General features: G+C 53.6%; 1 protein-coding gene across 5 annotated transcripts; it reads left to right on the top strand.

Annotated features, from left to right (window-relative positions):
* The first annotated feature begins 3558 nt into the window (after positions 1 to 3558).
* RHCG (Rh family C glycoprotein) lies at positions 3559 to 26104 on the top strand. Of its 5 annotated transcripts, none has more exons than XR_003515521.2 (12): positions 3599 to 3823; positions 12457 to 12643; positions 14886 to 15036; positions 18486 to 18633; positions 19453 to 19619; positions 21071 to 21208; positions 21407 to 21543; positions 21849 to 21973; positions 22185 to 22258; positions 24599 to 24680; positions 25101 to 25178; positions 25528 to 26104. XR_003515521.2 is itself a non-coding variant. In XM_027568766.2 (11 exons), exons 1-10 carry the CDS (start codon positions 3637 to 3639, stop codon positions 24665 to 24667), a joined length of 1383 nt encoding a protein of 460 aa, XP_027424567.1. In that variant the 5' UTR covers positions 3559 to 3636; the 3' UTR covers positions 24668 to 24691; positions 25528 to 25976. The 5 variants fall into 5 exon arrangements, 3 of the variants coding, with proteins under 3 accessions (XP_027424567.1, XP_027424568.1, XP_027424570.1); XR_003515520.2 differs by having other exon boundaries at positions 24599 to 24691; XM_027568766.2 differs by lacking the exon at positions 25101 to 25178 and having other exon boundaries at positions 3559 to 3823; positions 24599 to 24691; positions 25528 to 25976.
* The last annotated feature ends 34844 nt before the right edge of the window (positions 26105 to 60948 follow it).

Genomic DNA, 60948 nt, shown 5'->3' with positions numbered 1-60948 from the left:
TCCTAGATCAGTTCTCCTACTCTACAAAGCCCACCCTGACCACCGCAGTGCTCACCAAGCTCTCCCCATCTATGTGGGAGAGTCCTTGATTCTGCCACCAGGGCAAGTCCCTTGTGCCTCCTTCTGTATAGCACAAGCTATGGGGGGCAGCTTTGTGAGGCTATTTGGGCCGAACACTGAGCAGTGCATGCAGTAGGTGCTCTGGACACACTTTGATTACTGACTGAATAAATTGAAAGAGTTCACTCATTCACTCAAAAAGCCATTAATGAGCAACTTGAGAGTTGCTCAAGAAGAGAGTCTTGAGTTAGGCTCTCTTCTAGGGGCCCTTGCCCTGGGGGCTAACATTTTGGTATAAGGAGACAGACCACAGACAGATAAACGAGCAGATCACGTGAGGCCAGTGCCCTGGGAAGAAAGATGAATGGATGAATGCATGAAGTGGAGACTGGGGGCAGGAGAAAGTGGACAAAGGGTCCAGGGGAGAGAGCTCCCATCTTCCTGCCCAGCTCCAGCCCCACATCATGATGGAAGGATAGACACTCTGCAGCGGGCCAGCCTCTTCAGAAGTGGGGCAGCCTGCTGGCCTGGCCCTACTTTGGTAGCTGCAGAGAAAATATTCTGGGAGGAGACATTTTTTCTAGGTTTCTGGGAGCAGTGGCCATTTCTTCCCCCAGAGGCACCAGAAATACAACTACTGGCCATTACGGGCTGGGGGGGACTGGAAGCTCAGTCCACCACAAAGACCAAGGGCAGCCAATGAAGGGAACAGCTGCTCTGGGACATTCATCAAAGTGCTGCTGAGGGGGCCATCCCCCCAGGTCAGGGGCGAGGTGGGACTAGAGCCAGCAGAAGAATCTTCTCTTTCTTTCTTTTTTTTTTTAAGATTTTATTTATTTTATTTGAGAGAGAGGGAGCATGGAGGGGGAGGGGCAGAGGCAGAGGGAGAAGCAGGCTCCTCACTGAGCAGGGAGCCCGATGTGGGACTCCGTCCCAGGACCCCAGGATCATGACCTGAGCTGAAGGCAGATGCTTAACTAACTGAGCCACCCAGGTGCCCCAAATCTTCTCTTTCTTTCTCTATCTTCCTGCCTCCCTTTCTCCCTCCCTCCCTCTCTCCACGCCCCCAGCTCCCCTCCCCCAATGTGGCCTTCCCACTCCCAGCCCCTTCTCGTCCACTTTCCATGTCCTTTTCCTGCATGGCACTTGTCACCCTTGCACATACCATATACTTCTCTATTGTGCTTGCTTTTGTCACCCCCCCCAACAATTTCCATGGGGACAGGGATTTACCTCCCAGCACCTAGAACAGCGCCTAGGACACGGTTAGGGGCTCAAAGAATATTATTCTCCACTTCCTTCATCCTTCTTGCTCTGCATGCACGCACGCTGTGCTGTGGGCAGGGGAGAGAGTTAGACATAAGACACATTCCTCTCTTAAAGGGGCTCACAGCCCCCTGAGGAATAGATGACTCCAGAGGCCTTTGTGCTCCCACCAACTTCATCTCCAACCTTTAATCCCAGCCCCTGCCTCCTGACCTCCACTCTCCCTTGGCTGTGCAGCACTCAGGTGTCTCTCTCTGCAACAGTGGGTACACGTACCTGCAACCAAACCTTCCTTCTGCCCTGCCCAGGGGGGGCAAGCAGCACGGTGTAGTGAGATAAGACAGCCCTGAATTTGAATCTCAACTGAGTTTCTTTTTTTTTTTTTTAAAGATTTTATTTATTTATTTGAGAGAGAGAGAGTGAGAGACAGCACGAGAGGGAAGAGGGTCAGAGGGAGAAGCAGACTCCCCGCTGAGCAGGGAGCCCGATGTGGGACTCGATCCCGGGACTCCAGGATCATGACCTGAGCCGAAGGCAGTCGCTTAACCAACTGAGCCATCCAGGCGCCCTGAATCTCAACTGAGTTTCATCTGTAGGATGGAGCTCCATCACCCACCTTGTAAGGGTTCCATTGAGAATTAGAACATGTCTAAAAGGTTTGGCCACAGCAAGCACGTAATAAATGGCCCTCTTGCTGGTATCGCTTCTGCATGTCTGGCTGTGTCTTGAAGCTGTCTGCTTCTCCTGCTAAGGGAATGGTGCCCATGCGGGTACAGTGCAGCCACATTTAAGTTCCCAGCACCCTGATCAGGAGCTCAGCCTCAGGTGTTCTGCATGGCATTCCTGCCTTTTACAAATCTGGGATTCAAACTGGCAATGGTTTTCTATAATCCAGCACTGGCAAGGGTGCATGGGTGCCACACGGCTCATAAGGCACACTCTTTGTTTGGGGGACTTTTTAGCAACCTGTATCAAAGCAATTCAGCCTCTGGGAACTCATCGAAACCCATACAAAGACCTATATACCTGGATGTACATGACAGTGTTATTTATTACACCAAACAAACCCAAAGCAACCCCACTGCCTAACACTAGGGGATTGGGTAGATAAGGCCATTAAAAATGGTGTGGAAGAACAAGAATACGGGAAGATGTTTACAAAATATTAAGTAGATAAAGCAGCTATAAATCAGTATTATGGTATGAATCTCTCTTTCCCTCTTTCTCTTTCTCATGTTAGTGTTGCCTCTAGGTGGAGGAATTACAGGTGGGTTTCTTGTTTCCTCTTAGGGCTTTCTGTATTTTCCAAAATCTCTACAATATGCTTTTTTAAAGAAAAATTAGAGAATCAAATTTATTTTGACAAAATATAGACTTAAGCATAGATTTAACTTAAATTCTACGGCCTCCTCATGTCAAGATCACACATATTGACCAACAGATAATTCCTGATTAAGCTCAATGAACTGTGAAAATCTCAACTGTTTTGATAATCGTGTGTGTGTGTGTGTGTGTGTGTGTGTGTATTTTTCTTAATACCCTATTTTCAGGAATAATTTTAGATTTACAGAAAAGTTGCAAAGATAGTACAGAGTTCCCCTTTACCCGGCACCCAGTGTCCCCTGCTAACATCTCACATAAGCCCTGTACATTTCTCACAACCAGGAAACCCCCATGGGCAGGACGCTATTAACCAAACTTCAGACTTTGTGTGGATTTCACCAGTTTTTGCCCTAACATCCTCTCTCTGTTCCAGGATAGGAATTGTATGAGCGGTCACGCCTCTCCAAGCTTCTCCAAGCAGATCTTAGCCTTTCCTGGTTTTTCACATAGCCTATATGAATTTTGTGATCAGAAAAAGAAAGGGATGGTGATGCTGTTGGTGCTGTTGATGATGAAGAGCGCCGTCTAGGAATTCCTCTGTTCCTCTCTCTCGGTAGGAGGTAGACAACCCGGCTTTTTCTGTCTCTGGTCCGGAACAAAAGGGGACAGACCTGCGGCCCGGGTACCGAGGGGATCCGCAGAGGTTGGGGCGCCTCGATCCCCGCCCACCTGCCCGCTCGGCCCCTGCTCCTGCTGCTGGGCCCCCGACGGGGGAGCTTCGGGGGGAAGGGGGGCTCCCGGGTGGAGGCGAGCCCCGAGCCCACAGGTCCCCTCGCCGGTTGGACGAGCGCACGGGCGGCACCCGGGTCAGCTGTTCCGCCACCCGACGCGGCCGCCCCGCCCCTGCCCGGGTCTTATAAGCCTCTCGCGCCTGCGAGCGTCAGTCGGAACTGCCCGCTGCCCTCCCCGCCAGGCGCCCCCCGCAGCATGGTCTGGAACACCAATCTTCGCTGGCGGCTGCCGGTCACCTGCTTGCTCCTGCAGGTGGCCCTGGTGGTCCTCTTTGGCGTGTTTGTGCGCTACGACTCCGATGCTGACCCTCACTGGATCGACAGTAAGATGCAACAGAACTCCACCAGCGACCTGGAGAACGAATTCTACTACCGCTACCCGAGTAAGTCCGGCCACCCCGCACGCCCGCCAGAGGCGTTCCCGGCAGGTGCCCGCCGCCCCGCAGAGCCCTGCCTCGCTGCACCTGCGCAGCCTGCTGCTCGGGAACGAGGCGGGGGGGGGGGGGGGGGGGGGGGGGGAGGCGGGGGCGGGGCTGGAGGAGAAGCGGCCCTCCCCACTCAGCCTCCCCATCCGGCCCCCCGCCAGGCCCTGGAGAGCACGCTTGAGAGAGGGCCACCTTCGCACCAACTCTTTTTCCCTGTGTTAAAGAAATAGGGAAAACTCACCCCGGGGGAGCTCACTCCGGGGGCCATCAGAGCCTTCCAACCTCCCTGCCAGAGAGCCCTAGTTGTCCTCCAAAGACCCGAGACCCATCTCAGTCACCAACCAGGGGGTGACCCTGGCACGCTTGTCCAGCTGGACCCGTACTCTCCACATAAGGGGGTAGGTCCCATGCCAAGGGCTGCAGGTGGCTGCGAGGTGTGTGGGACCCCGGCACCCACCCTCTTCTGGCTTGGAGAGGAAGAAGGAACATCCTGAATTCTCTGGTATCTGTGGTACTGTGGTTCAGAGCCTGGCTTTGGAATCACCAGAGCTTACTTCTGTCATGGTTCCGCCATTGACCAGGTGGGTGGCCTTAGGCTCATGTCAACCTCACTGAGACTCCTTTTCCACATCTGCCTTATGGGGCAGGGGTGAGGCTGGCGTGAGATAGTGCCCGTCGAGCTCTGGCACAGCCCTGGCCACGGAGCTCTCACTTCCTAAGGGAGCAATTACTGGAAGAACACTAAGCACACAAGCCTGAGGACTCAGGAGTTGGAAAAACTGGCCCAAGGTCACTCAGGTCGGCCCAACCTCCAGACTCTCAGCCCAGGGCTCTTTCTATACCCTTGTGCTTTCTGACTGCCCACACCATCCACCAGCAGCCAATGACAATCATTCCAACTTGTTGGTGCTCAAATGGTCATGGACTGTTAGTCTCGGCAAGGACCCTAAAGCTCACTGGCAACAGCCACCCACGCCAACTGGCATTCCCTCTGTGGCTTGAATACCCTCAGTAATGGGAGTCTTTAACTCCAGAAATAACATTTCATTTAGATCCAAATAAATAACTGCATACATTCAGGATGATGGCCTGAATGAACAAAGACAAAGGTGAGGAGGTTGCCAACTCAGTGGGAGCCAGCCATATTAAATGGCTGCCAAAAAGATAATGCACTCCCAGGCTACATTAATAGAAATATGGTGCCTAGAAGAAGGGAGGTGATGGAAGCAGGGGTGTACCCTGTGCTGGTTGAGACCACAGCCTCTACTGGGCTCCACTCAGGGTCATGTTTTAAGAGATCTTGACAGCTGAGGCCTTAGAATTTAGATTCCAAGTCCGCCTGTCACTGCCCACCTTTTCTCTCCTTGGACTGACCCAGCAAATGGAGAGGCAGACCAGCTTGAGATCCTCCTTTGCCTGTTCCACTCCTCTGCTCTGGCTCTTGCTCATCTCATGGCCAAAAAGCCAGCCTCCCAGCAAAGCAGAGGAGGTAAGGTCTCCCATGGGTGTTCATAGGTCCTTGAGGAGTCCAGGCAGTGGAAAGTCTCAAAACCCTAAAACAGGAGCTACAGAACCTTCCCAGTGAGGGGTGCGGTCCTCGCATCTCCCCAGCTCCTAACCCCACTCCATCCACATCCACCTTCCATACTCCACCTTCATTTATTCACACAACAATCACCTACCTATAGGGTGGCCATATAATTTATTGACCAACAACACTTTTGAGAGTGAGGAGGTGGGTAAGTTGTGCTAGTAGTAATTTGCCAGGACACACACGTAAGCCACCGACTCCTCCTCCAAGAGACCAAGACTTAATGACCACTCTTGATGAACAAGTTGCATATCCTGGGTCTCTAACCCCGAGGGGCTCCCAGACTCATTGAGAGCACCCCAACACCCTGTCCTCAATGGGGTCAGGTTCTCTGGGCAGAAGAGATCTGAGACAGCGTCCTGGAAGGTAGTAAGACAGTGAGGAGGGGGGAAGCAGGGCAGGCATGCGGGGAGCACGTGAGTGGTGCAGAGTGGTGCAAGCGTAGGGCCTGTGAAAGGGATAGGAGGGAGGTTGCTAAGGGGGACAAGACAGCCCCAGCCATGAAGGGGGGCTTGAGTTTCTCCTGCCATTTCCCCCGTGGGTGCTGGGAAGCTCTTGGTCATCATGCAGGAAGAGACAAAGAGGAGTATAGGGAGAGACTCTCGGCCTCGGGATTCCTTGGCAAGTAATGGCAACACGGCAAGCTAGCAGATGTGCGTTCTCTCCTTTGACACCCCACCACCCCAGAAGGAAGGCAGTGTCGGGACTCCTCCTATTATAGACAAGGGGACTAAGGCCAGAGAAGGGGAGTGACTAGGAAATCCAGAGAGCCAGCGTAGGAACCCTGGGCTCCTCTCCTTCACTCTCCTTCCTCCAGGCTCACCTTTCCCCTCTCCCCGCCTGCCTGACCCTTCTCTGGTCTACCTGGTCATGGTGGTTATGGTTAGGAGTCAGAGGGCACGGGGCCTCCCGGCACAGGTGGGGCTCCAGTGGGGCAATTCCCAGGGGCCTGGGTTGAGGGCATGCCCTTGTGGTACCTTCTGGGTTCTTGGCTCTAGGCTGTCAACACAACACCTGTGTGGGCCTCATTCCTGCCGGGGGGATGAGTGGAGCCTGCTGGGCATCTCTGGTTTCCAGAAGAGTCCAGCTCCAGCTGGCTCAGGCTGGGGCTCAGGAGGCCCTTCAGGACTGCTCCCCAGGCCCGGGCCCCTCGGCAGGCAGCAGGCACCGAGCCAGCTGGGGACCTGCCCTGACGGTGCCCTCAGAGGCCTGTTGTCCAGGCACTGGCTGCTGGACACAAACCTTCCTCACGGGCTGGTGCTCTGGGGCCTCAGTGGCTGTTGGCAGTGTCCGGGGGAAGTTGGCTTGAGGAGGAGCCCTCAGAGTCTGGGCTCCTGAAACTTCCTGCAAAGACTGAAGGAGGAGCGGGACACATTTCTAGGAGATGACCCAGGGCAGAGGATGCCATAGTTCCAACACCCGAAAGACTGTTTCATGAAGCCACAGCTGTCAGGCTGGCTCTGCTCTCCTGGGACCTACACCTCAGACTCAGCTCCATTCCCACAAGTCTCAGAGGGAATTAAACAGACCCGGGTCCATCGCTAAATGCACTGAGCCTCGGTATGCTCATCTGTGAAGTGGGAATATTATTTAATACACTGGATCTCCAGGAAAATTGAAGAGGGCAGATGACTGGTAGGGCACATCTGGGGGCAAGAAGTGAGGGGACAGTGAATGCTGGAACCAAGCATCCTCAGAGGGGAGTGAGTGCTCCGGCGCTGAAGGTATGTGAGTGGAGGCACAGCATCTCTTTAGAGATATGGCCAAGGAGTGTCTCCCTGAATCTTAGTTTCAATGATGTTAGCATTTAAATTCCTTTGCGCTCTCCCCACTTACAAATGCCTTTTGCATGCTCTGTCAGGCAGGGCATTTCCTTCCATCTTGTGGTGCCGGAGGTGGACCTTAGAGATGTGCCCAACACTCTCAGTGCCAGTGACATAGGCGGGGGCTGGCCGAGCCCTCCCACCCCACAGCCCACCTGCTTTCCCGGGCCTCTGCACCATTGCCAGGAGATTGTGCGGTGATGGGGTGGTTCTGTGGTCGGCTCTGAGGTGTGGAAGAGGTGGGCACAGAGCCCTGGGGAAGTGAGGGCCTGGCCAGGAGGCCTCAAAGGCAAATCTGGGCTGTGTTGGCCTGCAGAGAATGGGAAGGGAGCAGCACCAGCCTGCACCAGGCAGGGCTTCACGCTTTCTGTGCCGATGCAGCAGGGGGGTTGGAAGCTGCTGTGGTCCAGCAGCCCGGGGAAACGCTGTCCTCAGATTTCAGAGCCAAGGCGAGCTTCACTGGGGACCCATCCTGGAGGCGGGGGAGAGTGGGAGCTAGGAAGGGGGTGGAGAAGGGGAGAGCGAGAACCGCTGTGTACTGGTGCCCCCTTGTGGCAGCCCTCGTGGCTGCAGGCCAGCATGCCCGTGGCGCCCCATGGAGAGGGGGGTGCCTCTGGGTAGAGAGGACAGAGTCTGGGCGGCGCAGGACTGCTGTGTCGCCCCAGGCTGGGGAAAGAGAGGGGGGAAAGGAAGGTGTCTCACCAACTTCCACTGATCTACAGCAAATCGCCAACTCAGTGCGAAACACAACGACAGCCTTGAAAGAGAAAAAGAGAAATAGTAGCTAATATGATTGATCAATTTGCTAAAGAGCCAGGCCTCTACCCAGGGCTGGATGAAGTCATTAAATGTGCACCACAGAGCTCTGGGGTGAGCACCGAGCACACGGACTAACCCCACTCTACAGAAAAAGAAACTGCAGATCCGAGAGATGATGTCCTTCCCAAAGGTCACACAATTGGGACCTTCAAACCATTACTAGTAAAAGCATTCTAGGTAGCACCAAACTTTATAAAATATGAATTAATCAACTGGTAGATTGGGGTTCTAAATTAGGACCAGTTTGGGAGATAAACAGAAAGGGAGCAAGAGAATGAACAGGGAGGTGCCCAAGGAGAGGGAAGCTGGCATCTGTGTGCCTGAGATGGGGGCAGAAGAAAGAGACACCCCCCCCCCCCCAGAGAGAGGCAAAGAGAGAGGTCAGGACAACCGGGGAGTTAGGGGAGTCACGGAGGACAGAGAACTGGTGAGGGGGGCAGGCAAGGATGGTGCACTGAGAAGGGGAGGGCCTCAGGCAGCCCTGAAATTGCAGCTATCCCCCAGGAGGGCCCCCTCCACCGTACCCACCCCTGCCCACGTGGTTCCTCTCTGCCACCAAACAGCCGAAAGGCTCCCATCCTCTGTGACTGCCTCTTCCCAGGGATTCCTCCCACCCCCTGCCGGCGCCTTCCCTGTCCGGCCTGCTAGCTTCAAAGGCAAGCCAGCTCTCAGCTGCTCTCTCCCCCTCTCTGTGCCCACATTCTGACTCACAGCTCCATCTGCTGGCCTGCCCCCCCACCACCACCCCGGGCTCAGGTCCCCGCTTCACCCCGCGCAGCCAGGCTCCGTTCCTCCCATCTGCCCTGCCCACCCTCACGACTCCCCTACCCCGCTGTGGTCCTCTCAACTCCAAGGCCAGCACCAGACGGAGCCCCTCCCTCGCACTCCACACCCAGCTCCCCTCCCTGCCGCTGGAACTGTAGTCTGAAAGTGTCACGTCCCTCTTTCACACCTCTCCTCCAGTCTGCCACCCATCCGTTCTTCCCAAGAATAACCATAATGCCGCGTATGGTGACTCACACGCATTAGCTCAGATTCCCCCACAACAGTTGGAAACGTGATAAACCAGGAAACGCGATAATACACGAAATCAGCTGCACGCATTGGGAAAGCTACACCAAGCTGCTGTTTGTTCGTGCAAATTCGCACAGGTCTCCAGACAGCAGCTCCGAGCACCACACTGGGGTGAGACCCGCGGCTCTCTTGCTTCAGCTGGCATGCCCCCACCCCCACCCTGCACTGGGCCAGTGCCTCCTCTCTAAGCCGCCTCCAGGTGGCCGCTAGCCAAGGGGGCTGTGGCCACGGCCTGGGCCCCAGGGAGACCTGGGGGGGGGTACAGATGGGGCAGCCAGGGGCAGGCAAGGTTAGAACGCTATAGCATCAGCGCCGCCCCTACCTCGACCAGGCTCTCCACCCCAGGGGCGGGAGGCGTGGGACTGGAGAGAGGCTGTAGCCTCCCCTGACCGGGAACTCCCACCTGGGGCTCCTGGGTTGCTGTTCAGCGGGCACCCCTGGGTGCTGCGGGGTGACACCAGTCATCATTCATTCCGCCACACATACTGACTGAGAGTCTCCCCGGCCACTCCCACAACAGGTGCTGGGGAACAGCGGAGCGATGCAAACAGGCACAGCCTCGCCCTCTGGGGGTTTCCAGTCTAGTGGGACGGACAAACACACCTAACTGCAGACGGAAGAGGGGCCTGAGAGGGAGAGTACCGCCTCTAAACCGGAGGGTCAGGAAGGTCTCTGTGACGAGGAGACGTTTTGTTGAGATCTGCAGGAAAAGAGGTTGTTGGCCTAAGTTCTGCGGGAACAGCATCCCAGGCAGGGGGAGGCCACAGGCAGAGACCCCGGAGGAAGGCCGAGGAACACGCCAGGCTGGTGCAGCTGGTGCATGGAGGGGGAGCAGGGGGCAAGAATGAGGAAAGAACAATGGGGCAGGTGGATGGTCCCTGCAGGTCCCCCCCTTTTTTTTTACTTTTTACTTGGGAAGAATTTCAAATTTTCAAGAAGTTGCTAAAACAGAAGTAGCATGAAGAGCACTATATAGGGCGCCTGGGTGGCTCAGTTGGCTGAGCGACTGCCTTCGGCTCAGGTCATGATCCTGGAGTCCCGGGATCGAGTCCTGCATCGGGCTCCCTGCTCAGCGGGGGGTCTGCTTCTCCCTCTGACCCTCCTCCCTCTCGTGCTCTCTGTCTCTCATTCTCTCTTTCTCAAATAAATAAATAAAATCTTTAAAAAAAAAGAGCACTATATACTGTGTAACTCCAATTCAGCGACCTGCTCCTTCTCTTTCTCCGCACGTAGACACAGACACACACACACACGCACTTGTTTCCTCTGAACCATCTGAGGGTTGGTGACACATGCCATGGCCCTGTTGTCACCTTCATGACTCCAGGATATGTCCTGAGAATAGAGGGATTCTCTTCCATAACGAGGCTAATCAATTTCATCAATCTACATTGTGTGATACTTTAATATACGGTTCCTAATTTCCTCAACCTAATTTTCTAATTATTTTCTACTTTTGTCAATAACAAACTTTACAGCTCTCCTCACACACACACACACCCCCCCCCACCACCAAATCCAGGATCCAGTCCAGAGTTAGGGAGTGAATGTAGTTGGCATGTCTCTTTAGTCTCTTTTAACTTGGAACATTTCTGCCGCCTTTGTCTTTTAGGACATTGACCTTTTTCAAGACTAAATCCTCACCCACCCCCCTTCTAACTTCGCATTACTCATTTTTTATGTGTATGATGCTTCCTTGTGAGTAGACTGGGATAATGCCTGCTGGGTTAGAATACCATACAGGTGATAAGTCTCCTTCAGATGACCACATCTGAAGGCCCGTGATAATCCACCTGTCCCTCATGGGTGAGGTTAATTTTGATCACCCAGTTGAGATGTCGTCCTGTTTCTCCATAATTACTGGGTTTTTTTTTTTTCCAATCCCTTGCAACTCACAGTCTTTGGGAAGACTCTTGAAGACAATGCAAATGTTCTGCTCTTCATCAAAATTTCCTCCTGGATTTAGCATCCACTGATGGAGTCTTTACTGTGAAAATCATGATTTTCCAACTTCAGCGCTCATTCCACATTTAGCTGTCTGGCTCTCAGCATTCAGTTACAAGCAAGAGCCCTCTCCACGTTCTCATTTATTTCCTATTCTGAGTTCCTATTTCCTAATAGTTTTAATTTACTACAGTACATAATTATTTTGGTATTCAAACCATCCCAGATTGGGCCAATAGGAACCCTTCAATCTGGCTCCTGTGTCCTAGGACACCCCTAGATCCTCTTAGCGCCTTATATTTTTGTACCTATTTTTGCTTCCCAAAGCTCCTTGCCTTCTATTATTTTCTGGGACTCTAGAATCAGGCAACATTAGCACCGGGAGGACACTTATGATCACTCTAATCCATCCTTTGGTTTTATGGAGAAAACTGGCTCTCAGAGGGGAAGTAGCTTGTCAAGGCCACACCCCAAGAGTGGGTGGAAGAGTTGGTTCAAAAAGCAGAATTAGCCTATGCCTAAGTAACAATAAATAATAATAAAGCAACAATAATAATGACACTTGTCCGTTTTGAGCACCTATTATGGGATGGACACTGCGAGGTGGTTTACCTACACAACCGCATTTAATCTCTGCAGGCTTTGTAAGTAAGCATTACAGAAGGCGCTGAGACGCAAGGATGTTACCTGACTTTGCAGAGTCATCTACCCAGCAGATGGAGGAACCGGGGCCCAAATTCGGGTCTCAGTGATGCAACAAAGTGTACTTGCAGGGGGTGGAGGTGGGATGTGACATTCGTGGGGGGGGGGGGGCCGATGATCAACTCATGTGCTTGGCCCCTGGAGAGACTCAGACCCAGAGGAGACTAACTTCTCTGTACTAAAAAAAATGGATTGAGGGGGCAAGGCCGCAGAAAGTCTGGGTTCTAGACCCTAGATTCTAGGTGGGAGCCACACCCTGGCCCCAATTTCAAATGCCCAGCTGCCCACCCCAGCCCCGGGTGAGGGTGGAGAGACGAAGCTGTCATCTCCTGAGGGGGCGCTCAGGCACGTCTTGGCATTAGAACAAGCGGTCTAAAGTGGGAGGCTCACCTTGGTCCCCCCAAGCCCAGCCCCCTCCAGAGGTTCTTAGGACAAGATGCGGGTAGTGGCTGTTCTACCCGCAGCAACTGCGCCTAGCCCTGGAATCCAGATGCAGAGATGGGAGGTGGGGGCTCGGGAGACTACCTGGGGGCCCAGCGGCCGGGAAGACACCAGGCGCTGCGCCCGGCGGCGCTGGCCCAGACCCAGGGCTAGGGCGGGCGAGGCCACCGAGACCCCGGGCTGCGCTCTCCCTGCAGGCTTCCAGGACGTGCACGTGATGATCTTCGTGGGCTTCGGCTTCCTCATGACTTTCCTGCAGCGCTACGGTTACAGCTCTGTGGGCTTCAACTTCCTGCTGGCGGCCTTCGGCATCCAGTGGGCGCTGCTCATGCAGGGCTGGTTCCACTCCTACCACCAAGGCTACATTCACGTGGGCGTGGAAAAGTGAGCGCGGGGCGGGCCCATGATGTTGGGGCGGGGCGGGGGCGGGGCCCAGATGCAAGGGGCGGGGCGGGGGCCGGGGCGGGGGCGGGGCCCAGAGGGCGAGGGGGCTGGTGTGTAAACGAACACTCCTTAGTGGGCTTGGAACACCAAGTCCGCAGAAAGGGTTTAGAGGCAAACTGCCATAAAACCACGTCACATAGAGGGCATCAACCGGGGGTCAGAGGCCAGGTGTCTGAAATTTAAAACATGCCAAATATTTGCAAGGTACTAAATCACTCAAGCAGGTCAGTGAAGCCATGACTTAAGAGAAACTGGAAAAATAGTTGACTAGATAGAAAATGTGTTGGAATCAACAAGCCAGTGTTTTGTATATAAAATCGTTGACATGAATATCAACATGCAGTTCAAAATACACGAGAAAGTCTCACTCCTAAAGCCATAGACCCCAAGTAGGAAAACACCTGTAATATATTTAATTGGCCACCCCAGCGAAGGAGCTATGGCTAGATGAAAAAACAAAAGTATACAACTTTTTAAAAATCCTCAAAGGGAATTATCGTAAACTTTGTGAGTTGGCAGGTTTTTGGTGAACTAGTTATTTCGCAAGTTGGTCACTTAACAAATTGAGTTTTTGGCAAACTGGCTTTCAGGGAATTGATTTTCAGCAACCGAGATGGAGCCGATTCTGGTGCTCGGGGCTGGACGATCATGTTGTCCCCAGACCCTCCTCCTGGCTTCTGTCCTGTCCCTGCTGAAGAGTCCTCCAGGTCCTACCTGTCACTGTAGGGCAATGCCCTGTACGGGCTCTGCCCAAGCCTCTGTGGGCCCTCCTGAGATGTGACATGCAAACCTCCGTCTCCTGGGTGCTGATGGCCCAAGGTGTGGGCTTTTCTGCTCTCCCCCTCACTCCTTCCTGATGGTCACCTCTGTCAGATCAGTCTTCTGGCTACAGTTATGGGAACGTGAGCAAATAACCTGGCCTCTCTAAGCCTCCCTGTTCCATCTCTCTGATGTGGCTAGTAATAGGACCTGTCCCCTCAGGTTTAGGCGTGGTACAGGAGCGCATACCCAGTCCCTAACAGGTATTTCAGTGCCTGGCACTTAGTAAATGCCATGATTCCTTCAGCCAGGCCCTGTGTGAGGCCCTGGGGACACAGCAGTGAACAAAGGTCATAGTGAAGCAGAGGTTCCAATGAACATCCTCATCTTAGGAGGGACCCTGACAGAACAGCTCCCATTCCACACCCTGGCCCAACGATCCGCTGGCTTCTTACTTATCACCTCCTGATTCTCTCATACACACCTAAGCACGGGGCAAGGGCACTTCCTCTGGATGTGAAGGGCTTGAGGAAGTAGCCTCTACTGTCCCTGTATCCACCACCCCCCCATTAACAATTCTCATGACTCTGCCTTGAGCTTTGCTGCTGGCCGAGCACAGGAAGGCCTGGGTTAGGCAGGCACATGGATGGAACCAGGGTCTCCTTTGGCCACATGACATCTACCTGGCTGTCTGCCTCTCCATCAGCCCTCTGCTGGCTGCCTGGGCTTTCAGGTCCAGACTTTAGGAGGACTTAGGTGCTCCTCTGCCTCTATTCTCTCTGTTGGCCTTCCTGCCCCCTTCCACTGAGCCCCCAGGTCCCTCCCTACCTCCTGCAGGAAGGCCTCTCTTTACTCCCTGGACACAGATCCTCTCTCCCAGGTAAGGTGACAAGGAGGTCATGAGAGCTCAAACCCAAGCAGGGCCCTGGTAGCCAGCAGGAGATGTGTGTGTGTAAAGTGAAAGATAAGGGTCTGGAGGCGGACACCACATCTGCATGGAGGAATCCAGGAAGGCTTCCTGAAAGAGGAGGCAGTCAGAGGCGGTTCTAGAAGGGCAAGTAGAGGATGGAGGGCAGGGCAAGCCCCCAAATATGGGGCATGTTCCAGAACAGCAGCTGGACAACTTGGGTGCCTTGAATACAAGCTGCCTGCAAGGAGGGGGCCCTGGGATGGGGGCCACAGAGGAAGGGTCTGGCATCTGGTACATGCCATTGCTGTCCTGGCCCTGTCATGTGCTATTTCGTCTCATTCCTAGAGCAGCTTTAAGATGTTATGTGCTCATGACTACACCATGAAACTGAGGCTCGGAAAGGTTAAGCCACAAGGCCAAATACACGGATGACCAATGTGCAGATTCAAACCCAGGACTCGGAGTGCCATTTTTGCTGTTGTCTCACCCCTCCCCTGACCTGTCTCCCCGCAGCCTCATCAATGCGGACTTCTGCGTGGGCTCTGTCTGTGTGGCCTTTGGGGCAGTTCTGGGCAAAGTCAGCCCTGTCCAGCTGCTCATCATGACTCTCTTCCAAGTGACCCTCTTTTCAGTGAATGAGTACATCCTCCTCAGCCTGCTAGAGGTGAGCAGGGCTCAGGATGGGGATGGAGGGGGACACTTGGGGTGACAGCAGGGAAGGAGAGAAAGGGAGGGCTGAGGAGGCATGCCAGCTGGATTCAATTCACCCTTAGCCAGCCACTTAACCTTTTGAACCTCAGTCTCCTCATCTCTAAAAGGAGAGTAATGACATTTATTGGGCAGGAATGGCGGTCCACCTAGCAAATCAGTCCAGCACCTGGGCAGAGCAGGGGCTCCTCATATGGTGGTTTTCTCCCTCCTTTCTCTTTCCTGCATATCGGATGGAAAGAGTGGGTGTTCCTGCACACACTCTGGCGCACACACACCTCATTCCCAGAATGCTCTGCCAGGAAAAGGACCCAGTGTATTGAGGGGGCACATCTGTAAGGAAGGATCCTAGGGGAATAGCCATGGTGGACATGTGCAGCTGCATAGGTTGTGCCCTGCACAACTCCAGAGATGACATTCACATGGACTATGGCAGGAATGATGCCCCTTGAAGTTGGCCGAATAAATGGCCCAAATAAGAGGCACCTTAGACCTCTGACTCTAGCTCAGATGCCTCGTTGGTACCTTTGCAGGGGTGAAGGTCATTCACAGACTTCATCCATTTCTTAGCCCCCAACTCCTCCACATTTGGACTCTGCCTGGAACACTTCCACCCCCCACACGGGGTAGAGTTTTTTTGTTTTTTCTTTTAGGTCACACTACATTCAGTCATTCATTTTGTCATTTTCTTCAGCTTCCAGATTAGCCCAAGCCACCATCTCTCTTCCCCCTAACTCATCTCCCTGTCTTCATCCTTGCCCCACTCACTGCCTCAGGCCAATCTCCACCAGCAGCCATGGAGACCTGTTAATAATGCATGGAAGACCATTCCCCTGATTAAAACCCTCCAGGGGTTTTTAAAATTTCTTCGAGTAAAATCCAAATTTGTTGTAAAGCCCCACATGTTCTGCCCTCAGCCTTTCCCTCCAAGCTTATAATCTACTCTCTCCCCATCTTCCTGGGCTTTGGCCACACCCTGCTGTCTGCTCCTCAACACATCAAGCTTGGCCCCACCTCAGGGCCTTTGCACTTGCTATTCCCTTTGCCTGGAATGCTCGTCCCTCAGTCGTTTTCATTACTGAGGTCTCAGCTGGGATATTGCCTCTTCAGAGAGGCCCTCCCAGATTCTCCCCACCCCACAGTGTTGCCCTCTATCTTACTGCCCCCCACCTGACCCCTAGTCACTATCTCTCATATTGACTTGGTTTATTTTCTCCATAACACTTCTTCTCTGATACACCTGATGTGTCTGGACCGTCTGTATCCCCAGCACCTAGTTCAATGCCTAATAAGCGCTCAAGAAGTATTTATCGAGTAAATGCATTTTGGAGTCTGACTGCACGTTGGGCAATGCTCCAGGCACTGCCATACAGAGGTGAGCAGGCCTCTCGCTCAGCCCGCAAGGAGCTCACCATCTAGAGAGGGAGCCAGGAAGTCAATAGACAGTAACCACGCAGTGCGATGAGGAGTGGGGTCAGGGGCTTGATGGCCTAAAGGGAGGGTGCCTATACCAGCAGGACAGGTCAGGGAGACTTCCTGGAGGAAAAGATGTCAAAGCTAGAAGTCAAGTGAGAAATAACCAGGCGAAGGAGTAAGGCAGGGGGAACAGTGAGTGCATAGGCCTTGAGGGAGGCCCACAGTGAGAAGTCTCCGGTGGCTCCACCCGGCTGGAAGAGGGTGTGCGGTAGGGGGGGGCGGGGGGGTGGGGGGGTATGTTTGAAAGGGTAACGGAGGGAGGAGCATGGATCATCAAGGCTCCTGAAGATGGCATTAAATGGTTTCAACTTTTGTCATGAGGGCAGTGGGGAGCTATGGAAGGTTTTAGACAGGGGAGTGGCACGGTCAGACACATGGAACGGAAACGCCTCTTTGGCTGTGGTCAGAACAGCTGGGAGCAGGGAGCCCAGTTAGGAGGCTGTCCTTGTTGCCCTGATGAGAGATGATGGGATTGGGACCGAGGTAGTACAAGGAGAAGGTAATAGTCCAACAGGTATAAAAGAGGTGAGTATGCTGGCCTTGGGGCCTGGCTGGGGTGGGAGGTGTGGAGAATAAAGCATCTGGGGGGGCCAACGGGCGTGATTTGGAATAGGCTGAGAATGTAGTATCTTGGGCGCGAGTGAAGAGGCCCTCAAAAACCTTCCCAACCTGCTACAGAAATTCTTTGAATGCCTGACAGCCTTTGGGCCTGTCTCTGGGTCAAGTCAAAATACAACAATCACTGCTGACATGTAAGGAGCACTTGCCCTTGGCGGGGCCCGGCTCTGAATACTTCACATGGCTTATCTCATTAATCCTCATCTCCGAGATAGGTGCAATTATTACCCCCACTTTACAGAAGAGAAAGTTGAGGCTCAGAGGTTAAGGGTCTGGGCCCAGGTCCCACAGCTAGTAGAGGTACCCGCCAGGCTGGGAACCGGGAAACCCAGCTCTGTCAACAACTAACTAGCTCTGTGACCTTGGACAACACACTTAACCTCTCTGGCTGGATTTCCCCATCTACAGTGAAGGAGCAAGTCTATGATTCTGATTGGAATTTCCCCTGAGATTGGTTCTGAGTAGGGAAGAACAGGAGGAGGCTGAAGAGAGGGGAGGTGGGGGCATGGAGAGGAAGGCTAAGCCAACCAAGTGCCTGTGGGGTGCCAGGCACTCGCCAGGTGCTGTACACAAGTTGTCTAGTTTCACCCTCGAGACAGCCCTGCTAAGTAAGGCACCCTGGTCTCCCCAACTTTGTGAAGGAGGAACTTGTGGCACAGAGTGGGGGAGGGCAGAAAGGGGCAGAAGAGGAAGAAACCAATCTGCATGCTCTGACTGGGGGGGGGCAGGGGGATGGGGATGGAGCGGGCAGTGGGTGGTCAGCTGGGAGGCTGTCGGGCAAGGAGTGTGGCAGGATGCTGCGGAGATGAGGAGCTGCAGTCTAGACGGAGTGGGGTTGGGCCAGGAGTGGCTGTGGAGGAAGAAATGTGGGGAGGGGCGGCCTGGAGGGGAGGGAAGGGCTCCCAGGAATTAAGATACTAAAGAAGCTAGTGGGTGACAAACTAGATAGGGGGTGGCCCTGGGTTCTAGCTCTGCTTCACCTCTTCCCACTGTGTGACTGAGCAAGGTCCTCTCCAAGCCTGGGTTTCCCCATCTGGGCACAGTCCCATCTGCTGGGTGAGGATGCTCTGGCATTTTGCTGACAGGCTCACAGCGTGGACTCAGGGATGCCTGCTTTCTCAGCTTCCCAGTTGATTGGTCTGTGGGGGCCCTGGGCTCCATCCTGCAGCTTGTGGAGTCAGAGACAGATGGAGCTGTGTGTGTGTGTGTGTGTGTGTGTGTGTGTGTGTGTTTCACGGGGGTGGGGATGGAAAGTGCTAATAGACGGGAGGGAGAGAAGGTATCAGAGCCTGACAGATCCCTACACCCCAGGTAAAGGACGCAGGGGGCTCTATGACCATCCACACATTTGGCGCCTACTTTGGGCTCACAGTGACCTGGATCCTCTACCGACCCAGCCTACACCAGAGCAAGGAGAGACAGAGCGCTGTGTACCACTCGGACCTCTTTGCCATGATTGGTGAGAGCGACTGTAATGATTGAGGGCCACCATGATGGGTGAAGGTGGCCATGATGGACACAGGCTATCATGATGCCTGAGGGCTGCCATGATGGGTGAGGACCACCATGCTCGGTGAGGGTCTCCATGAGGAGTTCAGGCCACCAAAACTACACCTGATCCCCACATGGTCTGGTGGGTGGCAGGCAGTTCCCTTTGGGGAAAAGGCAGAGGGGGGTTGCCTGTAGACACCTCCAGGATCCCAGATGTTTGTCCCTTTTTCCCATGGGGCTAGAAGTTGGTCACTCATCCTGTTTTCCCTAGGGTGCCCCAGGGCAGACAAAGTGGTAACCAGGACCTGGTCAGTCCATCCCCTGGGCTAGGGCAAGGTGTGAATTCCTGCTTCCTGTGTCCATTCATTCCAGAGAATACATATCCACCACCCACTCTGGCCTCCTAAAACCCAGCCCTGCCTTCAAGGAGCTCCTCACAGTGTGGTGGAAGAGATGGCAATGTTACAAGACAATCTAACTACAGTAGAGAAAAAGATTCTCCCTCATGGTGCTATGGGAGCAAGGTGGGAGGCATTCAGCTCAGTTATGGGGTCGGGGTAGACTTCCCGGAGCAGAGTGGAGGGCTAAGTAAAAGGTAGTAAGTAACACAGGGAGGATGTTCTGGGAAGAGCCCCCAGCATGAGGAAAGCTGCCGGGGTGGGAAACTGCTGGGGTATGTGAGTCATATGGCATCTCTGGAACTCAAGGATAGGCTGTCTGCCTAAGCTCTGTTGGGCCCATCTAACACCTCTTCTCCCGGGCCCACGGTCCTGTCTGGTCTGGCCAGGCACCCTCTTCCTGTGGATGTACTGGCCCAGCTTCAACTCAGCTGTGTCCAACCACGGAGATGCCCAGCACCGAGCCGCCATCAACACCTACTGCTCCTTGGCAGCCTGTGTGCTCACCTCGGTGGCGATGTCCAGCGCCTTGCACAAGAAGGGCAAGCTGGACATGGTGAGCAGCAGGGCGGAGGGGGGGTGCTGGGGAGCCCTGGGGTGAGGTGTGACTGTGACTGCCTGTGCCCAGTGGGCACTGATCGCCATGCCCTGCCAACGACTCTGTGAGGCAGGCGGCAGGCAGCATCAGGATGATCACACCCATCCTGCAGATGAAAAAACTGAGTCTCGGGAAGAAATGATTTGTTCAGATTCCATAGCTGGTTTTCGGCCAAGCCCAGAACCAGATTCCCAGATTCTGTTACACTGGCTGTGCTGGATGAGCGGCTCCTCCTCCTCATTCTCCTCCTCCTCATTCTCCTCCTCCCAGACTGGGGGGCTGACGACTGTTCTGGGCTGAGGACCCCATCAGATCCTGCCTGGTACGGTTACCAGGGGCACTTCCGCTCTGCCAGGCTCCTGATCCTCCAAACACTGGCCCTCAGCCTTCCTAAAGCTGCTTCCACCTGCCCCGCCCCATACACTCAGAAAGGGGACCCCTTTGATGTCTGTTCACTCCCCTGGGGAGGTTTGTGGGGGGATGCGGTTTCACAGTGTCCTTCCTCAGACCACCGGGACAGACTGTTCTGTCGTTAGTGGGGAGGGGCCAAACCCCATAGGTGTTGGTCGATTTTTCTATAAAAAGAAGACCACCTCTCTATTTCCTAGTCTGACACTAGCTTCTTGACATGGGCATATGTGTGCTGGGACACTGCCAGGAGCCCCTGGATTCACTGGACACTCACCACACAGAGAGGTAGGGACACCCGCATCAGGGGGAAGAGAATCAAACACACTGATGTAGGCACACCTGTGTGCGCCCAAGACCCCCCTCCCCCACACGCCGACAAGGACACAGAATAGGGTCAAGGTCAGGGGCCCTGGCTCCACACAGACCCGGATCAAGATACCTTTCTGCCTCTTGCTAGCTGTGTGGTCTCCCTGCACTTCAATTTCCTCCTCTGCAAACATCCAAAGATAAGTGTCCTTACCTCCTGGGCTTGCTGTGGAGACGGACTGAAATCCTCCCCACAGCGGGCAGCACAGTACCGGGTGCAGGTCCGCCCTCAGAGAGGGTCAGCTGGTGCTCTTGCAGGCCCACAGACCCCGCCATGGGTGTTTGCGCACGTGTAGGGCCTCGCAGGTGCCTGACATCAGCAGACGCGAGCGTAGAGACCAGGAGACATGCAGAGCTAGAGGGAACGTGCACACGTGCCAAGGGGGCTCACCCACCCCGACACAAGTACGCCGATTTGTGTCCATGGACGATGGCCAGCCCGCCGGTGTGGGCGCCCAATGTGCAGAGAGCACAGGAGCGGGGCCCGGGCTGGGGCCCTCTGCGGTCTGCGCGCTCGCGAGATGCCCTGGGGGTCAACCCTGCCTCCCAGCGCCAGCAGCCCCCACACACGGGGAGCCTTGCGGGCTCTGGGAGAGGACTGAGCTCCGGCCCGCCCCGCCCGCCCTACCCAGGTGCACATCCAGAACGCCACGCTCGCAGGAGGGGTGGCCGTGGGGACGGCCGCTGAAATGATGCTCATGCCTTATGGCTCCCTCATCGTTGGCTTCATCTGCGGCATTGTCTCCACCCTGGGTTTTGTGTACCTGACGGTGAGGACCCCAGGCCAGGGGCTGAGGGCTGGGGAATCCTGGGGTCTCTGTGTTCCTGACAGGAGGGGGGGTCCCTAGGGAAGGGGCTGGGGGCTGGAGGATCCTGGGTTTCCATGTATTTGGGACCTCCAGAATTCTGGCGTGCCCACACCCCTGCCACTGCTCAGGGTCTGAGTAACAGCCGTCACCCCTGTCCAGCCATTCCTGGAGTCCCGGCTGCGGATCCAGGACACATGCGGCATTCACAACCTGCATGGCATTCCTGGCATCATCGGTGGCATCGTGGGGGCCGTGACGGCGTCCTGTGCCAGCAGTGATGTGTATGGAGTAAAGGGGTAAGTATGGAGGAGGGGCAGGGGAGCCTGAGCTCCCTCCTTCCTTTTCTGCATTTCTTCTTCCTGCTGTTCCTCTGGGGTCCAACATACTGTCTGTATTCCTAACCTACCCCAATCTGAACCACGGTCCATAGGCCTCTTTCCCCAACCTCTGTCCTTCCTCAAAAGCCTTAGGGACCATCTGATCTGTCCAGTGCACACAGGAAGGCTCAGAGCCTTGGTGCCTTCTCACATTTGTGGGGCGACAGCAAGTGGTTTCTTGGCCTCTCTGCGGTGCCCTGACCTGCCCCTGATCTCCACCCCAGGCTTGCCATTGCTTTCGGCTTTGATGGCTTCAAGACTAACTGGAACGCAAGCATGCAGGGCAAGTTTCAGGCTGCTGGTATCTTTGTGTCCCTGGCCATGGCCCTGGTGGGCGGCATCATCGTGGGTGAGTGGAAGTGGCTGGGCCAGAGAAGGTGGGGCCGCTGTGGGTGGGGGACCCAAGAGCACGTACCAGAGGTCAGCCCAGAGACCCCAGGAATCCTGTGCTCTTGTGGCTGTGGGACTGGGGCAGGGGGATGTTTCCCAGCTAAGGGGAAGGGCTGGGTAGACTGAGAAGAAGTGGTTCCTGACCTTGTGTGACCCCCAACTTTCTTTAGGGATTATTTTGAAGTTGCCATTCTGGGGGCAACCCGCTGACGAGAACTGCTTTGAGGATTCAGTCTACTGGGAGGTGAGTTCCAGGGCCTTGTTCCCCTGCACAAAGTGAGTTGCATCCCTTCTCCACAGACCCTGCCCACATCAGCTGAGCCGGGGCCCCCAAGGGACCGGAAGCTGAGGGTTGGGGACAGAGCCTGCATCACCCTGCTCCTCCATCCAGAGGCTGTGTGTCTCTTGGGGGCTGAAGGCTTTACTCTAGAGCAGTCCTTCCCAAAGTGTGGTCTCCTGTGCTCCCCAGCAGCAGCAGACCTGGGAACATGTTAGGAATACAAGTTCTTGAGTCCCACCCAGATCTCCTGAATCCAAAATTCAGGGGTGGGCCCCAGCACCGTGTTTCAACAAGCCCTCCACGTGATTCTGATGAAAACCATACCCGCCTCTGAGAACCACGGCCCTTCCACGTGCATTGAAATCACCTGGGGAGCCTTAAAGACACTCGGAGCCCAGGCCTCAGCTCCAAGAGGCTTGGAGTTCATCGGTCTGGGGTTAGGACCTGGACGTTATGAGTTTTTTGGTTTTGTGTGTGTGTGTGTGTGTGTGTGTGTTTTTTTTTAAAGCTTCCCCAGGTAGATCAAAATGTAGCCCAGATTAAGAACCATGCTGTGGTGTTCAGCTTCAGACTCCATAAGAACCACCTGGAGACCTTGTAAAAATGCAGCTTCCCAGGTGCCAGCCCAGAACTGTAATTGAGTAGGGCCTCCTCTTGGGAACAAGTTCCCAGCTGATTCTGGTCCAGAAAACTGAGTGACATTCCATTGCTTTCAGCATTCAGAGAAGTATCAGTACAGAAACCTGACTTGAGAAACATTGTTCTAGAAGCTGAAAGTAGTAGGATGTCACAAAACTGTTTCTTTAAAAACATGCCACAATTTGGGCTTTCTGTGACTTCAGGCAGGCCTCCCTCCCAACAAATCCTTGTTGCAGGTGTTTACCTGCATTAGATGGTGGGGGATGACAGCCACCTGCATTTCCCCTCATGACAGGGGGCAGGACCTAACCTGTGTCTGTGGTCCCTGTGACACGGGTCTGCCCATCACCACCTTTCATTTGGCTCTGTATTTTTAAAATCACACCAGAAAGTTTTCTGGGTAATTTTCACTGATATCCACTATAAGCCAATTTCAGATACATAACTAATAATGCTTTTGAATTCATTCTCTTTAAACTATCTTTTTATTATAAAACGAATAGAAGCTCATTAGGAGAAATCTGGAAATAGAGAAAAATAGAAAGAAATCCCATCACCCTAATTCAAGCACTGCTAATATTTTGGGTATATGTTCCTCCAAGTCTTTTTTTTTTTTTTTTAATCTGCCCAGATTTTTCTTAGCAAAGATTATATGCCCAATTTGGGCTCCTGCTCTTTCTCTCTCTCTGTCTCTATCGTAAAAAGTATTCTGTGTTATTACATTCTTAATAAACTCTTTTTTTAGCAGCATTATTTTCATTCCATATTTAAAGTCAGAACTTAAACTATTTTAGACACCACAATTAGAAATCACATGGATTTACCACTAATGAAATAAACTAAAAAAACTATCAATTCCCATACAAAGAAGTTCACTCTTGGTTCTGTTTTGATCTTTGTAATTTATTCTAAGTTCACACCTTCTATCTGCTGAATACCCTTCAGCAATGCTCAGTTTCGAAATCTAATTCTGTGTCAGTGGAAGTGAGCCACCATCAGGCCGTCCCCTCAGCCCCTGGCCTCTGGGTGGTTTACCTGGGAGATGAGGTGGCTTTCCAGAGGACAGGGTGAGACAGATGCTCTCCTGCACCTCAGCTGAGGCCATCTTTAAGATCAAATCTAAGCCTTGAAGCCAAGGCAAGGCTGATCTCCACCCCCAACACCCACACTCCAGCTACCCATCCATTTCCGGCCTCCCCTACATCTCACCCCACCTCACTTTGGGACCTTCCTGCTGATCCGGGAGCTTGCCATGCGGCCTCTCCCTGGCACACTACTACTCATCTTTCAAAAGTGGGTTCATTCAGCACAACCGGAATCCCACCCCTCCAGGCGGGTTATCAGCCTCTCGTGTGCATTTACAGCTCGTATTGTCACTGTGCCCGTCACCTGAACGCTCTCCCGTTGCTCTAAGTGGGGCAAGGACCCGGTCTCGTCCTTGCAGTGCCCCAGCACCCTGGACAGTGGCTAACCTGCTGTAGAGGGCTTGATACCGGTGTGGACTGCCCTGCTTCTCTGCATGCGCTCTGCACAGTGATCACAAGGTGGCGCCCGCCACACAGCAAACGCCGCTCCAGACTTGCCCAGGCTGTTGTAGTTCTACCAGGGACACCCATCCGCCCGGCCTGGGACAAGGCCCTTGGAGCTGCCTTCCTCTCTCTGCAGATGCCCGAGGAGCCAAAGAGCACGGTCTTGCACCCTGAGGACTCTACCCTCAAGCCCTCAGAACCTTAAACTCCCAGGGCAGGTGAGAAGCAGGTGAGCACAGGCAGGTTCTCCCAGTGGGGGCCCAGCTCTGGGAATTGGATGCCAGCAAAGGGGCAAAAAGCAAGCATCAAGAAATGAGGATGTGAGCTTCCACCCCTCCTGCCTGGATTGGAGTGGGCACACGGGGGTTGGCGGCCTCAGAGTCACACTCCTTGCAAGCCGGGACAGGCACAGGAGTATGGAAGGTGCTCTGAACTGGAAGGAATGTATAGAAGGTGACCTGGTTACACACTTGGCTTTGCTGCTTACTGGTTGTGATTTTGAGGATCTCCTCACCCACAGACGGAGCCTCAATTTCCTCATCTATAAAAGTGGAAATGACAGGTCTGGCTCCATTCAGTGGATCAGCTCAGGCTTGTTCTTCCTTCCTTCTCTCTGTCTCCTTTCTTCTTCCCATCAGCTCACCTTTCCTTGCTCCTCTGTGGAATGCACCAAGCCCCGCCTTTTGCATCTCACCCTCCAGAGCTCGACACGACAGGTGCAACTACTTCGCTCTTTCTAATAGATGAGAAAATTAAGGCTCAGAGAAGTTCAGACTCTTCATGGCCACACAGTGCAAGTAGAGGGCATGGGATCCTTGCAGGACATTACCTTTACACTCAGTAGGGCTGTTTGATCCCCTTGGAGGCCAGGGCTTGGAAGGAGCTGTGTCTGGGGCACAAGGCTGAGTGATGTGGCAGGAGAGGATGCTGGGGTTGCAGGATAGAGAAGAGCGAGGCTGGGACCCCTTGCCTCTGATGCCCACCCTGTTCGGAAAAGGTAAAGGTGCCCAAGGGGCTACAGCAGGACCCCACAGTGGCCCGCTGCTCTTGGCTCTCTCCCTGCAGGCTCCACAGACTGTCCCGGCACTCCCAAAGGAGCGGTGCTGACCAAGCTGGGAACACAAGAGCAAGGCGAACAGCACCCCACCTGCTGGCCTGGCCCAGGGTGCCTCTCTTCCCTTCCCCTTCATCCCAGGGGGCCTGCCTGAGAATGGAGGAGGAAGAGCTATAGACAAAGTGGGCATCCAAGCCAGGCTCTGGCTGCAAGAGGCCTGCCTCCAGGGCTCTTGGTGGCCACATCCTGGGAAAAGCAGGCAGGAGTGGGGCTGGGAGCTGGCAGTGGACCCGAGCCCTCCTAGGAGACAACCCAGCTGCCAGCCACCAACTGCTGGGCTCCTCCACTCCCTCCCTGCCCCTCGGCCAGCATCTCCCTTGCTCCCTGCGTCCCCCAGACCACTCTGTTCCGTGCAGATGGTAGCCTCCGTGAATAAACGTTCTTGGTGTTCTTTGTAGAATGGGTGTGAATGCTCCACCAGGGCCAATCTGAGCAAGAAAAGGACTTGAGAGACCTGGCCTTCTGCCCCAGTCCTGATCTCCCACACCACCGTGCCACCCATAAGGCAAGGGAAATCATCCCAGGCTGAAGAGGAAGAATTTGGGGTGCTGGAGGCTGGCCCAGCTTGGGGCCCCCTGCCAGGCTCAGCTTCTGGGCTGGGGCCTCTCTCCAATGCCCTTCCTGACTTCACATCAACCATCCCAGAAACACACCCATGGTGAAAACTGCCATGTTTACCATGCCCTTCATGTGACCCTGCTCTGGTTCAAGGGCACTCAGGCAGGGTGGAGAATAGGGGGGAAGGCTCCTTAGGGCCAGTCCCCCGACCCCAACCCTTCCCTTCCTCCACAGTGGGAGAAGTTTTCAGCAGTTTAGCTCTCCCCATTTTCTGCGGCCAGCCACCACCCTGGGCAGACTAACACTTCCTACACTTAGGGGGCTCACAGTCTAGCTGGGGTCCACCCTGAACTCTGACAGCCATCCAATGCCCAGGGGGCTTCCCAGAGCAGGTCACTGGAGCAGGGTTTTGGAGGCTGCATAGGAGTTTACCAGAAGGATGGCACAGGGACAGCACAGGCAGACACCCAGAGATAGGAATCAACATGGCAAGGTTTGGTACGGCTAACAGAGACGCGAGGCGAAAGTGTGCCAGCTGGCGAAGAAGCAGCAGAATCCAGATCCTTTGTGGAGCAAAGACTCCAGGGAAGAAGGGGTGAGGGGAGAGGGAGGAGAAGGTCTCTCCTGCCTCCAAATCCGCCCTCCCCGCCCCCCCCGCCCCCCTCACAATTCACACATACATACACACTCAGGCCTTCATTCTCCGTGCCAGAGGAGTGGGGGGGAGGAGAAGGAGGGGAGGAGGGAGCTGAAATGCAACCTATTCATGTTCCCCGCGATGTAACACCCCTCATTTTCCATGCTGGGTAAAGACAAAAACCCTTTACAACCTGTTTCTGGAACTTGTCAGCAGCTGCCAAGAGGAGCATGTTAATTAAACGTCGGCAAAGATGGAAGCTGGAGGCCCCGGCTCTAATTGGACAGTTTGCTTCACCGGATTGAAAAACATTGTGACAAAGGAGGAGGTGCGCGGCGGCGCGGCAGGGGTGCGGCGTGGCGAGGAGGGGAGCGGCGGCTTTGATTTCCGCCCGCCCCCGGCCCGGCGGCCCCGCCCAGCGGCACGCCCACGAGGGCCGGGGAGGGGCCTGTGCGCGGGGGCGGGGGCGGGGGCGGGGGCGCGGGCGCGCGGGGGGAGACCCTCCCAGAGCCCGCCAGAGGATCCCGCCCGCGGTCCGCTAGCGGGGCCAGACCCCGCGCAGCACCGGGCTCTGGAGGGGCGGGGTCGGGACCCTTCCCCCCCCCCCATTACCCGACCTGGGCCCTAGGGGCTGTTCGGGGAGGGCACCGAGGGCAGAGGTCGGTCGGGCGCCTCAGGGCACTGTCGAGGCTGCCCTGGGGGCCCGCGCCCGGGGCCCTATGCAGAGAGAGACCTAGGTCTAGACCCCTGTTGCCCAGACTCGCTCTGCGGCTCGTCTGGTGATCAGGGATGAGATCTAAAAATTGTTGGCGCCTGCTAGGCTTGTCCTGAACAGCCCCCCCGCCCCCGCCGCCCCGGCACTGCAGAGCCTCACGTTTCCAGCAGGGCTGCAGGGGTGCACAGAGACTGTTCCCCCATCTATGTTTGCACCCCGGGTTTCCTCCTGGCCTTGACTCACCCATGATGCATTGATGCCAGTTGTGTGTCGGGTGCCCTGCTGAGTGCCTGAAGCCCCTCTGCTCTTGAAACCTCAGCCACCCTGACAGAAAGCTTGTATCAGACCCATCTCACAGGTGGGGAGACTGAGGCCCGGAGGCGATAAGTAGCCCTTCCGAGGTCACAGGGTTATTAAAGAGGTGCTAGGGTGAGACTGGGGCCCGGGTCCCTCTGATTCTAACGTCTCAACCTGGGCTCCAGGTTCTCTGCTCTCTGGCCCAGCCACATGAAGAGCTTCGGGACAGTCTGAGAAGACAGTGGGGTTCCTAAGTGGAGAAAACACTTCTCAGGGCCTCCAGGCTGAGGGCCCTGAAGTACGGGGGTGTAGCAGGCTGGGGGGGGTCACCCGTGAGGGCCCTAGGCAAGTTCCCTACCGGCTCAGGCCCAACTTGCTCCTCCTGGGGGACGCGTGGTTAGCTAACAAGGCCAGAGCCCCATCTTCTGTCCCCTTCTGCCTTGGCCCCAGATTTACCCCCCACCCCACCCTCATCCTAAACTGCTGCCCTGGGGTGGGGGGACTCCATTTGGGGTGGGATGCCAGGCTGGGGCCTGCAAGAACAAGTATGGGAAAAGGAGCCATTGTGGCTGAGCCTCGGGGATTAAGAGCTACAAAGTGGCTGTGGAGGGCTGAGTTCCCAGGGGGGGTAGTCTGAGCAGCCTGGGCCTGAGTTGTGTCCAGGCTGCCCGCTGAGCCTAATCCCCTGGGAGCTGCAGCCTGAGGAGCCCCAGAAATATAGCTGCTGTGGAGAGAGGGTCGCCCTTGATGGGGTCACGCAGCCTGGAACTGGATGCTGGGAGTGGCCTCTCTGACGAAGGATGGGTGATGGGGTGTCCACATGTGCCCCTTGCCTGGGCAGGGTATCTGTGTGGGACCTTAAAGATAGGTGACCCAGTGTGTTAGGGGCAGCGTGTGTCTGAAGTTTAGCGCATACCTTGAGGGGACTAGGGCCTGAGGGCAGCCACTGGGGCCACTGAAGGTCCCTGACTGAGGAAGTGAGACATGGACAAAGAGAAGCAGAGCCCCCACCAGCGGGCCCAAGTGGGTGCTAAGTGTGTGTGTGTGTGTGTGTGTGTGTGTGTGTGTGTGTGTGTGTGCATGCGTGCAGCATCGAGCGGGGTGCTTGAGAAAGGCCCTTCAGAGGCGGCTGGAGGGGCTCTGCAAATTGTAATCAGATTAAGGGGGCCAATCACTTAGGGCTCTTGAAAAGGCCACACGGTTTCTAATCAGCCCTGAGCGCAGGGCCCACAAAGCCAGGGAGGAGCTCGGCGGGAGCCACCCGCTGGGGGGCCTCGGGGGTGGGGGCCGCTTTCTTCCCTCTCTGTCTCTCATAATTATGTCAATTTGCTAGCCAAATTGTTTGCTCGAGTGGACCAGGGGCTTGTGCCCCATTCATGTGGTAATGTGGGAACCCGCAGGCCTCCTGGCTGGGAAAATAGGAGGTACCAGGACCCTTCTCCAAGAAGCAGGCTGGCCTGGGGGTGTGAGGCACCCGGGCCTTGGGAGCACCTCTGCCACCAGTGTAGGGCTTTTTTCATGAATTCCAGAAACTTCCAGCTTGAGCTGTGCTCTGGGGTGTCCTTTTGAGTCTATCAAAATGAAGGATGGGGAAGGAGGCAGGGACCCCAGAGGGGACAGAAGAGGTGGCCTCCAGGTTCCATTAGGATGAAGGTGGGCAGTTCTCTGTTCCTGTGCAGAGTTCCTTGTGGGCCAGGCTGAGTCTTGAGCAGTTAGAGAGCTGAATGGGATCCAAGCGGTGTTAGAGATGCGGTCCTGAAGGAGAGAGTCGCAGCATGCACAGACAGAAACGTGTGGAAACAGAGAAAGTTCTTACCAGTTCACTGAGCCTCTATGAAGGTGTAAGCCACTGTGCACCTACTTTGCACACAGCAGCTCATTGAACCAGGGAGGTAGGCCCTGGGCTTCCCATTTCACAGACAAAGAAACTGAGGCTCAGAGGAGCTAAGTGACTTGCCCAAAGCCACACAGCTAATAGGTGAGGAACAGAGATTTGAACCCAGTGCTATCCGATCCCTCTACCCCTTCTGTCTCTCCCCCACCACAGGAGTTCAGTTCTTCCTTTAAGCAGCAAACAGGAGCCAACAGTCCACGTGGTTCTGTAGGAGGCGTGGAGGATGCAGAAGACTAAGATGACCCAGGGAGAGCATGGTCATGGGACCCTTAGCCCTGGCACACTGTAGTGTGTGCTCCAGTCGCTCTCAGCTGGGAGCTGTGGGCACACTGAAGGGTCCGGCAGGGGATGTGTTGCTTAGGAGCCATCATGATGTTGGGAACATTCCCTGTTCGGAGCCTGCACCAGCAGCATTCCCCTGCCCTCTGGGCTCCCCTCACCTCCCCAGACTCTCCCATTTCCCCGGGGTATGGCACTCCGGCCCCAGTTCCTCTGATTATGGGGCCCTGTCCACTCTGGCTGCTCCCTGCTGACCCACCTGGCTTGTCAGTGTTCCTCCGAATGTAAGGAGCCCCCTTTCCATCTGGGCTCACAGGGCTGTTGCCCGACCCCCCACACACAACCCCGACTCTTCCATCCAGGGCTGTTAGGATCTGCCCTGGAGGAAGCTGGCAGGGGGACAGGGTGCAGGGTGGCATTGGCGGTTGGTGGCAGGGAGAGAGACCTGGGGGAGGGTCTGCAGCCACAGCTCAGCGCCTCTCGCCCCCCAAGACAGAGAAAAGGCCAGGGTCCACGTTTATCACTGTATGGGATGATGGCCAGAAATTCTTCCCAGAGCAAATATACTTCAGTTGGCAGTTACCATTTGACCACCATCGGGCCAGGTGCTGGGAGGCCCCCAACACCATAACCACAGGCTCCACAGGGAGGCGAGCCCAAGACCACTGACACAGTAGCTGGTCAGGATAGGAAGGACGAAAGACTAATAACAGCAAATACAAAGCATCTACTGTGTGCCAGGCTCAGTTCTAGGCACTTGGCGCCTAGGAATTCATTCACACAGCTAGTATGTGGCACAGCCAGAACTTGAACCCCCAGCCCTCCGGAGCAAGGCTGAAACCGTTGCTGCTGTAACCACTCCTACTCCCCACTTTGAGAATTCTCTCCAGTGTCCCTGCTCTATAGAACCTTCCTGAATGCCATTTTACCATGGGCATACCTCCCATAGAGCACGCATCACAGGGCATACTCATCACGTGCCTGGATGGTACACCCTAGATGGTACCAATAGGATACAATGTTTCACAAGGACAGACCATTCGTTTCTGTCTTCCCCAGGGCATAATGGAGGGCTTGGCACAGAGGAGGGATTGGGTAGAGTCTTATCTTTGTGGGGTTAGAGTCAATACTTAGGGTAAACATCCAGTATTGGCAGTTACCCTTGGTGTGCCTTTCACAATTGCCCAGCAAGCCCATATGCATGGTTTGGTATACACAACTCTAAACTGTCCTATACTATGTAAATGGACGTACTGATATGTAGTATATGAGAAAGAGTACATATTCAAATGTATTTTTATGTTTTTTTAATTAAAAACATCGAGCGTTTATGCACATAATTAAAAGCACACGAGAGAAACATCACTGTAAATGCTTGATAGAAGAAGGTATCAATCACCGAACAAACTCAGGGATGAGTCTGGCCCATCTGCTCGTCTTTGCCCTCAAACCACCCCCCTGTTGTCCTAACACTGTCTCTCCTGTCCCTGAAATTTCCCTACTTGTGTCACTGAACACCAGCCCCCAGCCCCCCAGGTCAGATGTCTCAAAGGCCATAGTTATGTAGTTGTGAGCGGCACTCCAGTGCCCGAGGCAACTTCTAGCCTCTCTGGCCGGCCGCTACCACCGACTGGATGACAGGTCACCTAGCTGACCCTTGGACTCACTCACTCACTGGATGACAGGTCACCTAGCTGACCCTTGGACTCACTCATGATGCGCACGCTCACGCACCTACACGCTGGGTGCTTGTAAAAAAGCTGCTTCACGAAGGACCTGGCCCTCCCGTGTGTTCCTGAGAGATGCCGCTGCGAGGTCCAGCAGGCAGACCTGGCACGAATGCCCATCCCTTCGGCCAAGGAGAGAGGAAGAGGAAGGAATCCCTTGTGAATTTTGCTTGGACGACTCAGATCCTGTCCTCCAGAGTGTCCTCGGGGAGGCTGCTGGGAAAAACTTAACTTTTCCCTTGATCCTTCCTGTGTCATCATAGCAAACACTTTTCCTTTATCATCTTAAAAGCTTGTAACTCTTTCAAAAAGAAAATGTTTAAGAGTTTGGCAATTTGGGGGGCTCAGTTGGTTAATCTGGGGGGCTCAGTTGGTTAAGCGTCTGCCTTGGGCTCAGGTCATGATCCCGGGATCCTGGGTTGGGGGAGCCTGCTTCTCCCTCTCCCTCTCCCTGACGCTCTGCCTGCTTGTGTGCTCTCTCTGTCAAATAAATAAATAAAATCCTAAAAAAAAAAAAAAAAAGAATTTGGAAACTTGGGTCTCATCCTTCCCAAAATAAACATAAACTCCTTTGAAGGGTGAATGAAGCTCCCCATCTGGAAGGCCTCCCTGGGGTCTCAGGGAGAGTCATCTTCCTGCCTTTCAGGGCCCCCAGTGGGTCAGTTCTGGAAGTCTGCCACTGACCCAGCACAGAGGTAGTGCTGGCTCCCCCTGAGCTTCAGAGCAAAGAGTAAGTCAGCTCGGACAGAGAGCATGATGCTCTCGGCTCAGAGCCTCCGAGAACTGCCCAGATGGCCCTGCTAAGGGAAGCGGGGGACTGGGTCTGTGGGGCCCGAGGGAGCCTGGAGTGAGCGCCTGTCACCTCCCTTTCTTGCCTCCTCTCCTGGGGCACCTGCATGGCTCAGTCGGTTCACGCCCCCCCCTTCCCGTCTCTGTCGGGCTCTCTCTACCTGTGTGGGTCTTGCTCACCTCTCTCCATTTCCCTTCTTCGGTCTCCACCCCCATCCACAGCCTCTCCTCCACCTCTCCCGTTGATTTCCCCTCTTCTTCCCTCCTTCTCTGTCGGCCTGATTCCCCCTTTCCTTCCCATCTTCTCTATTTTCCTCTCCTCTCTCTCTCTCTCTCTCTCTCTCTCTGGCTCCCTCTCATACTCCGTCTCCCTCCCCACTCACCCCCTGGGGAGGATGCTCTGTGGGATGATGCCAAGCCCAGAGGGAAGGTCAGGGCACCCTGTGGGGACCAGTACAGACTGCCATTAACCCTGTCATTCCTGCCTCCGGCCAGGAAAACAGCGAGGCCCGGGGGCAGCGAGGGGACGGCAGTCACTGGAGATGGGCATCTCAGCCTGAGGCTGACAGCCGAGAGTAGAAGCCACCCAGTCAGAGGGCTGCAGACGTGCTCCAGGGCACCGAGGACCGCTGGGGTGGGTTTCTGGACGCCAGGCCGACGTTGCCGCCCGCTCTTGACTTCTGGGCAAGGGGGAACCTCTGCACAGGGAGAATCTGGGCTGGTGGCCACAATCAAGCTTCCCTTGCCTGCAGCCCCGGGAATGGAGGTTGGGGATCTCAGTGAGGCCAAAAGCAAAGGTCTCAAACGCAGCAGCCCGCTGGCGCCCCCTCCCCACCCTCCCAGGGGCTTTAAAATATGAATCTGTATTTTTAAAGTGGCAAATTTCATATTTAAAAATTATTTGAGTCCTCTCCCGAGGACCTGGCAACGCTGGGCTACGGCTGAGCAGCAGTGGCGCTGGCGGACTGTGGCACACTCCCCTCCCCCGCTGGCCCTTCCTCCTTGAACCTGCAATGCCTCCTTACAGTCACCTGCCCCATCTCTGTAAGCTCACAAGTATGTGGCTCTGACAGCAGACAGATGCTCTGGGCAGGAGTAGGGGCCCAAGTGCTACCACTAACTTAACTTGTGACGTTGGGCAAGGAGTGCCTGCTCCCTGGGCCTCAGCTTTTCCATCTGTGAAATGGGAGGTTGGATGAGCCCAGCAGTAAGACTTGCTTTTAGGAGCATCTGGCGAAAGATATGGACCCTCTGCCTAGAGAAAAGGACCTGTGCATAGATTTACCTGTGATTGGAGAGGGTCACGTGCCCCTCCCCCTGGGGGCCAAGGATCCCAGGCTGAGAACCTCTGCTGAGCGCCAGGGTCCCTTCCCCCTCTGCCTTAGCCAGCTGAGTCCAGGCCGACCCACCCTCTCAGACCTGACTGGCCGGGCTACCCCTTCTGTGGGAGAGCCGGGACGCTCCCCGTCCCCAGCCAGGCTGGCACCTGCCCATCGACATGCAGGAGGGGTCTGGGCTGGCGCTGGATTAGCATAACGCACTCCGGGAGGTAAAGGCCCACCAGGCGGCCTCTGTGTGCAGCACCCGCCTTTGTCCTGGCCTCAGGACGGGGTAGGACGGCCCAGGCAGCTCGTACACTTTTGACTGCCAGATGAAAGGGGGCGACATAAAGGGGCTGCCTGGGCCGAGGATGGGGTTGCTTTGTGCCCCTCCAGACGGAGTTACAGACGGCTGTGAAACGTCAGTTAGAGCTGAATAAAGACATTTGCTCAGTCCAGACGCGCCTCCTTTCAGCTGGGGAGGTGTTTCCAGGCTGGGCCTGGGATGCCTTTGGCAACCTAATTTGGCGATTGTGACTCTGTAAGCGGCCCTGGCATTCATCACGCCCAGGGAGGATGGGAACAGGCTGGGCTGGCCTGACCCAGCTCTGGGAGGTGTCCTGGAATGTGGGCTTGGGGTGGAGACAGAATGGAGCAGCTCACCTCCCTTCCCTGCTCCTCCAGGCCAGGCCTAGGTCCTGAGGATGGGGGCAGGCCCAGAGCCACACCATCCCCCTGTATCAGCCAGGCCCCCTTCCCAGGCCTTTGTGGGTACCAAGGTGGTCCAGTGCCCCTGGCCTCTAGTGATTAGGGTTAGAGTTCACTGGTCCTTCCTCCTGATGGGTTACGATGCCGTGTTGAGGGGACAGCATGAAGAGAGCCTGGGGTTCAAGTCCCAGGGCCACCAGAGACGCTGAGCCCATTCCCTGACATCGCTGAGCTACTGGGCCAACCCGGGAAGCACCACGTTCAGCCCTCTCGCCTGAATAAGCCTGCATTTCTTGAAGCTCTGTCCTGTCCATCAGGCCGTTAGTTCCTTGCAGCCAAAAACAATCAGACCTGACTCGGCAGGACAGCCCGGGGCTCATATTCCTGGTTGTGCACTTTCAGAGTGACAAAGGGCTTGTGCTACTCAGAGCCACCTTGAGGGGAGGCAGCATAGCCGTGGTGGGGTGTGAGGACCTGGGACAGAGCATTGATGTGGGGCACAGCGAGCCGGGCTGCCTCTTCCCGGAGGGTGGTGGCCCCTGAGCTGCCGTTGCTCCAGGAGACCTCATCCCCAGGGGGTTTCAGGCAACAAAGGTATTTCCCGAGGAGGACCCCCAGGCTCCCTGGGACCCCAGCAGGACCAGGCAACTGACCCTTTAGCCACAATGTGTCCTGCCCTGAACAAAAGCCAGTGAGCCACCTCTTACGGGGGTCAAGAGCAGAAACAGCCCTGATAATGACCCTTCTGCTTGCTGAGCACCTGTTGTGCACTTGCCCCCAGACTACACCTGACAAAGCCGCTCACAGCTGAGAGGTGGCCCCCCCTGCGTGGTGCGGGGCAGAGCACAGTCGCTGGGCCAGCCTCCTCCTTATGATCCCTCGATCTGCCACTTACCAGCTGTCGGACCCTAGCAAGCCCAGCTGACTCCTCGGTGCCTGACCTTGCAGACCTGCCAGTGTTAATGACACATCCTAGTGTGTCCCAGGGCTGGGACTTGAGTCCAGTGTGGTCTGACTTCTGACACGTGCTTGCTACTTCTCATGGGCCCAAGGGGTGCGGGGCCCCCTTCCCCACTTAGGGGTAGGCCCTTGGGAGGTGACTGCCCAGGACGGATGAGCCCAGTTCCCTTGGTTCCTCCAGCTCCCTTTCTCCTACGTCCCCACTCAGCACTCCTCAGTCTCTCATTCCTGACAGTGGCCGAAACACCCATGACTCACTGATTGGCCCAGGCCAGGCCTGTGTGTGTGTGTGTGTGTGTGTGTGTGTGTGAGTGTGTTTGCATATGCATATTTGCTGCGGACGCATGTGGCTGGAGCAGGTGCCCTGAACCACGCTGATACTCTGAAAAGGCAAGACAAAGGTGGGCCCACGGTGATGCCTAGATTGTGGGGGTGAGTCCCAATACGGAACCGGTGAAATAAGAGCCCAAGGAAGCTGGAGTATCCCTCAGGAAGGACCGGCAGCTGCAGATCTGCACTGCATTCACCCCTGGACACCCCTGCAGACAGGCTTGAAGGGGGGGGCCCATCCTTGGAGCATGTGAACCCCTCAGGGCAGGCATGCGTCCCTGAGAGACCTGTGACCAACGGATGGGGCGGCTGACGCGTGTCTGAGCCTGTGAGCAAGCTCGTGCCCTGCCGGTGAGGGCATTTAAGGTCGTTCATATTTAATCTTTTTTGAATAGCTAATACTTTCACCTAGGACAAAAATAAAAAGTTTTACAGTGAGAAGTGTCCTTCATGTCCTTGTCCCACGTCTGCCCCGCTCTCGCCACTCCCTAAAAAGATAAGAACTATCCTTCATTTATTGTGTCTCCTTCCAGTTTCTTGACACATAAACAAGCCAATACAAATCTGTATTCTTTTTTCCCCATTTTAGTCAGCTTCATAGGATTACATCAAGCGGTCCTCTCTTGAGGCGCCATTGGCTCTGTTTCAACCTTTTGCTTTTACAAGTGTCGCTACAACAAGTAAGTTTGCGCGTGAGTCCGTTCTCACAAGTGCAAGTGTATCCGTGAGATAAATTCACAGAAGGGGGACTGTGGGACGAAAGCTTCTATGCAACTTGTCATTTCACCGTATCTTGCCAAATCGTCTTCCGTGGGTCAGGTGTCACCACCTACGCGGCGGACGTGGACCCCTCAACCTTCCCAGCCCAAGGCCCCGGTGCAGGGATCTTGTCTGACCACACACGGCACACCTGTTCATGCTTGCGTCTGTTCACTCTTTCTCTCCTGCCTCTTCCTCTGGGATAGTGACTAAGGTGGGAGCTCCCCGTGCCCCCAGCCGCCGCGAACCACGCACGCACGAACCGTTCTGAGAAATGCAGCAGCAAAGCCCTTAAGGAGGAAGTCTGCCCACGTTGACTCATTCAACAAATCCATGAGCGCCTGCTAGCGGCCTGGCATCCTGCTCAGTGCTGTCTGTATATATGGTATGTGATCTCGGCCAAGTTCCCTAACCTCTGAGCCCCAGGGTCCTCTTAAGTAAAGTGAGTGGTACACAAACAGGAGGTTCCAAGTCCCCCGCCAGTTTTCACACTGTATCATCCCCAGATGATGTTGTCAGTCTATGTATGTATCAAAGGGAGGAAAGGCTTGGGAAACCCTTCTGTGGGCCCATAAATAAATGTTTGCAAGGATGGCTTAAAGGCCATCAACCCAGAGAGCGCTTCACATGCTGGTGAGGAATTGTGTGTGTGTATGTACACCTGTGTGTTTAGTGAGGTGTCCCGTGCCTGCCTGTCCACCACCCCAGGAAAGAGTAAGTAAATCAAGCCTAGCTTTGGCATCAGCCTGTCCTTGTTTGAAATTCTGGTAGGCCCACTCACCGATTTGGTGAATTTGCACCTCCATTTGTCCCTTTGTGGAAACGGGGCTCCTTCACATTTCCTCTATTGTGAACATTGAATGAGATCTTAGTACTGATGGACTGGACACATAGGAGGTGCTCCCCAAACGTGATCTGCTTTCCTAGGAGGTTCCAAGAGCCAGCAGCTAGGCTGCCACAGCCAGGGTCAGGCCCGGAGGCAGACCGGCCGGGTGCCCCCCAGCCAGGCCCCAGGCGAGTGTGGTGGAGCGGGGCCCGCGCTCTCCCGCAAGGCTGTCTGGACAGGACGAGAGACAGCTGGCAAGGTTGAATTGCTCTTCGGTGGCTCGGGAGCACCTCCCTCCCCTGCCAGCGATCTGCATTTCAATGTGAGAAGGGAGGAAAGTAGGAAACTGCTCAAAGGGGTTACAATGATTAATCATTTAAAAAGCAAGATCTTAATTACAGGCCGCAATTTTTGCTATTTAAGGAGTCCATTAGTTGCCAGAAAGAAGAAGAAATTATCACAGGTTATTCTCCCACAACGTCGAGCAGGGGTGGGGCGGCGGGGGGGGATCAGCTGCCGCTCTGAGCTGGGGGGGGCAGGGTCCCACCCGGGAAGAGGCCTGGCCAGGAACCCCACGGAGCCTGCCTGCTGGGGGAGCAAAGGGAGAAAGATGCTTCTCAGAGGCCTGGGCCATGGAGCTGGGAGGTGGCGCAGGGCAGGAAAAATTGGGGGGAGGGGGGCTGGAATGCCACCTGTGGGTGCCCCTGGAGGCCATCCCTGGGGCGAGGCAGCTGGGAACCAGCCCCTCCCCCATCCCAGTGACCCCCACCCCCACCCCATCCTGCTCAGGATGTGGGGTTAATTGCCAGGCCCTCCCCTCTGACCCCTCTGTGGGTTTTAGTCTTGTCTGGTCTCTGAGCCCCCAGGGCGTACAAAGGGGGACTGGGTGGGGGGGGCAGCACTAGGAGTCGTTTCAAAACAACCAAGCCTCTTCAGTGGATTAATTACTGATCCTCAGGGGCTGAAAGACCGAAAGATCAAGTCCCCACCCCTGCCCCATGGCCTCAGAGGACAGTTGCCAGCCGGTTTCCTCATCCTGGCCACCTAGAAGCCTGGACACATGCCCACCTCTGAGGGAGGCGCAGCTGTCCTGCCCCCGGGGAGCCGGATCTGGGCTCCAGGTCTCCTCCGGAGCCCTGGCTGACAGCTCCTCAATCCCAGGAGACAGCCCCAACCACAGAGGGGCTCCACCAGCACGCTGGGGCAGTTACAGGAATGCCAGAAGCCAAATGCGGATGGTCGTGTGCATGGTACTCTGGCACCTTCAACATTAGTTACTCCGGTGAGAAAAATGGGAAGCATGAGCTGGAACCAGGCCCCAAACTCTCCTTATTCCTACGAGGCCATGTGTTTAAAACAAGCTTGCAAGCAAGTTGCAAAGTTTACCAGCCTACCCAGAGGAAAGGTTTATTCCCTGCCAAGCCTGCTTGATATTGGGAGTAAAATAAATGAAATCATTTCTATGAACAGTCCCTCTGGCCAGACTGATTAAATGCCTGCGTGTGTGTGTGTGTGTGTGTGTGTTTGTGTGTGTGTGTGTTTGTCCATCAGCCTCATCTGTTCTAACATTTTGGCCCCCAGAGGGCAGGCTGCTAAATCGGATTGAATGATAATCCCAGGGATTTCTGAGGGAGGTTGGGAGGAGACCCATGCCACAGCTTCACAATATGGGTTTGAATTCAAAATAAGCAAATTGATTCATGATGACGCTGCCCTGGACGCTGTCTCCTCCATCCTTAGACCCCTCCACGCCCCCCTTCCCCCCACCCCCAGAGAGGACACAGTGTGTGTCCCTTAAATCAGCAGGCTCCCCACTTCCCGGGGGGAGTGCACAGAACCTCCCCCATCTTCTCCTTGCCCCCCCATTTCAATGCTGATTAAATGCAGGGTTAAGCACCCAAAACAGGCTGGACCACATTATTTCTGATGTGGCCTCTTTTCCGTGGTGCTACCTCGAAGCCACAGTAATCAGCAGCTTTCAACCTGTCACTCTCTTAACACTCTTTACTTAGACCCAGAAATGACACATGTGATGGAAAGAACTTTAGTTTTTGTTTCTTTCTTCCCAAGAGAGGAAGTTGGAGGGCAGAGCATCCGGAAGCCACCTCTGCAGATGATGCTCAGACCACAGGCCGGATCGTGGATCCTAGCCCAGGGCCTACCGGGAGCACCTCCATACACAAGTCACCTTCTCAGGGGCCTCAAGGGCCACGGGGGCCGCAGACCCTGCCCTGCCTGCCCCAGAGACCTGCTCAAGGTCCATGCCTGGAAAAGTGCTCTGACCTCAGGGAATCCTGGAGGGCTTCCAGTGCTAGGCCCTGCTCTTTCCCTCAGAGGCCTGCACCCCATTTTGGGTGTGGGTCCAGAAAAGCCTGTGTGAAAATTAGGGAAGGGTGCTTCCTCGGGGCAAGTGCGGTCCTTGCAAGGCACCCATCTTGGGGGTTGGGTGCAGGCCGGATTTTCAACCCCCTGGCCTCTGGGTCTTCACAACAAAGCCCTGAAACGGGCAGGTTGTTATCTTACATGTGGGGAAACCGAGGCACCCATTCTAGGACAAAGAGCTCCCAGGGGCCTAAAACCCATTATCTTACATCTCCTAGGGAGACACCCTGCTAGGCTGCCAACCCATCCCCCCCCCAGAGACTCAGGGGGGTATCGGGACCCAGCTAGTAAAGGGAGCAGGTGACCCCTAAGAGCCCAGGCACCCCTATCTCCAGCAGTCTGGGGAGCTCCAGACCCTTCATGAGGGGGCCGCAGAAAGGCAGGTGGTTTTTATTGAGACTAAACACTGTTTTCTGTTTGTGTGAAGCTTTATCATTGTCGAAGCGTGTTCACCTCCAGGATCTTGTCTGAGCCCCTGAATCCAGTATGCGGGGGAGCTAGATGGCAGTGACCACGTTACAGATGTGGTCCCGAAGCTCAGAGAACGGGGCCCACCCAGCTCCTACCAGACAAAGCTGAGGCTAGGGCCCAGCATTAGTTTCAGAGGGTCCTGGGTCTCCTGGAGCTGGGACACAGTCCCTGATGGGAGCAGTGACTGGGTGCCATGCTCTGGTGAGAGCTGCAGATTCCCCTGCCTACCCGTGCAGATCCTGGCGGTTTACTCACCACTTCATGCAACTCACATTGTCCCCCAGGCAGCGCATGTAATAGAAGACTCAGTCACATCGTTTAGCAGGAAAGTATCTAACCACCCTGGGGCTCAGTTTCTTTGCCTGTGGAGTGGGCGTTTATTATTATTATTAATTAATAATAGCATTATTAATAGTTATTATTAATTATAGTAATTGAATCCAAAGGGTCATTGTGAAGATGCACCGAGGAGTTGTATGTTTTTTGTTTTTTTAAAGATTTTATTTATTTGACGGAGAGAGACACAGCGAGAGCGGGAACACGAGCAGGGGGAGTGGGAGAGGGAGAAGCAGACTCCCCGCTGAGCAGGGAGCCCCTTGTGGGGCTCAATCCCAGAATCTTGGGATCATGACCTGAGCCTAACTAAGGCAGACACGTATAGCCTGTGCCACCCAGGTGCCCCCGTAAAGTGTTTTTGAACAGAACCTGGTTCACAGGAAAGACTCATTCACTCATTACATTGTAGCAATTTGTGTTATGGACCTGGAAGCAGGGATGCAGCTGAGAGGAGACACATAGGCTCCTCCCCTCCAGAAGCTTTATGTCCACTGAGGGAGAGACAGCCACACTGTGTGACCGGGCAGGGAGGCGAGGCCCATACAAAGGGAAGCCCGTGGAGGGCAGCTGACTCAGCCAACAGGGTCACGGAGGCCTCCTAAAGAAGCGTCCTCGAAGACTGGGTGCGTGCTCAGGAGCGGTCCTGGCAGAGAAGGGGGGACTGTGCTCTGTCAGAAGAAAGAGCAGGTGCGAGGCAGGTGCACTCAGGTAAGGCAGGAGGGGGGAGGCGGCCGCAGCTCCTAAGAAGCCCGTGAGAGCCCCACTGGGAGCCTGGCCTTCTGGGGGCAGCGGGGGCATGGGGACAGTGGAGCTCCGAGAACAGGAGGGTAGGAGGGAGGGTAGGAGGGGGAAGTGCTGAGGAGAGAGGACAGTCACAGGGGAGGAGACGGGGCGGGAGGGGGGCCGGGTTAGCAGGAGTGCCCAGCCAGGGGGGTGGCACGAGCACCGGGAGGTAAGGGGTTAAGGGCAGGGGTCCTCTTTTTTAATGCAAACGGAGGAGAGGTGCCATGTGGACTAGCTCTGGTGCTGCAGGGAACCCCCATGAGCACTCCCTCTGGACCTGAGCCCCTGTCCCAGGAAGGAGTGAGCCCCAGCCCCCGTCTTGGGCTAGTGACCGGGGGGAGGGGACAAGAAGGGGGTCCCCTGGTGGCCTCCCGCAAATCCTTTCCTCCAAGAGCCAAAAGCCCTGACAGCCTATATTCTGCGTGAACTCACAAAATCCCTTTTCCTGCCTGGGCCTCAGCTTCCTCCTCTGTGAAATGGATCTATTTCCTTCCTCCCCTCAGTCCCTGGTGTTTATGTCCATTCAGTCTGGGTGCTCAGCAGGCCAGCAACAGAGTCTCCCTGCTGCCTTGATCCCTTAATGGCCCACACCCTGGGTGGGCCGTGACCCGCAAATGCAGGGGACAGGCAAGGACCTGGTTGCTGACCAAGCACCAACCCCAAACCTGCTGCTCTGCCCCAAACTGGCTGAGCCAGGGTCAGGCCCTCTTTAGGGCCGGCAAGAGGCCCAGGCTTAGTGTCTTTCCTCGGCAGGGGGTAGCCCCCTGTCCTCCCACATCTGACGGGCCTCCTTCTGGTCCAGGCGGCAGCCAGGGCTTGGGGACATCTCTGGCTGGCTGCCTCCCTCCTTCCCTGCTCCATTCCCACAGCTGTGGTTGCACTCCCACCTCTGCCCTGAGCTTTTATTAATGATGAATTCATGTGACATCTCAGAGGGAAGGCTCCTGGGTGGGCAGGCAGATGGGAGGGGGAGATGCTGCAAGGCCCCTTACCCCCGTTCTCCCAGAATGCTCCTCTGCCCTCATTTGCAGGGCCGGAGTGAGCAGGACAGAGTCCCTGAGATGAATGGATGGTGGCATCCTGTGCAGAGTGAGGTGTGCGGTGGGGCCCCCGGGCTGGCTGGCAGAAGACAGGCTGGTGTAATTCGGGGAGGCCCCTGTGGGGCCTCACGCAACCTCTGGGGGAATCAGTGATCAATGAGTCCTGAGCAGAAGGGAGTTGGAGCAAATGATCCTAACAGATCTCATGAATGGTCTGAGTTGGGTTGAATCTATAGTCTTCCACTTCCTGGCTGTGTGACCTTGAACAAGTCAATGGGCTTCTCAGTGTTTCAGTTCCATGGTACAAAATAAAAGGAAATAGTGACTCCTACTCTAAAGGGTTGCTATCATGGAATCCATATAAAATACCTAGCACAGCACCTAACATCTAGTAGCTGCTCAATAAATGGTGCTGCGATTATTTTTATTCCCGTGGACAAGTGGTCACCTTGTACATTAGGCCATGGGCACATCGCCTCCCCTCTCTGGGCCATCCGTAAGATGAAGGGCTTCGTAGAGTAAGTCCAAGGCCTCCTTCTGGTATGAGCTTTATGATCTGTGGGCCCTGTGGGTTGATGAGGGGAGGGCCGTGCTCACTGCATCATTCATATGAACTTCAGGTCCTGGACCCCTGGAGAGATTTGGACATGGGAGGAGAGGAAGTGAGGGATGAGAAGCAGAAGGAGGGAAAGAAAGATGGGGGAGGAGAAGGGAAGGCAGAGGAAGGGGACAGGAGGGGAGGGAGGAGCAGGGGAGGAGGAAGAATGAGAGGGAAGATCCATCTGGGCTGCTTCAGTCTCTGCGGAGGAGAGAGCAGTGAGTTGGCTCCGGGGGCTCCCGAAGGACTTGAAGCTTGTTGTGGGTGGGGCAGGGGTGGCTCTCCCTAAAGGGCTGCTACCCAGAGCCTGGCCCCTGGGGCTGGGGATGACTTTCTGGGTTCCAGGAGTGGACCATAAGACCTGCTTCCCCTGACCCAGCAGAAAACAGGTTGGGTGAGAGCCACCGGCCAATGCGCGAGCCATTCTTTCCTCCGAGCACTCCCAGGGTGTAGTGCATGAGACCAGAGGTGGTCCCCTCGGTCCCTGTTTGGAGGTGAGGGACAGGTAGAGAGATAAGGGCAAAGAGCTTTTCTGTCCCCTTCCTGGAAGGACCAGAACCTCCCCCACCGAGCGAAGGTGGCCACTCCCAGGGCACCGCCACGGCTGGGTAGTCTGGGCAAACAGGAGGCCAAAGCAGCGACCCTGGAGCAGCCTCTGTGGTCTTGGCCGTGCAGTTCATCCCTGGATGGCATTCCTGCCCTCTCCCCTGAAGAATGGTTAAAAGCTTGGTCTAAGGAATCAGACGTCCATGGCCTTGAATTTCACTTATGAGCTGGGAGACCTTGAGAAAGTCACTTGCGTCTCTCAGGCTTAATTGTCTACAGGAGGGAAAATAGTGGGAGCATTGAACACTGTGATGTGGGGACAGGGCTTAGCAGACCAGTGCGTAAAGGCTAAGGGGGAGGGGGAGGCTGGGGTAAAGATCTCCTTCCTTCCTCCTCTCCTTCCTTCATGGTAGGAGCAAGAACCCTGTGGCCCACTTCCCCATCTTACCCACTTTCCAGCTACCTCTTCGGGTGGCCCGGGCTCAGTCCTCCCTAGGCTGCCTGCGTGTCAGCAAACCACCCCCCCAGATGCTTTGTGACAGGTGAGCGGCGTCTCCCCCAGTGTCTAGCAACTTGTGCATGTCCGGGGATGAGCAGTGGATGAGCAGTCAGCCAGTGGCCTGTGTGAATGGCCGTGTCCCTGGGGGGCAGAGGAGCTGATGCGAGCTAGGTGAGCAGCTCTTGGGGCCAGAAGTAGAAGGCCTGGGTCTCTCTGGCTGTCTAGGAGGGGTAGGAGGCTGCCTTCACGAGGAGCCTGGGAAACCCTCTCCCTCCCGGGCCACAGAAGGGGTGGGAAGTCAGGGCCCGCAGTGGCTTTGTACCCTACACAATTGCAGCCACTCTTCTGGATAAAGAGGCAAACAAAGGGGCCTTCGGAAGTGGCCACGCTGCTCAGCACCCGGGGAGGCCCCAGGAAGCCAGTTCTCACTAGCCGCCCACCCAGGCATCCTCCCAACACGCCCCCACCGTCCCACCATGGGGGGCCAGCTGGGCCCCAACCACCCACAGCCTGGCAGCTGGGCTAGGGATTGATGAAAGCTGAGGGAACCTGGCCCCCCCACTCCCCAGGGGGCCTGGAAAGTCCCGGAAGAGAGCCAGTCAGGGGTGGGGGTGGGGGTGGGCAGCTAAAATGCTGCTTTCTCGCTTGCCAGGACAGCAACGGGAACTGGCGACTGGTGAGAAAGTTGCCTTCAGGCCTCCGGTGAGCGATGGGCCTCTTGAGGGGCTGCTGGTCTGCAAACAGGGTACAGCCCCAGGAGGCTTGGAAAGAGCTCCTCTTCTGAGGCATCCCCCGCCCCCCTGCACAGGTCAGTCATACCTATGAGACCCACATCCTTCGCCAATTGAGTTGTCAGACAGCAAACTCCCCCGGGGGGGCCCAGCGCTAGGGCAAGCACTCCACAAGGCCCCGGACTCGGGGGTCGGCAGACCTGGGCTCTGCAGCTCCGGCTGCGGGATCTCTGCGTCAGGGCTCACTGAGTCACGGTTTCTTCATCTCTAAATAGTGCCTGCATAGAAACAATGCTTGCTGCATGGTGTGTGCATTGCGTGAGGCGATGGGCATCGGCCCTGACACACGGGACATGCTCTATAAATGGCATTTCACGTATTTCGTAGGCCCTATTTGAACGTTCTAAATTCGTTGTGTGCGGAAGTGGTGCTCAGACAAAGGCTTCCAGAAGTCTCAGTAAAAGAGGTGGGCTGGGGTGACAGGACAGACAAGGGCTCCTTCTTCAGTGTCCAGCTTTTTAAAGGAATTTTTTTTTTAAATTTTAGAACAACTTTAGACTTATAGAAGAGCTGAGATTGTGCAGAGTTCCCACAGACCCTTTACTAAGACTCCTCAAGCTTTAACATCTTAGATAACCAAGGTACCTTTGCCAAAACCAACAAGGTAAGCTTCCTACCACACAGTCATCCCCTTTATCCGCGGGGGGGTACATTCCAGGACCCCCAGGGGATGCTTGAAACCACGGATAGTATGAACCTATATATACTATGTTTTTTCCTATACTACATTCCTATGATAAAGTTGAATTTATAAATTAGGCACAGTAGGAGATTAACAACAAAACTAATAATAAAATAGAGCATTTATAGCAACACACTATAATAAAAGTTATGTGGGGGCGCCGGGGTGGCTCAGTCGGTTAAGCGTCTGCCTTCGGCTCAGGTCAGGATCCCGGGGTCCTGGGATCGAGCCCCGTGTCGGGCTCCCTGCTCCGCGGGGAGCCTGCTTCTCCCTCTGCCTCTGCTGCTCCCCCCTGCTTGTGCTCTCTCTCTCTCTCTCTGTCAAATAAACAAATAACATCTTTATAAAAAAAAATAAAAATAAAAAATTTTAAAAAGTTATGTGAATGTGGTCTGTCTCTCAAAATACTGTGCTGTACTCAGCTTTCTTCTTTGATAACGTGAGACACTAATGTGCCCACATGAGGAGATGACAGGAAGTGGATGATGTGGGCACGGTGACGTGGCATTAAGCTACTCTTGACCTGCTGACGATGTGTCAGAAAGAGGATCATCTGCTCAGGACCATGGTTGACCTCCAGTGACTGAAACGTGGGAAGCCAAACCCCAGATAAGGGGCAACTACTGTACCATGAATTAAATGCTAGATTTATTTGGATTTCGCCAGTATGTCCACTAACATCCTTTCTTCCAGGGTCCAGTGCAGGCTACCACATTGCCTTTAGCCACCTGTTTCTTAATGGATGAAAGAACAGAAGTGTCGTTCTTCATCAGCTTCATGGACTCTCCAGAGGGAGCACTCTCAACAAAGCTGTCCCCATTGTGGGCAGAGGATCTGCAGGGGCCACCTTGCTGGTGCGCCGGAGTCTCCCCCTCCAGGAGGTGGCTTTACTAAGCTCATTAGTGCATGGAGGAGCAGAGCTCTGGATGCAGGAAAGACTGGGGTGGCTTCTTGCTAGCTTGGAAGTCCACTGGGAGAATTTTGGAGCTGTGCTAGACCACGCACATGGGAACTGGGACCCCTCCCCCAAAGCATCGGAGAGGCCCCGTGTCCCTGCTGCTTGGTGCACACACACCCCCATCAGCCCTAAGGCAGGCCTTCCTATAGCTCAGAGGGTGGTTCTGCATCCAGACTTGAATGGCAATCGGAAGTCCCAGCCCATTCCTCAGGCCCACACCTGTGGTTCCTCACGCAGAACCCAGTTGTGGCACATGACGGTGGGCACCTCTGAGTCACAGCCCACCCTGGGAGCCCAGAGTTGGCCAGGCCCCCAAGAGCCATGGAGGGAAGGCCCTGTTGGCTCGGCTGAGGACGGGACAATGGGCCCTTTTTCCGGCAGCTGGCAGAAACTTCCAGGCCCTGAGCTTCTGAATGCCCATTGGAGCCAGACACTGGGCTCTGTTTCCCAGGCAGCCCTGTGCCAGGCCCACCACCACCCAGAGAGAAGGAACCTTTCTTTCCTGTTGGCCAAAGCCAAGGCTCCCAAAAGAGCAACAGCGGCAAGGGGGGCTGAGCTTTGTTCAGGAAACAGGCTTCCCACCACCCTCATCCAGCCTCCGCTTGGGAACCTCGGAGCTGGACAGGGAAGTGTGTCACCCCCTCTGTGGGTCAGGCCTGCTCCCTCCTGACTCTGAAGCTACAGGATTCCCAGCCCCGCTTGGCGTGCTGCCTCCGCACCTCCCTACCTATTCACCAACTGCTCTGAAGACCTCTCACAGAGTTCAGCCTGTTGGCCCCGAAAGGGGCTTACACGGCAGCCTGTGCAGCGCTGCGTTTGGGCAGAGGGAAAGATTCCGGCTGGTATTGCTGTGCCTGCTTTGAAGGTGGTGGAACTCACTGATGAGGCCGGGGGTGAAGCCTGGATGCCCAGGTTGGGATGGGAGTCCCACGGGGCTCCAGACCATTGGATCCACAGACTCGTGCCCCTAGCTCCACATAAGCGCTGCACGGAGGTGACTTCCAGAGGGCTGTGTCACGGCTGGGGTGGTTTGCTGCCCACTTCTGTCAGACCAATCTGGGGTCCAGGGATGAACAAGTGCAGAGCTCGCTGGGACTTTTGGACAGACGGGGAGTCACTGGGAAGACCGTCTCAGACGAAAAGAGAGAGAGGGAGCAGGGGACAGAGTCGGTCGCCGTGTGCCTACCATACACACTACAGACACACATAGAAACACTAAGACCCCGGGGTGCCTGGGTGGCTCAGTCGGTTAAGCGTCTTCCTTCGGCTCAGGTCATGATCTCCGGGTCCTGGGATCGAGCCCCGCATCGGGCTCCCTGCTCGGCGGGAACCCTGCTTCTCCGTCTCCCTCTGCCTGCCTGCCTGCCTACTTGTGATCTCTCTCTGTGTGTCAAATAAATAAATAAAACTTCAAAAAGAAAAAAAGACGATATCTTAAAAAAGAAAGAAAGAAAGAAACACTAAGATACCCCCCCACCAGATCCATGGAGACACAAAGACAAACACCCACAAACAAGCCCCCAGGAGGAAACAGCTGTTGGATCCTCACTGTGGGCACTTGTGTTGGGGGCCTGATCACCTCATTAATCCTTACACAGCACACGGTAGACAGACACACAAATAAACACACAAAAGAAGGACAAACATACCACAGACCCACAAAGATAAACACACCAACTGTGTCCCGAGGGATCCAACCTAGGGGCAGGTGAGTACCTTGTCCATAGACAATTTAATAAATAATAATAATAAACATAATGAGTAATGATAAATAATTTAATAAAACCCACCTTCAGTCTGTTGTTTTAAATTATCACTTTGCACCACGAATTCTTTAGCCATGTCCATGATAAGATACTCTTTCCCCCTCCCCAAATTATTTTGTTAATTCTAACCCATTGGGGTTTTTTTCATATTGTTTTCCTTGTGGTAAAATAGAGATAGCATAAATTTTACCATATTAACCATTTTTTCTTTTTTCTTTTTTACTGTGAATAGTTCCCCATTTTTAAGTATACAGTTCAGCGGCATTAAGCACATCCACTATGTTGTGGAACCATCACCACCATCTATTTCCAGAACTTTTTCATCATCCCAAACATAAACTCTGTGCCTCTTAATAACACCCATTCCCCCTTGCCCAGGCCCTGGTGATCTCTTTCTACTCTTTATTTCTATAAATTTGCCTATTCTAGCTTCCTCATATAAATGGAATCTTACAATATGGGTCCTTTTGTGTCTTCAACTTTTGGCCTTAATAATAAATATGTAGACTTCAAGTCAGCACATTTCTATTGCATTTCCTTTCCTTAACCCCATGCTCTACATGGACATGAATTCCAACAACTCCTAGCTCCGCAGTGGCCCCCCGTGCAGGTTCCGATGTTTGGAACTGTCCAAGTGGCCTCAGGTGTCGTTTGTGTCTCCAAGTCCTAGCTCTGCGATGGTGAACTTGGAGAAACAGGACTTGAATCACTTAGTTTTATTTGTATTTAAAATTTTAAACAGGGGTGCCTGGCTGGCTTAGTCGGTAGAGCATGCAACTCTTGATCTCAAGGTTGTAAGTTCAAGCCCCATAGTGGGGGGTAGGGATTACTTAAAAATAAAATCTTTTTTTTAAGATTTTATTTCTTTATTTGAGAGAGAGAGCATGAGCAGGGGGAAGGGAGAGGCAGAGGGAGAAGCAGACTCCCTGCTGAGCAGGGAGCCTGACATGGGGCTAGATCCCGGGATCATGACCTGAGCCAAAGGCAGACGCTTAACCGACTGGGTCCCCCAGGTGCCCCAAAAATAAAATCTTTAAAATAGATAAATAAAAAAGAATAAAATAAAATAAAAAAGTTTTAAACAGTGAACCAGAGAGCAAGTTCTGAGGACATAACAGTTTTGTTAGGAAAGTACAAATTTTAGATTAAACAGGAAATATTTTCCTGAATTTGAACATTTAAAATGGAAGTGTCTTCTTTTCAAATTGTTCCTATTTAATTCTAATGTAATTTTATTCCATACTGGGGCACGCCAATATATGGGTATACGTCCCTACCCTTTTTAAAAAATAATGTAAAAGTATGTGTCCATGTTTTCCCTTTTTGTACTATAATGATTATTGTATCTGTAATTTCATTTCTTTTTGAAATGGCGTGAGCTTATAGGTAAAATTCATAAAAGAAAATTTTGGCTGCCTGCCATTTATTTACTGCTATTCATTTCATGATTATTGAAATGACTGCCAATAATTTTGTCTTATAGAAAAGGGATGGTATTAAGTATCTGTAAAGGGATATGCTAGCCATACCCCAAAACACACAAGTACATCACACACGTGCGTGCGTGCATGCATGCGGAGACACACACACACACACACACACACACACACACACACACACACACACACACTGCTACATGCCCCAAGCCTCTGATCATGGTATGGGTAGGTCTCAGGGGACAGCAGTTCTGGTGATGGAAAGGTGGGTCACCGCCCACCGGGCTCTGCCCAGGTTGGGTGCCGTTGTCAAAATGGGATCTGGAGCAGATGGACAGGGGAGTGCCTCCTATTCAGACCCCAGGGGATCTCTGGAGCCTGCAGAAACTCCACTCCTCGCCCCAAGGTCTCTCCTCGCTGCACTTCCAAGGTCTACCACGAGGTGCCGCTGTGGCAAAGAGCCTACGGGCCGCTTCCAAGTCTACTGGGCAAAGATTGCGGAGCGCCCTCTCTATGCCAGGCACTGTGCCCGGCCCTGGGGATTCCAGATGAGTAAGATACGACCTCTTGTCCCCAAATACTGCACGGCCTGGCGGGAGAGACTCACAGGGAAGCAGACAGTGACTGGCCAGTGGGTGCTCTGTATGCTTCCATGAGGAGGAGAGACACAGCCAGCTCAGCATGAAGAGCCAGGGAAGCTGAGCCCTGGAGGAATCGCAGGAGCCAGGATCAGGGGATGCTTTGACCGGAGACAGAGGTATGCACAGGCCTGGAAGTGAGCCAGGATGTTGGGGAGTGGTCAGAAGGGGGACTGGCCATGGAGGGTCTTTAGTCCTTTTTTTTTTTTTAAGATTTTATTTATTTATTTGAGAGAGAGAGAATGAGAGATAGCACGAGAGGGAAGAGGGTCAGAGGGAGAAGCAGACTCCCTGCTGAGCAGGGAGCCCGATGCGGGACTCGATCCCGGGACTCCAGGATCATGACCTGAGCTGAAGGCAGTCGCTTAACCAACTGAGCCACCCAGGAGCCCGAAGGTCTTTAGTCCTAGCCTAAAGAGTTTGGTCTTTCCCATTTGGGACAAAAGGGAGTCACCCAAAGGTCTGGTTAGAAGTATACTTAGATAAAAGTACTCTGCTGTCATTGTGTTGAAAAAAATGGAGGAAACTCCCCCCCCAATAAAGAATATGTATACATATACTCATGATTATTCATAGACTATATCTGCAAGATATACCACAGTGATGGACATTAGGGCTGAGGGCACAGGGAGGAGGAAGACTTACACTGTGTGCATTTTGTTCATATTGAATTTTGAGCCATGGAATGGATCACCTTTCTGAAAAAATAAACAAAAAATTATTAAACTGTAAAATCTTTATAATTAAAAAAGAGAGAGAGAGAGCAACTAAGGTCACTTTGGCTGTGTTGTGTAGGATGAGTTGGAGAGACAGACTAGAGGCAGGGAGGCTGGGGGTGGGTTGTCTATGGAATAGAACTCATGCTATCCAGCCAGTCGCCGCACAACTCACAGAGTCAATTATGTTCAATATGAGTGCACGTCAATAGGTTTGATATTGGAAAAGGGATGCCCCTGGGAGCCCTATGGGACTGGCCTCCATTCTACACTTCCGGGAGGGAGACTCAGAAATCACACCCAGATCCGGAGCAAATTTCTGGAGCTACACATACTCCAGATATCCTCACACTGAGGTCCCCTCCTGCCCCAGGTGAGGAATTTCAGCAGGGGCAGGATGAGGCAGCTCCCGGCAGTGGGGGCTCTTTCAAGGAAGGGGTATATGGAGAGATATGGTGGGGTATCTGTCATGAAAGAGAACCTTGAGACCATGATGGTCAACCCCCTCCTTGGGCAGAGGAGGAAGCTGAGCCCAGAGAGGAGCAGAGACTGCCCCAAAGCTACACGGCCAGTTAGCTGCAGAACTGAGACTCACCATACCTCCTCTTTCTCCCAGCCCTTGGTGGCTTTCACTTGGCCATACCGATGCCCTGTATGTGTGACCTCCATGGGGTCCCTCAGCCTCCTCAGGCAGAACTGTCAGCCATTCACGCTCTATAAGGATTGTTGGTAGGATTCATAGGAAACTCTAAATCCCAGGCCCTGCACATGGGTGTGCCTTCTGGGGAGAGGAGTGGAGGGGAGGTCTTGGTATAGGCCTCTAGATATTTGCCTGACCCAGGAAGGCTCAGGGAACCACTTGTGTTGCAGGCCTGTGAGCTGGCCTTCCCATCGCATAGTTCCCATGTCCCAGCAGGCCTCCTTCACATCAGCACATGAAAACCACCAGCTCATCCAACTTTACAATCCTAATGTACACAAAGTAATGGGTTTTCAGATTTGATTACATAACAATTAAAAATTTCCATGAGGCAAAAAAAAAAAAAGCCTTATTTGAAGTTAAATGAAAAGTGACAATCGGCAGAAAACGTCAACAACACAAATAAAAGGAGGAATAGTATCTATAGATAAAGAGTTATCTTTATACTATATAAAGAGTTTCAACAAATTAACTTTTTAAAAGATGAGTAACCCAACAGAAGGCAAGCATGCAGTGAGATAGTAGCAGGAAAGGGGTTTTGTACGACAGGAGAAGCTGGACAAATCTGAGTGTCAGTGTTTTGGAAGAAGTCAGGGAAAGAGGGCTTATTCTCTCTCAGTGGGCACAGGACCAGCCCACCCTGTCCTGGCCTCCTCTCTTTCTGGCTGAGAAACATGAGTATTTTCTGTGCCAGTCAGAAACCACACACATGCGCGCACACACACCCCTAATGGAACTTTCTCCTGAGAGCCCCTCTGTATCTCTTCTAAGATTTTTCAACCCCAGGAAGGGACCCCAGCAGTCGACCATGAATCCTATGAGGAAGAGCTGAGCTGGAGGCCCAGCATGAACACCGGGTCACCTCTACTATCTTTGGCCCTCCTCCTTCTTGCTAAAAAAATCCCAGTTTTGTTCAGGCAGCCACCCCAACCCACACCAAATTAAAGGACTCCTGATTGGACCAGACCAGAGGTTTTCCAGAGGGGCAGCAGTACCCCTACAAGCACTTACATGTCTGTGGGACATTTTTGGTTGTCATGATGATGGGGGCACTGCAGATATTTGGCGAGCTGGAGTGGGGGCTAGAATTCCTGATATTTGCAATAGCAAAGTTTGGCCTGAATCCCACAAGGCTTTCAAATGTTCCACTAAATAGAGACGTAGGTGCAAAATTTGAGCCTAGAATCTAATCCCGCTTTACATATTAACAGAAAAGTTTTTTATACAGCTTTAACATATATATTGAATATATACCACAGTGCAATAACCACTGTGTACATTGATCACCCTGTGATCATGAAAGGGAAATGTTCCCAAGGATAAAGCCAATGTGGAAGATGAAGATGGAAGACCTGGGTCCTTGGTGACCTCCCTGAGCCTTGATGCTATGATGTTCAAGGGCAGCCTTCCTCTGGACCTCCAGCTCTATGTGGATAAGTGTTCTTATTGGGAAGGCAGCAGCAACCGACTGTTGGGTACAGTGGCATAAAGGGTTTGGGTTAAAGTGGCACTGCAGGTTTGGTTTCCCCTTCAGAAAGAGGGAATCCCAGTGAGCAAGGATATACTCTCATCTTACTGTTGATACCAACATGGCTGTTGATGTTTCTGACCTTCTAAAGGCCACCAAGAGCCATGCCTTAGAAGGGACAGCAGCTGCTGAAGACTTAGGCCATAGGCTTTTCTCCACCTCTGAGAAATGTTCCTGGGGCTCGAAGTCGGTCTAGCAGAAAAGCCATGAGTCTAGGTCTCCATAAGAACTTGAGATTGAGTATCCCTGGGTAAACCAAGAGTGGACTAAATACAAGCCACATGAAAGTCAGCTTGGCAGAATCATGGCCTGTTACACACATCTGGAAGGAACTTGGGAATTATCTGGTCCAGTCCTCCTGTGGATCAGTCTGCATAGCATTGCTATGCTACAATAACAAACAACCCCCAAATCTTAGTGGCTTAAAGCAAGATCATTTATTCCTCATTCATGTTTACATGCCCACTGCAGGCTGGTGAGGGGCCTCTGCTCATCATAATAACTCAGGGATGCAGGCCGAAGGGAGCTCCATATTGACTTCTACAACCACCAAGAACATGGCCACAGTTAAACTAACTGTCCCTTAAAAATGTCGCCTATCTCTGCCATTCACATTTCACTGGCCAAAACAAGTCTCATGGCCATGCCTGTGTTCACCAGGCATGCAACAAAGGGTTGGGATGTATAATCCTCCTGCAGGGAGAATCAGTGAAGAGGAGGGGGACACTGAATATGGGGGACCAGTATGACAGCGTCCCACACCTGGTTTGCAGCCTACGGGCCATCCTGATTCTTCCTGGGCTCCCAGAGGAACCTTTCCATGGAAGCAGACCTAACTGTGCCTGCTTCCATTTGAGGGCCTTCCAGGGGACAATATCCCTGACCAGACAAAGTTCAAACTATCAGGCATGACCATCAAAGCCATGCCCCTGCCCCCTTCTTGGGCTCTTCTCCCTTTATCCCCCACTCATGCATCTATCCATAAACATCCACCGAATGCTGACCACCATGCCAAATTCTGGGCAAGAAAGCATATGCAAGACCACTCCTGTGAGCCCCTTATGGGCCAGAACCACCCCTGTTTATACCCAAGGACTCCCAGGTCCAGCAGCCCACCGCCAAGAGTTTCATACCTCAAGGCCTTTGCATAAAGCCCTGCTACCCTCCCTCCTCCCACTTCCAGCCTGGATCCTCCCTGACTTGCGCAGGCAGAAGCCCCATTATTAGGGGGCTTGTTCGCCTGTCTGTCCCCCCCCCAGCCGACTGTGGGCTCCTCAAAGATTATGGTGGGTAATCCTCTGTGGAAAACGGTAACAATTTAAATGTTCAGCCATAAAGAATTATTAATTATGTCACAGGCAGTCATATTCTGGAATACTAAAAAATACTAAAAATGATGGGGTAACACTCTTTGAATTAACAAGCCTCCTTTAGAATTCCAACCACGATACAGCTTATCCATGGCAATAACCTGAGTGTCCACCAAAGGGGTACTGGTCAAATGCATTAGAGTCCAGAATTGTATAGAATGCAGCCCTTAAAAACAAAACAAAACCAAACCAAACAGGTGGCACCTGGCTGGCTCAGTTGGTACAACATGTGACTCTTGATCTTTGGGTTGTGGGTTTGAGCCCCACATTGGGTGGAGAGATTACCTAAAAATAAAATCTTAAAAAAAGAGAGAGAGAGAACGAGACAGCTCTATACATGCTGATATGGAATGATCTCCAAGATATACTGTAAAGTGAGGTACAAAACAGGGTGCATAGTGCACTTTGTTGCACAAAATGGATCCTGGGGAAAAATGTATATGCTGGTACACAGGTAGAATATCTCTAAATAGCTATAAAAGAAACTGGTATTAGTGGTCGCCTCTGAGGTGGGAAACCAAGGTGGGGGCCCCAGGTAGGAGATTTACCATTTTGTCTACCCTTTGCACAGACGGAATGGAATATTTTTTACAACATGCTTAAAAAAAAAAAAAAAAGGTCAGGAAGAAATGTAACATCCCGGGAAATCATTCAGATACCTTTTTATCCTGAAGTAATAAATTCAGATTTTAAAATTGTAGGTACAACATGACCCTTATTTTTGTAGAAAAAACTGTACACTGCATCTCAATGCATAGAAAAACATTGGGGCGCCTGGCTGGCTCAGTTGGTAGAGCGTGCAACTCTTGGATCTTGGGGTTGTGAGTTCAAGCCCCACCTTGGGCGTCGAGATTACAAAGAAGGAAGGAAGGAAGATGTTGCATTATGTACTACTTTAACTTGGTTTCATCTGACATTCTTCTGTTAAAAACTCAAACAGAAAAAAAAATTAAAATTAAAATTAAAAAACTCAAACAGTAAAAAAGGGTATAAATGAAAACATATTTCCCTTCTCCCAATTCAGCTGCCTGTAGCCTCTGCTCAGTTCTCTCTCCAAAATTTGTTAACAGTCTGTGAGTCTGGCGATGGGACCACAGTGGGTATTTTCTTTTGTGCTTTTCTGAAATTTCTAATTTTTCTCAACAAGCCTATATTACTGTGGACATAAGAAAAGTAAATACACTTTTTAAGTGCTCAGAATTGAGAGGCCCAAGCCTCCCTCCTTCCTTCCTTCCTTCCTTCCTCTCTACAGAAACAGGTTCGGCGCTTCTCGGCCACCGGTCAGCAGCCTGGGGGGCGGAAGCCACATTTCTAAGTTCCAGGAAAGGCCTCTAGTTCCATTTTTAATAAAATCCTCCTGCCTCACCTCCTGCTCTGACTTCATCGCCACCACCCTTCCCTCCCTCTCTGCACCTCGGCCACCAGGGCCTCCCGTCAGATTCGAAGGTGGCACCAGGGAGAAGAAGCCTGTTACCCTGTTGATTCCTCGGAGGGGCTGAACACAGGAACTCTCCTGTGTCTCATCCTTCCTCAGAGAGTCTCTAGAAACCGACCCAAAAAACAGAAAGGCAGGAAAGGAAGCGAGCTGAAGAAATCCTCTTTCACAAGAGGCCAGGTTAAAAACAACAGGCCTTGTTAAAACCGCACCTTAATGAGGCTCCTTCCCAGCCTAATTGTCGCCATGGCAATGACCCCTAGCGGCCATCTTTAATTAACTCTGCGTCAGAGTCACCAAATGAGCTCCTCTCCTAAATTGCCCGCCAGCCCAGGCAGTCACGCCGCCCCTCCTCCGTCCTTTGGCCTCTGGCACGGCTTTCTTCTTTACCTCCTGACTCTCCCGCGCAGGGCCAGTGGAGGGGCCCGGACCCAGGGTAACACCAACAATAACAACAGCAGCAGTAAAAGTAATAGTCCTAGCGTATCAACATATGCATTGATCATGCATACAATCAAGCACTTTATGTGCATTTAAGCTTCACAGGAATCTTATGACCATTAGTCTCCACTTTTTTCAGAGGAAGAAACTGAGGCACAAAGAAACTAAGCCAGTAAGTAGGAGAGCTGGGATTTAAACACAGGCGCTGTGGGGGCACCTCGGTGGCTCAGTCCGTTGAGTGTCTGACTTGCTCAGATCATGATCTCAGGGTCCTGGGATAGAGCCCCGCATAGGGCTCCGCGCTCAGCAGGGAGTCGGCTTCTTCCTCTCCCTCTGCCGTCACCCCCTACCCCTGCTTGTGCTCTCTCTCTCTCTCTCTCAAATAAATAAAATCTTTAAAATAAAACAAACACAGGGACTGTGGTAATCCAGAGCCACCCTTGTAACCCCTCCACTGGAAATGAATGAAGTTCACAGGGTCACCTGTTTCTCTTGAGCCCAGTAAAGACCTGGAGTTTCCTATCTGCTACTTCCCAGCTGTGTGACCTTGAGCCACTTACTTCACATCTCTGAGCCTGGTTCCACAACTAGTACAGGGAAGGTGATCAAACTGGGTCAGGAGTGGCGGCACGGGCCTGAGAGCCTCATCAGTTCTGTTCACTAAAGACTCCCGACTCCGCCAGAATCTTCTTGTTGTCTTGGCCCTGGTGTGGTTTCGGAGGTGAGATGGCATGAAGGTTAAGAGATAATCAACGTGATCATCCATGCAGAGCCCTGAGCACAGTGCCTGCCCATAGTAAGTGTTCAGTGAATATGAGCTGCTATTATTTTCACGAAGTGGATGGCCCTGAGAAAGACCTCCTCCAGGATACAGCTAACAGTCAGGAACATGGGGAAAAAGAAGCAGTGGAGGAGGACCAATTGCCACCAGTTTTAGAATAGGTGGGCAAAAGGCTCAGGCACGTGTGGGAGAATACACTGGAGCGGCAGAGTATAGCTGTTGACCATATATGGTAGCCTCCATCTTGCCCTGGCCTTGACCACTGAACACACTTACATCAGCCTAACCAGATCAGATCAGGAGATCCAGCGGCGCCTGGGTGGCTCAGCTGATTAAGCGACTGCTGTCAGCTCAGGTCACGATCCCAGGGTCCGGGGATCAAGCCCCGCATCCAGCTCCCTGCTCCTTGGGGAGCCTGCTCCTCTCTCTCCCTTTGCCTGCTACTCCCCCTGCTTGTGACCCCCCCACCTCTCTCTCTGTCAAATAAATAAATAAAATCTTAAAAAAAAAAAAAAAAAAAAAAAGGAGATCCAGGCGCCAGCCACCGAGGCACGCTAAGTCAGAGGAGGTAAGAAAGATTAACAGGCACTCCCCCACCTCCACAACACACACATCCCAGGGACACTCCCTCAAAGGTGCACAAGATACTTCTGCTTATGTTCAATTGGCCAGAACTTCGTCACATGTCCATACCTAGCTCCAGGAGAGGTTGGAAATGCAGTGTTCATTGGAGGCAGCCATAGGGAAAGGAACATTATCTGCAGGCTTTGCCACAAACCTTCAAGTCCTTCTTCATACCACCCCAGAGTAATATTTCCAAACTGCAACTTCTGGCCAAGTCTAAATCCTTCAATGGCTCCCCAGCGCCTGCAGCATGAGCTCCAGATTTATGAGCATGGGTCAAAGGCCCTGCAGGATCTGGCTCCATTGCTTTCCCACTAACCCTTCATTCTAGCCACATCAGGCCACAGGCCATTCTCTAAATGAGTTATGCTTCCATGTCTCCATGCCTTTGCCCATGCTTGGAATGCCATATTTTCTCTTCTCCATCTAATTAGAATATCACCTCTTCTCTCGGGCCTTCTTAGAGACAGAGAGGAAGGGGTGATCAGGGTAGACAGGAAAGGGTGCGCATTCAGACTTGGGCTGGGAGCAGAGGGAGCATTCTGCGGTCCAGGGCTAACGAAAGGCCTGAGCTGGGGATGTGTCAGCCTTACGTGTGCCAGCAGGAGGCAAGCTTGAGCTACCTTTCAGTCTTTGACATGGGAAAGGATGATGGATTCCAACTGTTCTTCTACCCCCATTTGACAAATGAAGAAACTGAGACCTGGAGGCAGGCAGTAACTTACCCAAGGTCACACAGTGGCAAAGTAGGGACCTCTGGTCCCCCATTAGTGTTCACACTACACTTGCATTAGTAGGCGGTAGCCTGTATATACAGATGTTTTATGGAGCAGGGAACAATCCTGGGGACATCATGCTAGGAGGTGTGGTTCACCAGACACGGGATGGGCAAGGATGTGCTCAGAGGCCTCAGTGTCTCAGCAGCTCCCTTGGTGGCCCCAGGATAACACACACACCCATGGGGCCTGGGAGCTGCACTTAGCCTGGCTCTGCAGTTCTCCCATGATGTCGGGGGATGGGGCACAGAGCACCTCAATAGAGACCAAAGAGGCAAGGAAGCATTCAAGACCACATGAATCAATCTTCTGGCCTCAATCCAATTCCCTACTGTGGCCCCAAGCACTGGGAGCACGAGGTTTGCCTCTGTCTCTGCCCTTGGTGCTTGAGACTGGGGGCATCATCCTCCCCCACTAGACAGTGAATTCTTGGCCATTGTTCCAAAGGCACAATGACACACAGCTAGACAGCCTGCCTCTGCTTCTTGAAGCTGCTTCCTCATCAGGGCTGCTTGGGGATCACCCTGGTCTTAGAGTCCCCACTGGCTGTCGGGGACATGGCCACTCTCACAGCCCAGGTCCCTGAGAGGAAAGCCATGACCATCTGCATAAATGACCAGCCACGCAGAGCCAGGCTACATTCGGGGGTGTTATGTCTTTCCCAACTTGAAAAAATAAAGTAAAAACAGGTGTCCAGTGCTTTCCCAAGGGCAGGTTGGGCAAGGAAGGTGACCCTGGAGGGCCTTGAGTTCAGGAGTATGGCTTCCCAAAGGGTATGGGGTCCAAAGCCTTGGACTCAGACTCACTGGTTGGCAGGAGGCAAGAGTGCCTTGACACTCCCAGCACCAGTCCCAATCTGGTCCCCTCAAGGGCAAGGGGCTGTGAAGCTCTGATCCCAGAAGAGTGAATGTCAAACCATTTCCCCAGCAGGGTCTTGAGTTCAAATAAAGAAGAGGACCTTCTTGGGCGCCTGGGTGGCTGTCATTAAGTGTCTGCCTTCGGCTCAGGTCATGGTCCCAGGGTCCTGGGATCGAGCCCCGCATCGGGCTCCCTGCTCAGCGGGAAGCCTGCTTCTCCCTCTCCCACTCCCCCTGCTTGTGTTCCCTCTCTCACTGTGTCTCTCTCTGTCAAATAAATAAAATCTTTAAAAAAAAATGAAGAGGACCTTCTTAAAAGCTCCCTTAAACATGTGTACCCTGAACATCTTATTAAGGCAAAGACTGAGCCTTAGAACTGGACTTTAGAAGCATGTGGAAGACTGAGGGCACTCAGTCAACAGGGCACTTACCTGGCTGAAAATGTTTAGCCCAGAGCCTCGCTACCTCTTGGGGTTCCTTCTCTTTGACCTCCTTGACAGCTCCCAGTCCATCTCCCTCTTCTTAGCCTGCCTGAGTTTGTCAACATCAGCTACTGTTTCCTCCTACTGTCTCTTGGTTTTTCCTCTAATCACCCCCTGCACCTCCATTTCTTTTTTTTTTTAAAGACTTTATTCATTTATTTGACAGAGAGAGACACAGTGAGAGAGGGAACACAAGCAGGGGGAGTGGGAGAGAGAGAAGCAGGCTTCCCGCTGAGCAGGGAGCCCGATGCGGGGCTTGATCCCAGGACCCTGGGAACACGACCTGAGCGGAAAGCAGATGCTTAACGACTGAGCCACCCAGGTGCCCTGCACCTCCATTTCTTAAAAAGGATCTCTTCGAGGCTATATCCAAGGGTTCAATTCTCAATCCTCATTTTAACTGACCTGTAGGCATATTGGACACTTTTGGTCTCTCCTTCCTTCTTGAGACTTTTTCCCTCTGGCCTCAAGTTCACTGCTTTCTTTGTTCTCCTCCTACTTAAAGATTCTCTCTCTTGATCTTCTCTTACTGATTCTCCTCATCTTCCTCCCCTCAAAATCAGGGTATCCCACTATTCAGGCCTTAGGACATTTTTCTTCGTCCTACACTGAATCCATAGTGATCTCATCTTGCCTCATTGTTTTAAATAAGATCTATAAGGTGACAACTCCCAGGTTAAAACCTCCAGCCTGGACCTCTCCCCTGAATGCCCGGCTTATATATCCAGTTGCCTATGGGACTTTCCCCCAACCCCTCCCCCAACTATCTAATAGGCCTCTCAAATTTAACATGTCCAGGGCCAAGCTGATATCCCCACCTCCAAAACTCTATTTTTCCTTTTACCTTCCCAGTTCCTGAAAAACAAATTCTGTCCTTCCCGGAGCTCAAATCAAAACCCCAAGGTCATCCTTGACTCCATTTTTCCTCTCACATCCCA

Source organism: Zalophus californianus, chromosome 6, assembly GCF_009762305.2.
Source record: "Zalophus californianus isolate mZalCal1 chromosome 6, mZalCal1.pri.v2, whole genome shotgun sequence".
In the NCBI taxonomy this organism is placed as follows: domain Eukaryota; kingdom Metazoa; phylum Chordata; class Mammalia; order Carnivora; family Otariidae; genus Zalophus; species Zalophus californianus.
Note: the sequence above shows the minus strand (reverse complement) of the source record. Positions and strands in the feature narration are given on the sequence as shown.

Excerpts from the sequence above, each read along its gene's own strand:
- RHCG (XM_027568767.2), top strand. The coding sequence starts at position 3,637 with ATGGTCTGGAACACCAATCTTCGCTGGCGGCTGCCGGTCACCTGCTTG. Across the intron at positions 18,634-19,452 it reads GGACCTCTTTGCCATGATTG|GCACCCTCTTCCTGTGGATG; the intron begins GTGAGAGCGACT and ends TGGTCTGGCCAG. Across the intron at positions 22,259-24,598 it reads AGGATTCAGTCTACTGGGAG|ATGCCCGAGGAGCCAAAGAG; the intron begins GTGAGTTCCAGG and ends CTCTCTCTGCAG.